We start from the raw sequence: 72,089 nt of genomic DNA, 5'->3' as shown, positions 1-72,089 counted from the left end.
CAATTGTTGCTTCCAAAGTTTCTTTAGGAAAAAGGCTGTCTGTAATTCCTTGGTTAAACGCATGAGACATGTGGGAAACAAGTGAGGTGGAGAATATTTTGTAATAATCGTTCGAGAAGCCATCGGGCTCAGGTGCATTTTGAGACTTTAGGGTTTTGATAGTTTTTGTAATTTCAGAAGGAAGTATTGGAGAGTTTAGAGATTTTAGGTGGGTTTGTGAGAGAGTTGGGAGTTCTATGTCTTTTAGAAAGTTTTCAATGGTGGAGGTGAATGGTTGGGGGGTGTTGGTATCATCTCTCAGGTTGTATAATTTTTCATAATATTGTCAAAAAGAGTCAAGAATCTGGGTAGGATTGGATATTTTAATTGAAGGATTTTGAGGGTCCAGGATATAAGGAATTTTACATTTTTGTATCTGTTTTTTAGCCATTCTGGCCAACATGCGTGATGGTTTGTTGTTGGAGGCGTAGAATGTAGCACATGAGGATCTCATTCTTTATTGTAGTTGTCTATTAGATTAAGTCTTAGTGATTGTCTCAGATTGAATATTTGTTTGCATAAGGGCTCGGAGGGATCTACTAAGATCTGAGATTCAATAAGAGCTATTTGGTCTATTAGTTTGTTAGTAAGTCGACTTTTTTCTTTTTTGTGTTGTGCGCTGATTTTAATGGGAACTCCTCTGATGCATGCCTTATGGGCATTCCAGATGGTTAAAGGAGAGACTTTGGGAATGCTGTTGTTTTTAAAGTACTCTTCCAGAGCAGACAAGATAATTTTAGAATATATGGGAAGTTTTAGAAGAAAAACATTATTTTTCCAATTTTTCGGTTGCTGTGTTGTTTCTGTTAGAGAAACGGAGATCTCGACTGGTGCATGGTCAGACCATGTGATTTTACCAATCTGGGCTGATCTGACTTGGGATAGAGTGGGTCTATTCACCAGAACTAAATCTATTCTAGAAAATGATCTATATCTATGTGAGTAGAAGGAAAACTCTTTTGAGGAGGCGTTCAGGCATCTGAAAGAATCAAATAATGCATCTTTATGTAACCAAGGTGCTAGGGAAGGGGTCGATCTCTAAGAGGCCTCTTGTGGAGTCTAGTAGGTTGTCAGAAGCTACATTGAAGTCACCACATATAACAAGGTTGCCCACCTCGCATCTTGTGATCTTTTTGATAATTTTGTTTAAGAAACGTACTTGGCCTTTATTTGGGGCATATACATTTTCGAGTGTAAGTGGCTTTTGGTTCAAGAGGCCTGTCAAAATCAAGTATCTGCCCTTTGAATCTATTTCTTGATAATTGATGTCAAATTGTATTGAATCATTGATTGTGATTAATACGCCAGCTTGCTTTTTTGGCAAGGAAGCTAGAAGAATTTTTGGGAAGTTTTTGTGGGTGAATTTTGGAGTGGCTGAAGCTGCGAAATGGGTTTCCTGAACACAAATAATGTCTGCTTTAGATCTTAAAGCTTCCTTCCACAGAGAGGACCTCTTATATGGTGAATTTAATTCGTTGGTGTTTAGGGATAATATTTTGGTCGTCATTTTAATAGTTAATTTTAAGCATATGAGTATGTGGATTTTTTTTGGGCTAACAAGCGAAAAACTTGGTAGAACGTCAAAAGGCTGTGTATCAAGACAAATATTGGATCAAAAACTGTCGCACACAGTAGGTTTCTGTTACTTGGAGCTTAGTCCTGGTATGAAATAGGCTTAAACAGTTGAAGCAAAATAACTATGGGTAAACTGTTAGTCGTAACAGTAGGGTGGAGAAACTGAAGGAGTGACGGCTTGTCAGACCTGTTTCTTCTAAAGGGGAGGGGGGGGGGGAGGAGGAAGAAAAGTTCCCCTGGGAGGAAGCTTCCAGAATCACCCAAAATAGGTATTATTGAGATCCATTTCCGGGGATAGAGTTCACTTATGGGACCATTCCTGAGGTTGTTTTCTTGGAGGCCCGATGAGGGTGAGGAGCAGGAGGCAGCTTTACTCCCCATATTTTGAGTAGATGGGCAGCATCCTCTGGTTTGAGTAGGACATGAGTTGTGCCATCTTTATGGATCAGGATTTTGATAGGAAATCCCCATCTGTATGGGATGTTAGCTTGTCTCAATGCTGAAGTTATTTCTGAAAATTTTCTTCTTTCAGACATAGTAGCCTGGGATAGATCTCCATATAGACGTATGTCTGAGTAGGGAGATGGAAGTTGATTTAGCTTCTGGGCAGCTGCCATGAGCGCATCTTTGGTATGATAGAAGTGGATTCTGGCTATTATGTCCCTTGGGGTCGAGTCAGCAATGAATTTAGGTCTGGGAAGTCTATGTCAGACCTCTGTCAATAATTAGATCTTGTAGAGGGGCTTCAGGAAGAAGCATGCGCATGAGTTGGTTTAGATATTTAGCGATTTCAGATGTTGTGATAGACTCTGGAATGCCTCGAAACTTTATATCATTGCATCTGTTTCTATCTTCCAGGTCCGCAAGTTTTGATTTAAGTTGGGAGACTTCATCCGTCACATCATAATGGGCATCTATGAGAGAGTTATGAGACTGTGTGATTTCGCCCATTTTGTTTTCTGTATGAGCCACTGGTTCGTCAATGGACTCTATTGTGGCTGTGAGGGAGGAATTAAGCGAAGTGAAGCTTGTGTATATAGATTCACTTAGGGCCATTATCATGTCCTTTATGAATGCTTCAGAGGCAGGCTGAGCTGAGGATGGAAGAGATTTAATGTATTCTCTCATGAATGGGGTTTGGAGAGATGGAGGATTTGGGTCTCCATTATTAGGTTTTTGTTTGAGAGAGCTATCTGAGGGGGCACCCTCACCACGACGGGATGATGAAGATGCCATCTTGGAGGGTATTCTAGGTAAGTGTGTAATATGGCGTTTCCTTCCTGTATGTCCATGTATTGGGGGAGTAGGTTGAACACTCACCCCTCCTTCTGCTCCTCTCTCCGGCGGGGATCCGGCAGCTGAGTCGGAGGGCGCGCTGTCACTTTCTCCTTCCTCCGCTCATGCAGCAGGGCCGGTCGGGCTGTTCTCTTTATGAGCGCGCAGAACCTCCGGCGTGGAGAAGAACTCCTCTAAGCGTCGCGGCTGTGAGCGGGATGGTCTGCGGCAAGACATCGCTGACTGCACGGAAGGCAGAAGAGCTGTTTCGGAGCTGAGGAGATCCCTGAAGGTTGATGTGAAGTTGCAATGGGTGAGTTCTCGGACGGAGCTCTGGATTTATACCACCATCTTCGCTCGCGGCCAGGCCACGCCCCCCAGACAGATATTTGTCCAGCCTTTCTTTGAACACTTCTATTGAAGGAGAACTCACCAACTCCCATGGTAATCTGTTCCACTCATTGATCACCCTCACTGTCAGAAAGTTTTTTTCTAATATCTAATTTGTGTCTACTGCCTTTCAGTTTTATCCCATTGCTTCTAGTCTTTCCTTGTGCAAATGAGAATAGGGCTGATCCCTCTGCACTGTGACAGCCCTTCAGATATTTGTAGACAGCTATTAAGTCTTCTAAGTCTTCTTTTTTGCAAGCTAAACATCCCCAGATCCTTTAACCATTCCTCATAGGACATGATTTGCAGACCGCTCACCATCTTAGTAACTCTTCTCTGAACTTGCTCCAGTTTGTATATGTCTTTTTTAAAGTGAGGTGCCCAGAACTGGACACAGTATTCCAGATGAGGTCTGACTAAGGAACAGTAGAGGGGGATAATTACCTCACGTGATCAAGACTCTATGCTTCTCCTAATACATCCCAGAATTGTGTTTGCCTTTTTGGCTGCTGCATCACATTGTTGACTCATGTTCAGTCTATGATCTATTAGTATACTCAGGTCTTTTCACATGTGCTGCTGCTTAGCCCAATTCCTCCCATTCTGTATGTGCTTTTTTTCATTTTTCTTGCCCAGATGTAGGACTTTGCATTTTTCCTTGTTGAATACCATTCTGTTAGTCACCATCCACTGTTCAAGCTTTTCTAGATCTTTTTGAATATTCTCTCTCTCTTTCCTAGTGTTAGCTATTCCTCCTTGCTTTGTGTAGTCGGCAAATTTGATCAGTTTTTCATCAATTCCCTCCTCCAGATCATTTATAAAAATGTTGAACAACACTGGGCCTAGGACAGAGCCTTGTGGTGCCCCACTTGATATATTCTTCCACTTGGATGTGCAGCCATTTATGACCAGTCTTTGAGTACGATCACTCATCCAGTTGTGAATCCACCTAACAGTTGCCTTGTCAATCTCATGTTTGGTCATTTTTTCAATATGTATGGTATGAGATACTTTGTCAAATGCTTTACAAACGTCAAGGTATACTATATCCACAGCATTTCGCTAATTAACCCAGTCAGTGATTCTGTCATAAAAGAAAATTAATTAGTCTGGCATTTCTTGTTTTTTACCAACTTATGCTGGCTCTGATCAATCACTCCATTTTTCTCCAAGTACTTCCATACATGTTTTTTTAATAATTTGTTCAAAGATCTTTCCCAGTATTAAAAGTCAGTCTCAAAGGCCTGTAGTTTCCTGGATCCACCTTCTTCCCTATTTTGAAGATAGGGACAGCATTTGCCCTTTTCCAATCTTCTGAGACTTCTGTTCTCCCGGAATTTTGTTGAGTGGTTCAGTAATTATCTCTGTTGCTTCCTTTAATATCCAAGGATGTAATTCATCTGGACCTTGAGACTTGAATTCATTTACCCCCTTAGTGACCAGCCCATTGCCTTTTTACGTCCTGGCCTGCTGTGCTTAATTCTCAGAGGGCATAAAAACATGCTTTCTCTGGGAATGACAGCCCTGCAGTCTCTGGACGTGACAGCTCCATGCTGCTGGTTACTGTAGGTAGCCGACATGCTGGAGCTGTCATCCAGGGCAGTGGGACCCCTTCCCCGGTCACGCGATCTCCTATGTTCACTGGATACCGGCAATCACGTTAAAGTCAATGAAAAGTAAAAAAATCAAAGTTTCAGCTCCCCTTATGGATCTGATTCGTAAGGGGAGCTGAGAATACTCACCCCCTGTCCTCCGCAATGTTCAGCATCTTCCTCATTCTTCCCGGACCTGCCGCTGGCATCTGCACATGTGAGCCATCCGCCTTACGTCACGCGCATGCGCAGAGAGCCGGGAGGCCCGAGAAATTAAAAAAACTCCCTGCTTCCGGCTAGTATGAGTAGCCGAGAGCAAGGAGTTGTCACAATGAGTCGCTTGATGTGGTTACCGGTCACATGATCGCTGCTATCCAATGGATAACAGCGATCATGTAAAAGTTTAAAAATGTTTAAAAAGTGTAAAAAAAAAAAAAGAAGAAATAAAGTTTGTTTTATCTCCCCTCATGTATCATATCCATGAGGGGGGATGAAATTAGGTATTTAAGGCCCCTGATTTATCTGCAGACTTTACCCTGACTTCTGTGCACATGTCTGTCGCCAAAATGGCGGAAGCAGGCGCAAAAGTCGCAGATTGGCTACTAAATGTAGCCAAGAGCCTGAGATTTCACGGGGTACCACGGTACACGATCCCCAGTGACGTGATCACTAAGAGATGAGCGAGCACCAAAATGCTCGGGTGCTCGTTGCTCGAGTTGAGCTTTCCACGATGCTCGAGGGTTCGTTTTGAGTAACGAACCCCATTGAAGTCAATAGGCGACGCAAGCATTTTTGCATATGACCGATGCTCGCCAAGGTTTTCATTTGTGCAAATCTGCAAAACCTACGAAAGTGATGGAAACGACACAGAGACGGATAGGGCAGGTGGGGGACATCATTTAGGGCTGCATCTCAGGTTCCCAGGTCTCACTATTAAGCCACAATAGCGGCAAGAGTGGACCGCCCCCCCCTAACAATTTTTACCTCGGACCAACCCTCATTAGCAAGGCACACCTTAGCTAAGCACCACACTACCTCCAACCAAGCACAATCACTGCCTGCGGGTCACACCGCTGCCTCTTCTCCTGGGTTACATGCTTCCCAACCCCCCTGCATGACCCTGCATCCACAGCGCACACAAGAGTGCCCCTGCGCAGCCTTCAGCTGCCCTCATGCCACACGCTGGCCTCATAGCCACACCACCCTCATGTGTATTTATAAGTGTGTCTGCCATGAGGAGGAACGGGAGGCACATACTGCAGAGGGTTAGCAGGGCCAGGTAGCGACCCTCTTTGAAAGTGTGGGCGATAGCCCACAATGCTGTTGAGAATTGATAATAGATTGACGGTCCATCTTCATTCCAATCCTTTGCCACCTCCGTCAGGACCTGCAAACGTGCGCATAAAGGGGACTCAGCTGCCAGCCCAGCACTTTTACACATCTCCACAATGCAGCAATACTCGGTGTGGGAAGTATGTGAGCGGGCCCTTGGTCAGCCTCTGTCCGAGCAACAACCCTGAGTGGCCCAAGGTGCTGCGAGTGACATAGCAATGGGGACTCCATGTGTCCACACACTACTCATTCTGTTTGGGTGTCGAATACCTCATTAACAACACAAGGGGTAAACCATCTGCACTCTGCACCCTACCCAAGTCTGTCAGTGTTTTGGGGACAGACAGGTAAAACACCTCAATGGGAAGTCTGTGTGCAGCCACACGTGATAGAAAATACATGTTGGCTTTTGCCCACACGCCATGCCCTAAACATTTGTGGTTTCTTTAAAAGTGCCAGGCAGGTACAACTCTGCTATGGCAAGTCTGTGTGCACCCGCAGCATGGGTGGCTAGCAGGAACACACAGACGGTACAGAAAGAAATCCCATTGCAGTGCCCCGGATAGCTGCGGTTGCATGAGAGGAAATACATGTTGGCTGCGGCCCACACACCATGCCCTAGACATTCTGTTTTTTTTTTAAAGTGCCAGGCAGGTACATCTTCACTATGGCAAGTCTGTGTGCACCCGCAGCATGGGTGGCTAGCAGTAACACACAGACGGTACAGAAAGAAATCCCATTGCAGTGCCACAAATAGCTGCGGTTACGTGAGAGGAAATACATGTTGGTTTTGGCCCACACGCCATGCCCTAGTCAGTCTGGGTTGTTTTACGGGCCAGATAGGTGGAACACCCCGATGGGAAGACTCAGTGCACCCAAAGTATACACAGACCCTTGTAATATTCCTGTAGCAAAGGTATAAGCTGACTCCAGTAACAGTTATGTGGCAGAAGTCTAGGGAGACCCCAGTAACATTTCTGTAGTAACAGTATAGACAAACCCCAGTAACATTTCATTAGCAGAAGTATGGACAGACCACAGTAACATTTCTGTTGTAACGGTATAGACCGAGCCGAGTGACATTTCTGTAGTAACACTAGAGGCAGACCCCAGTAACATTTTAGTAGCAGCAGTATATGCAGACCAGGTGTTATTCCATGTAAAAGTGATACATGACAGATTTCAAAAATTTGGCCTGGTCATTAAGGCGCAAACAGGCTTGGTCACTAAGGGGTTAAGTAAGCTAAGTGTTCCCTCGCCAGCTCTTTGCTTATAGAAAGCCTGCATTCTTTTATCCCCCAAATACCAATAAAATTTGATTTACATGAAAAAATAAAAATTATTTATCACTATTTTGAATGCTGCTGTCTCCTGGGCTCTGGGACTAGTACTGGGGTCAGTTGAAATATGTGTGTTAACTAGAGATGAGCGAGCATACTCGTACAAGCTTGATGCTCGTTCAAGTATTAGGGTGCTCGAGATGCTCGTTACTCGAGACGAGCACCACACGGTACTCGTCTCGATTAAACGAGCACTGACCATTGAATTCAATGGAGCCGGCAATACAGCCGGCTCCATTGAAAGCAATGGGCTGTTGGCAATCGCGGGATGAATTGTCGGGAAGGGGTTAAATATATAAGCCCTTCCCTGCAATTCATCCTGAAATGTGTAAAAATAAAAAAATATATATATACTCACCTTTCCGCTGCAGCTGGAGTTCAGCTGCGGCCGCCGGCAGTTCTCGTGAACTGCTTCTCTATACTATTCAGCAGCCGGGGCTTTAAAATCCCTGCCTGCTGAATGAGCTGCCTCTAATTGGTCACAGCCTGACCAATTAGAGGCAGGTCTCACTCACACACCCATTCAGGAATTTATGAATGGGTGTGTGAGTGAGACCTGCCTCTGATTGGTCCGGCTGTGACCAATCAGAGGCAGCTCATTCAGCAGGCGAGGATTTTAAATCCCCAGCTGCTGAATACTACAGAGAGCAGTTCAGAGAACTGCCGCCGGCCGCCGCTGAACTCCGTCTGTCGGGACCGGGGGAGTACATATATTTTTTTGATGTTTACACATTTCTGGATGAATTGCAGGGAAGGGCTTATATATTTAAGCCCTTCCCGAAAATTCATCCCGCGACCGCCCGCAGCGCATTGCTTTCAATGGAGCCGGCTGTATTGCCGGCTCCATTGAATTCAATGGGCTAACAACGTTCTTCTCTGCCACAGCTGTTACAGCTGTGGCAGAGGAGAAAGATCTTTATGCTCACAGGGCGGGGGGGGGGTGCTCTTGCCGCTATTGTGGCTTAATAGTGGGACCTGGGAACTTGAGATGTAGCCCAACATGTAGCCCCTCGCCTGCCCTATCCGTTTCTGTGTCGTTTCCATCACTTTTGTGAATTTCCCAGATTTTCACACATGAAAACCTTAGCGAGCATCGGCGATATACAAAAATGCTCGGGTCGCCCATTGACTTCAATGGGGTTCGTTACTCGAAACGAACCCTCGAGCATCGCGGGAAGTTCGACTCGAGTAACGAGCACCCGAGCATTTTGGTGCTCGCTCATCTCTAGTGTTAACCCTTTTAGGACTAGGCTGTTTTGTACCTTAAGGATCAGACACCTTTTAGGGATTTTACTTATGTGGTGGTTTAACTGCCCTATTTTCTTTCCTGTAGCTAACAAAATTATTTTTGCTGCGTTTTTTTTTACTGTGCAATTTAGGGCTATTTTTTAGTATCTTTCTCACTGTATTTTTCCCGTTTTTTTGTTTAATTGGTTTTAACATTTATAATTCCTTTTTTAAATTTGCATATTTATGCTAAAATAAAGTACGGGAATAGGTTCATTGTTTTCCTTTGAACATTTTTTTATATATAATATGTATTCTTTCGGGTTACATGATGCATATGGTGATGCTTTTGGTTGGCGTCGGCTTTTTTTATGTATATATTTTTATTTTATTCCATAGAAGAGGCAGTTACAGGGTAAAACATCCCCCTGTAGGGACAATAGTTACTGGCAGAGCTGTTCTGGGTATGCTAGAACCATGCAGCTCTGCTGTAACACGGGGATCCCAGCAATCACATGATCGTTGAGTCGTGTAGTGGAAGAAACACTTCCATTTCCACTTTTTAGTACATGGCGCTCATTGAGAGCTATGTACTTGAGAAAAAAGAAGGCAGAAGTGGTTAAAAACTGCTTCCCTCTTCTATTCTGGGTTCTTAGCTGTGACTAACAGCTGGGGACGCGACCTGCTCCTGCTTGATTGCAGCAGCAAAAGCTTTAGTCCCACACCGTATTTCTGCTACCAGCTGGGATTTAAAGTCTAGGACCAAGTGCCATATATTTACCGCGCTTGGTCCTTAAGGGGTTGAATTGGTGGAGTTTGGTTGATGCTTGCTGATGAAGTTTTGTATTCCTATAGCATCTGAGATGCTGGTGAATTTCGAGGTGCTGTAGTCTGGCACATCAATACTTAACTGTCTATGTACTTTAAAGCAGTTCATAAACATTACTTATGAGTCAGTGATAGTTGGGAGCATTTTGCTGACATGGCTAATATATTTGATGCTATGATATATTTTTTTAAAAGATGCCCTCCATAAGTTCTCCCTAAAGATGTTCCTGAAAGAAGGTGATCTTTATGATGCTTTTTGTTTATGCTAAATTGCCCATTAAGAAATAAAAAAGGTAAACCCTGCTCTGCTTTTTTGCTAGAAGGGGGATTGGCCTAATGCTAACAGCAGAGAAGAAAAAAGTGCCAGTTTCCCCATATCAGGGCTCTTTCACATGAGCGTATATTGGCCGCCGTTGTCATGGCCAGCCAATATACACTATGATTTGATGCATTGGATTCTATGGCCGTAGTCCCAAAGTGTAAAAGCGCCTGGCCGGGCCAATATAGCGCCGGGAGCTTTTACATCAGGCTGAAAAGATAGTCCTGGAACAATCTTTTGGGCCGGAATACGTTGGCTGCTGCATGGGCTCCTATGGGAGTCAATGACAGCGGCCAGACAAAGGAGGGAGCTTAGCAGTCATGCTGCTAAACTCCCTCCCTCTTCTCTCCTTTTCTCTTCTCTCCTCTGCTTGTTTGCAATGGGGGGGGGGGGGGTTGGATGCCCCCTCCTATTGCTGGCGGCGGACAAGAGGCGGATGCTTAGCTCTGCCCCGTCCTGCCCACTCCCATTGTAAACAGCTGGAGGGAAGGAGAGAGGAGGTCAGTTGGCAATGGGGGGGGGGGGTGAAGGGGAGGCAATAGCATTGTGGCCTCGGCGTATTTATGCGCTGGGGCCGCGCCATCTGAATGGGCGCACAGACGTTAGATTTGTGCACCCATTCACGCGTTTTTACGGTGGCGGCTGGCGCACATGAAAACACCTATGGCAGTGTGAATGAGCCCTCAGGCTGTGGTATTATCAACTGTTTCTAAAATGGGTGGTGAACCTTTACAAAACTGCTAACCATTGATAAAGCGGCATGGCCAGGGCTGCGGAAGCTTTAGTTTACTGTAATACTTGATCTAGTGAAACATTGTCAAATATGTGGGAACTGGTCTCTAAACGTGCAACCTCAATAACATAAATCAAAGGCACAACTGTGCAAAAGGAAACGAAAACTAAAGAGGAATGCTCTCCCTATCGTCCCCTAACCCGGGAGGGGACCCTGCCTACTTGGCAGACCGACCGTGCTGATAAGTGCGAGCCTGCACTCGAACCTGGGCCGCTGACCAGTCCCTAACTGGGAGCCCTAGCGCAAAACAAAAGGAGAAACAAAACCCAACCAAACAGTAAAGAACTTAGCTTAATATGCAGAGCTTCCACCACTCTGTGTTGCTCCGATGCTGTCCAACATAGAACTGAAGTGATTGACCAGCACAGGAGTAACTGTTAGCACCGCTTAAATAGGAGCAGAGCTACTTAGCACCAGGTGCTGACTGACATTCATCTTGCAACCACCACACCTCTCAGCTCCAGGAGAGGTAGGAATGCTGCTAAACCCTGGTCTGGCTGGAAAGCGAGGAGGAAACCTCAGAACGGCTGCAACACCCCCTATATCCTTGTATATCGTGGTATGTCCCATGCTGGTGTAACCTGTGTATCTCCTGTATATAATTATATATACACAGCCGGTATAACTTATACCAGCTATACATATATAATTACAATTCTTCCTCTACTCACTTCTGCAGCAGTCTCTGGGCAACCTGTAATGGAAAGTCCTGTCCTTTGATCACATGACCAGAGCCTGGTCATGTGATATGCAGCCACAGGTCCTCCTGCAGGTCCTATGCATCCAGCGCTCTGGAGGTGAGTAGAGCCGCACTAGCCCCTCCCCTGGTAATCACTGGCCGGCAAAGACTGATAGACTGCAGCTGTGACCACTCACAGCTGCAGCCTATCAGTGGGAGAGCCGTGCGCGGTGGGAGTCTGCAGCCTGTAATTGGCTGCCGACTCCACGTGTAACAGCCCTCCCCTCTGCTCTTGCCGACCTGTGGCGCTGCCTCCTGTCTTTCTCCTCTCCTCTCCCTCCTCCCCTCTCCCTTCTCAGCCATCATGCGGCCGACAGCGCTGGGCCCCCTCAGCTCAAGGGCCGGGTCGCCGTTTCGACCCCTGCTTCCCCTCGCCGTACGCCAGTGTCTTCCTTCTTTACTCATTAAAACTATCAGGAGGTTTGATTTTCACTATTGTCTCTATACTGATGAAATCCAACCCTGTAATTCCTGCTTTTTATGACTAATGAGTTTAAATGTCTTTTTTGCTGTCATTTATTTAACACTATCCCTCTGTCTGAAATTTAATCTTAACCCCTTAATGACCAGCCCTGAAGGTAGCCGGGAACCAGGAGAGGTCCCCGGGGACTGCGGCGAGCCGTCCCAGGACCCGCGATGGCCGCTATCCAGTGGATAGCGGCGATCACGAAAAAGTTTTAAAAAAGTAAAAATAAAGTTAATTTCACCTCCCCTCATGGATCGGATCTATGAGGGAAGGTGAAAATACTCACCCCCGGTCTTCAGCGGTGTCCCGGTCTTCCGGGACCGGAGTCCCCTTCTGCGCATGCACGCCCGATGATTTAAAATCCCTCTGCTCCTGGCTGCCATGTGTAGCCAGGAGCAGAAGGATGTCACTGCAGATATGATCACTGTTATCCAATGGATAACAGTGATCATTTAAAGTAAAAAAAAGTGTGAAAAAGTAATTAAAAAAAAGTGTAAAAATGTTAAAAAAAAAAGTTTAAAAAGTAAAAAAAAAAAAGTTTAAAACACTTACATTTCATCTCCCCTCACGGATCATATCTGTGAGGGAAGATGAAATTACGTACCTAAGGCCCCTGGATTTAACCGCGGACCTTACCACAGCTTCTGCATACGCGGCTGTCGCCAAAGCGACAGACGCATGCGCAAAAGCAGTGGATTGCCAGGATAACTTAACCCCTTAGTGACGGAGCTTTTTTGCTTTTTTCCATTTTTGTTTTTTCCTACTCCCTTTTAAAAAATCGTAGCTCCTTTATTTATCCATCGCCGTCGCTGTATGAGGGCTTGTTTTTTGCGGGATGAGTTGTATTTTTCCATGGCACTATTTATTGTACCATATAATTTACTGAAAAACTTTTTAAAAATTCTTAGCGGAGAGAAATGGAAAATAATGACATTCCACCATCTTTCGGTGCGTCCTGTTTCTACAGCACACAAATTGCAACAAAAATGACCTGATATTTTTATTCTATGGGTCAGTACGATTACTACGATACCAAACTTGTATAGTATTTTTTTTGCTGTAGTACTTTTATTTTTTTTTAAAGATATTTCATTTTTTTCAATTATTTTCTGCGGTCATTTTGTGCGCGCAATACCTTTTTTATTTTTTCGTCGACGTAGTTGAGCAAGGGCTTATTTTTTGCGGGATGTCCTGAAGTTTCCCATAGTATCAATTTGGAATACATACGACTTTTTGGTCACTTTTTATTGCGTTTTTTCTGGGAGACAGGGTAACAAAAAAAGTGTATTTCTGGCGTTCTTTATTTTTTTTTTCACACGACGTTCACCGTGCGGGAAAAATAATGCACTACTTTGATAGATCGGACTTTTACGGACGCGGCGATATCAAATACATATTTTTATTTTATGGTTTACATTTTTTAATAATTCATATGGCAAAAGGGGGGTGATTTAAACTTTTATAACTTTTTTTTTTTTTTAACAATTAAAAAAACTTTATTGATCTTTTTTTTTTTACTTTACTTTGAAGTCCCCCTGGGGGACTTTAACACGCGATGCTTTGATCGCTCCTGCAGTATGACGTAATGCTGTAGCATTACGTCATACTGCTTTTTTACAGGCAGTCTATGAAGCCACCCTGTGTGGATGGCTTGATAGGCAGTCTGCTAAGGCAGCCCTGGGACCATTCATTAGGCCCCCGGCTGCCATGACACCTGCACGGCTCCCCCGATCTCACCGCGGGGGGGCCGTGCGGGTTCGGGGGATAGCCGCGATCGGCCGAACGGTCGAGCGCAGCTATTGCCCGCGGGTGTCAGCTGTAATAAACAGCTGATGCCCGCGCTGTATGGAGGGAGATAGCGGCGCTACCGATGGGGCGGTCGTTAAGGGGTTAAAATCTCCCTGCTCTTGGCTAAAAAACGTAGCCAAGAGCCTGGAAATTTCACGGGGGGGGGCGCAGTGAGCGGTTCCTGATCATGTGTTCGCCGTTATCCAATGGATAATGGCGATCACGTAAAAGTTTTTTTAAAAAGTTAGCTTCATCTCCCCTCACCGATGCGATCGGTAAGAGGAGATGAAACTTTTTACCGGAGGCCTCCGTATTTGCACCCCGACGCGATCCTCATCCGTGAACTTACCCGGATTCTGCACATATGACCGCCGGCAAAATACCGGGCACATGCGCAGGAGTCGGGGAGCCCAGGAGCAGTGACGGATGGCCTCGTTGAGCGGTCCCCGGTCACGTAATAAAAAAGTAGAGATCTACCTTAGGTTGGTCTCACATGACGGGAAAGGAATTATGGATTTCGCATGCGTCTGATCCGCGGTATTACGCAGATCAATCGCATTGGATTACACAATTCTGCTCACATTAGTGGGTTGGAATTGTGTAATCGACCCGCAGAAAAGAGAATGCAGCAGGTTCTATTTTACCGCGGCTATCCGCAGCATAGAGCCTATTGTGCTTCATTGTGCTTCAATATGCAACTACGTTGTATACGGGCTGCGGGTACCCGCGTCATCGATAAGCGACAATGCGGGAAATACAAACAAAAAAAAATTTGTACTGCGAATGACTGCCTGTGTGAGTAGGCAGTTATGCGAAGTACAATATGCGGCCGTACGCAGGGTCACAGCAGGGCTCACAGATGGGATCCGCTGCGGGCCTCCGCAAGCGGATTCCGCCTACGGCTGCGTGAGCCCGGCGTTATTCAGACAGCTACCTGTAATACGTATTTTACAAGAAGCCGCTTGCCTTCCTGTAGTTCCAGGAGCACCTTGTTGAGCGTCTTCTGTGTGAGACCACCGCACCTCAGCAAGCTTACGGAGACTCACAGAGCGCCGCTTTTTACACCCCATACCCGCTACTGAGGTCAATAAATACCCCCTAAAAGCATGAGAGGAGGGGGGATACACGGTTTTCTTGCCCCATGGGCCCATTCCAACCAGCCTCCGTAATTACCCCTGTCTTCGGAAATACCACACAGTTCACAACATTACTTTTATCTAAGATTTGCGAACGCCGAAAAGGGCGCGGAGTGTGTGTGTGTGTGTGTGTGTGTGTGTGTGTGTGGGGGGGGGGGCTGTTTGTTCCGTACAAATAAGCAATGGGGCCTGGAATTTATTCAGTTGTGCCCTGCAATCCAACGGGTGTTCCCTCCTTTATAGGCCTTGCCATGGGTCCTGTAAGTAAATTAGGGCTACAATGGGTATGTTTCTGAACACAGGACAAACGGGGGTATTCATTTTGGGGTGAAAGTCTTCATTTATACATGTGCTGTACAAAAAAAACTGTTTTTAAATTGATGCAATAGCCCAAAAAATGAAAATCGTAATTTTTTCTTACTGCTTTGCTTAGATCTATTCAAAAATTGTAGGGTTAAAATGCACAGTACACCCCTAGATAAATTTATTAAGGGGTCTAGTTTTCAAAATGGGTAATTTGTGCGGGTTCTCTATGGTTTTGGCTACTCAAGAACTCTACAAGTGGGCAATGGGGCCTAAAAGGACTTCAAGCAAAATCTATGTTCTGAAAGCCACCGATTACTCCTTTCATTTTGGACCCCGTTGTGCATGCGGGCATAATATTAGGGCCACAATGGGTATATTTCTGAAAACAGCACAAACAGGGGTATCCATTTTGGGGTGCAAGTCTTCCTTCATATGTGTGCTGTACAAAAAAAGCTGTTTTTAAAATGACAGAATTGCCAAAAAAACGAAAATCCTAATTTTTTCCTTTTGCTTTGCTTGAATTTATTCAAAAACTGTGGGGTCAAAATACACAGTACACCCCTAGATTAAATTCCTTAAGGGGTCTAATTTTCAAAATGGGGTCATTTGTGGGGGTTCTATATGATTTTGAGCACTCAAGAACTCTACAAGTGGGCAAAGGGGCCTAAAAGGACTTCAAGCAAAATCTATGTTCTGAAAGCCACTGACTACTCCTTTCATTTTGGGCCCTGTTGTGCATCCAGACATAAGATTAGGGCCACAATGGGTATGTCTATGAACACGTGACAAACAGGGGTATCCATTTTTGGGTGCAAGTCTTCATTCATACGTGTGATGTACAAAAAAAGCTGTTTTTAAAATGACAGAATTGCAAAAAAAACGAAAATCACAATTTTTTCCTTTTGCTTGGCTTGAATTCATTCAAAAACTGTGGGGTCACAATATGCAGTACACCCCTAGATAAATTCCTTAAGGGGTCTAGATTTCAAAATGGGGTCATTTGTGGGGGTTTTCTATGGTTTTGGGCGCTCAAGAACTCTACATGTGTGCTATGGGGCCTAAAAGGACTTCAAGCAAAATTTCTGTTTTGAAAGACACTGACTACTCCTTTCATTTTGGGCCCCGTTGTGGACTCAGATATAACATTAGGGCCACAATGAGTATATTTCTGAACACAGGAGAAACAGGGGTATCCATTTTAGGGTGTAAATCCTCATTTTCATGTAAACTATAGGAAAAAATATGTCTTTAAAATGACAGATTTGCAAAAAATATGAAATTTTACTTTTTCTCCTCTAACTTGAATTAATTCCTGAAAAAAAACTGTGGGGTCAAAATACTCATGACCCCCCTCAGTGAATACACTAAGGGGTGTAGTTTTTAAAATGGGGTCATTTGTGGGGGTATCTATTATTCTGACACTCATGAGCCTTTCCAATCTTGGCTTGGTGTAGGAAAACAAAGTGTTCCTCAAAATGGTAAAAAGTTATGTTAAATTTGTACGTCTCCTAAATGGTTAAAAAAAAACGAAAGCTTTTCCAATGTGCACCCAAAATAAAGTAAACGGGTGAAAATATATATCTTAGCAAAAATTACTATATTATGTTTGCACATATTTAAGATATTGCAGTTGGAAATGTGAAAAAATGACGATTTTTTCAAAAGTTTTCCAATTTTGGCACTTTTAATAAATAAACACAAATGCTATCGGTCTATTTTTTCTGCCTGAATGAAGTACAACATGTGGCGAAAAAACAATGTCAGAATCGCTTGGATATGCCAAACCTTTCTGGTGTTTTTCCATGTTAAAGTGACACATGTCAGATTTGCAAAATTTGGCCTGGTCATTAAGGCGCAAACAGGCTTGGTCACTAAGGGGTTAATAAGAAAGAACCCTTTGAATGTCAACTGGCCATTAACATCACTTCTCTTGTTATCTACTACCAACACCTCTAATCCATACCTCCCATAATATGTGACTAAATGGCACTTTATACGGGGTGATTATCACTTAAATTCTCTCTTAAAATAGCAAATTCAGGTGATAATTATCCTGTGTACACACGGCTGACAACAGCGCACTGAGCGAGAAATCACTCACTTGTAAGGGTTGTTTGGTTTTTAGCAAAACTAAAAGCCAAGCAACTATCAGCTTGTGTAGAAAGGAGACGCTAAATGTTTGAGCGACTCTTGCTTACTGTTAATGGAGGCGGGTGGCTAGAACAATCCCAGACACTCTGCCTCCATTCACTCAAATAACTATCGCTGCTGTTTAAGTCCGAAAGTCGTACCGACTAAATGGACCTTTATCCTGCACTTTTCTTTTTGTATTTATATCAAGGAAGATGATGTTGATATGTAAAAGCAGAACATATTGCAGGAAGATACCCAAATCCTGATTATAGAGTATTCCCTGGAATTCCAAGTTATTTTCCTTGGAGAATGGTGAAATGTATGATGCTTGCTATAACTGTACTCAGTGGTGTATAGAATTATTTTTCTTTCAAATGAATAAGAAGTAAGAAAAAAATCCAGTATTGTTCAGCACTAAGCAGACAGCTCTAAGAACTAGGTTAACTTTACTACATTATAAAATACACTATGAAACGCAGAATGAGGGCTATCTGAGCCACCAGTCGGCTAATATACAAATACTATGTACATTTTGCATAATCAGCCACCTTTCTGTCCATGACACATTATATCTAATATGGAACACATTAACCTCTTAAAATGGAATTGGAGTTTTACACATGGGAGCTAAAACCATAACTCTTCATTACTTGTGTGAAATTTTCAATTTACGGCATAAGCTACACAGACTGTAAATGTACTGTGCCTGTGAAAAGTAATCACAAAAATAATTCTTTTCTTTGACCAGAGAAGAAAAGCGAATGAGAAACAATTACCATTTCCATAAGATATTTGTGTTTGTTCTAAACACGTTTCAGAAAAATGAAAATCTCATTTTAATAAGCAGTAACATTTATAGAGGAGTATTGCCCAGCTGGCTCTGCAACAAATAAAAGTAAAAAATGGCAGAAGTTATTGGTCTTAATTGTACAACAATTATATTTTCAAGAAACAAGCAAAAGCAATCTGAGCTGCTCTTATTTTACAAATGTTTCGGTATCAGTTGTGGTTCACTCAACATGCATATTCAACGTGCAAAAAGACTGAAAATATTACATCATTACATAATTAATAATTACATGTTATTGCAGGTCTATTCTATTATGCATGACACAAAACTAGAGATGAGCGAGCACCAAAATGCTCGGGTGCTCGTTACTCGAGTCGAACTTCCCGCGATGCTCGAGGGTTCGTTTCGAGTAACGAACTCCATTGAAGTCAATGGGCGACCCGAGCATTTTTGTATGGGACCTATGCTCCGCTAAGGTTTTCATTTGTGAAAATCTGGGAAATTCAAGAAAGTGATGGGAACGACACAGAAACGGATAGGGCGGGCGAGGGGCTACATATTGGGCTGCATCTCAAGTTCCCAGGTCCCACTATTAAGCCACAATAGCGGCAAGAGCGCCCCCCCCTCCCAACAATTTTTACTTCTGAAAAACCCTCATTAGCAAGGCATACCTTAGCTAAGCACCACACTACCTCCAACAAAGCACAATCACTGCCTCCTTGACACTCCGCTGCCACTTCTCCTGGGTAACATGCTGCCCAACCGCCCATTTCAGTAATAGTAGCAGTCAAGACAGGCCCCAGTAACATATCACTAGCAGCAGTATAGGGGGAGCACAGTATTAGTTCCATTTGAGTAGTAGTAGCAGTCTGGACAGGCCCCAGTAACATATCACTAGCAGCAGTATAGGGGGAGCACAGTATTAGTGCCATTTCAGTAGTAGTAGCAGTCTAGACAGGCCCCAGTAACATATCACTAGCAGCAGTATAGGGGGAGCACAGTATTAGTTCCATTTCAGTAATAGTAGCAGTCAAGACAGGCCCCAGTAACAATTCCAAAGCAGCAGTATAGGGGGAGCACAGTATTAGTTCCATTTCAGTAGTACTAGCAGTCTAGACAGGCCCCAGTAACATATCACTAGCAGCTGTATAGGGGGAGCACAGTATTAGTTCCATTTCAGTAATAGTAGCAGTCTAGACAGGCCCCAGTAACATATCACTAGCAGCTGTATAGGGGGAGCACAGTATTAGTTCCATTTCAGTAATAGTAGCAGTCTAGACAGGCCCCAGTAACATATCACTAGCAGCAGTATAGGGGGAGCACAGTCTTACTTCCATTTCAGTAATAGTAGCAGTCAAGACAGGCCCCAGTAACAATTCCAAAGCAGCAGTATAGGAGGAGCACAGTATTAGTTCTATTTCAGTAGTACTAGCAGTCAAGACAGGCCACAGTAACATTCCCGTTGCAGCAGTTAAGGAAAATAACAGTCTCTTTCACATTTCAGTAGTTGCAGTATAGACAAGGCCCCAGTTACATTTATGTAGCAAAAGTGTAGGCCAACCCCACCCACCTTGCTGTACCATGAGTGCAGGCGAAGCCCATAAAAATTACTAGGATTACACTGTAGGCGAGGGCCCAAATGTACCTAATGTACCTCAGAAAAATTGCCCATGCCCAACCAAGAGGGCAGGTGAAACCCATTAATCGCTTTGGTTACTGTGGCTTAATTTGTAACTAGGCCTGGAGGCAGCCCAGTTAAAATAAAAATTGGTTCAGGTGGAAGTTTCAACGCTTTAATGAGAATTGAAACGTATAAACATTGTTTACAAAAGTAATATGACTGAGCCTTGTGGGCCTAAGAAAAATTACCCGTTCAGCGTGATTATGTGAGGTTTCAGGAGGAGGAAGATGCATATAATACACAGATTGATGAAGCTAAAAGGTCGCCGTTTTTTATGGTGATAGAGAACGATGCTTCCATCCGTGGGTGCAGCCTATGTATTGTTTAGGTACCGCTGCTGTCCGCTGGTGGAGAAGAGAAGTCTGGGGAAATCCAGGCTTTGTTCATCTTGATGAGTGTAAGCCTGTCTGCACTGTCAGTTGACAGGCGGGTACGCTTATCCGTGATGATCCCCCAGCCGCACTAAACACCCTCTCTGACAAGACGCTAGCCGCAGGGCAAGCAAGCACCTCCAGGGCATACAGCGCGAGTTCAGGCCACGTGTCCAGCTTCGACACCCAGTAGTTGTACGGAGCAGAGGCGTCACGGAGGACGGTCGTGCGATTGGCTACGTACTCCCTCAGCATCCTTTTACAGTGCTCCCGCCGACTCAGCCTTGACTGGGGAGCGGTGACAGTCTTGCTGGGGAGCCATAAAGGTGGCAAAGGCCTTGGAGAGTGTTCCCCTGCCTGCGCTGTACATGCTGCCCGATCTCCGCGCCTCCCCTGCTACTTGGCCCTCGGAACTGCGCCTTCTGCCACTAGCGCTGACGGATGGGAAAGTTTACCATCAGTTTGTCCACCAGGGTCCAGTGGTATAGCATCACTCTCGAACCCCTTTCCTCTTCGGGTATGAGAGTGGAAAGGTTCTCCTTATACCGTAGGTCGAGCAGTGTGTACACCCAGTAATCCGTAGTGGCCAGAATGCGTCTAACGCGAGGATCACAAGAAAGGCATCCTAACATGAAGTCAGCCATGTGTGCCAGGGTACCTGTGCACAACACATGGCTGTCCTCACTAGGAAGATCACTTTCAGGATCCTCCTCCTCCTCCTCAGGCCATACACGCTGAACGGATGACAGGCAAGCAGCATGGGTACCCTCAGCAGTGGGCCCGGCTGTCTCTTCCCCCTGCTCCTCAGGCTCCTCCCCCTCCACCTCCTCTTCCTCCTCCTCAACGCGCTGAGATATAGACATGAGGGTGCTCTGACTATCCAGCGACATACTGTCTTCCCCCGCCTCCGTTTCCGAGCGCAAAGCGTCTGCCTTTATGCTTTGCAGGGAACTTCTCAAGAGGCATAGCAGAGTAATGGTGACGCTAATGATTGCAGCATCGCCGCTCACCATCTGGGTAGACTCCTCAAAGTTTCCAAGGACCTGGCAGATGTCTGCCAACCAGGCCCACTCTTCTGTAAAGAATTGAGGAGACTGACTCCCACTACGCCGCCCATGTTGGAGTTGCTATTCCACTATAGCTCTACGCTGCTTATAGAGCCTGGCCAACATGTGGAGCGTAGAGTGGGCATGTCGCACAGCAGTCGGTGCACTGGCAGATTAAACCGATGTTGCAGGGTCCGCAGGGTGGCAGCGTCCGTGTTGGACTTGTGGAAATGTGCGCCGACCCGGCGCACCTTTCCGAGCAGGTCTGACAAGCGTGGGTAGCTTTTCAGAAACCGCTGAACCACCAAATTAAAGACGTGGGCCAATCATGGCACGTGCGTGAGGCTGCCGAGCTGCAGAGCCGCCACCAGGTTACGGCCCTTGTCACACACGACCATGCCCGGTTGGAGGCTCAGCGGCGAAAGCCAGCGGTCGGTCTGCTCTGTCAGACCCTGCAGCAGTTCGTGGGCTGTGTGACTCTTCTCTCCTAAGCTGAGTAGTTTCGGCACTGCCTGCTTGCGCTTGCCCACCGCTGTGCTGCCACGCCGCGTGACACCGACTGCTGGTGACGTGCTGCAGCTGACACATCTTGATTACGACACAGAGGTTGTGTTGGAGGAGGAGGAGGGTGGTTTAGTGGAGGAAGCATACACCGCCGCAGATCCCAGCACTGAGCTGGGGCCCGCAATTCTGGGTTTGGGTAGGACGTGAGCGGTCCCAGGCTCTGACTCTGTCCCAGCCTCCACTAAATTCACCCAGTGTGCCGTCAGGGAGATATAGTGGCCCTGCCCGCCTGTATTTGTCCATGTGTCCGTTGTTAAGTGAACCTTGCCAGTAACCGCGTTGGTGAGGGCGCGTAAAATCTTGCGGGAGACATGGTCGTGCAGGGCTGGGACGGCACATCGGGAAAAGTAGTGGTGACTGGGAACCGAATAGTGCGGGGCCACCGCCATCATGTTTTTGAAAGCCTCCGTTTCCACAAGCCTATACGGCAGCATCTACAGGCTGATCAATTTGGCTATGTGCACGTTTAACGCTTGAGCGTGCGGGTGCGTGGCGGCGTACTTGCGCTTGCACTCAAACAGTTGCGCTAGCGACGGCTGGACGCTGCGCTGAGAGACATTGCTGGAGGGGCCGAGGACAGCGGAGGTAAGGGTGTGGGTGTAGGCCGGGAGACCGTCGTGCCTGTGTCCTGAGAGGGGGGTTGGATCTCAGTGGCAGGTTGGGGCACAGGGGGAAAGGCAGTGGTGCAAACCCGGAGGCGGTGAACGGCCTTCGTCCCACCTTGTGGGGTGCTTGGCCATCATATGCCTGTGCATGCTGGTGGTGGTGGCTCCCCGGCTGACCTTCGCGTGACAAACCTTGGACACCACAGTCCGTCGGTCGTCTGCACTCTCAGTGAAAAACTGCCAGACCTTTGAGCACCTCGGCCTCTGCAGGGTGGCATGGCGCGAGGGGGCGCTTTGGGAAACAGTTGGTGCATTATTCGGTCTGGCCCTGCCTCTACCCCTGGACACCGCACTGCCTCTTCCAACCTGCCTGCTGCTGCACTTGCCTCCCCCTCTGAAGACCTGTCATCAGTAGGCTTAGCAAACCAGGTGGGGTCAGTCACCTCATCGTCCAGCTGCTTTTCCTCCGAATCCTCTGTGCGCTCCTCCCTCGGATTACTGCCCTTACTACTACCTCACTGATAGACAACTGTGTCTCATCGTCATCGTCCTCCTCACCCACTGAAAGCTCTTGAGACAGTTGCCGGAAGTCCACAGTCTCCTCACCCGGATCCCGGGAACTTTCCAAAGGTTGGGCATCGGTCATGAGAAACTCCTCAGGTGATAGAGGATCCATTTTTTCGCACTCAAGGCCGGGACCCGAGAACAGTTCCCGGGAGCCTGCCTGCTCTTCTGAATGTGTCATTTGCTGGGAGCTAGGAGGCTGGGAGAAGGGAGGAGCAGCAGCGAGAGGATTCAGGGATGCAGCAGTGGACGGCGTAGAAGACTGGGTGGTGACGGTGGATAGTTTGCTGGATGCACTTTCTGCCATCCACGACAGGACCTGCTCACACTGCTCAGTTTCTAATAAAGGTCTACCGCGTGGACCCATTAATTGTGAGATGAATCTGGGGACCCCAGAAACGTGCCTCTCTCCTAATCCCGCAGCAGTCAGCTGTGAAACACCTGGACCAGGAGCTCGGCCTGTGCCCACACCCTGACTTGGGCCTCCGCGTCCATGTCCTCTAGGCCTACCCCTACCCCTCAGCATGGTGTATTACGAGTAGAGCAGAAACAGAACGCTGTAATTAAATGTGCCGTTTATTGGCCTGTGGTTGGAGGCTGACTTCGCTTACGGAACGCACAGCAGAGCCAGGAAACCAGGAAACAATTATGCGCAAGCCTGTAGTCAGACCTAGGTGCATATGACTGAGCTACTGGAATTCACAGGGCAGAACCAATCAAGTGGCCAAAGGCCAGTGGTAGGCCTTAAGTATTTTGCTTCAATTTTTTAAAATGGTAAGGTGAAAAACCAGACAGACACCGTATGCAGCGTATATATGTATACTCTTTCCCTCTGGCGGGATGACGGCGATCATGTAACGGACACAGCAGAGCCAGGAAACAATTATGCGCAAGCCTGCTGTAACGCTTAGCTGGGTATTATTTAGCGACTACTTCCCCCAGCAGACACGCAATAAACTGTAGACGGTCACAGGCTTAGCTGGGTAATAATGAGCAACTACTACCCCCAGTACACACGCAGTAAACTGAAGACAGTCACAGGCAGCCCAAATATAGTATTTTTTTTCCAATTTTTGGGAAAAAGACCACTGCCTATATAGCCTGTATATGGATTTCCCTGTTGGAGGATGACTGTGGTTATTGAAAGCACAGTGCAGCCAGAAAAAATTATGCGCAAGGCTGGGTATTAATGAGCAACTACTACCCCCAGCAGACACGCAGTAAACTGTAGACGGTCACAGGCTTAGCTGGGTCATAATGAGCGAGTACTACCCCCAGCACACACACAGTAAACTGAAGACGGTCACAGGCAGCCCAAATATAGTATTTTTTTCCAATTTTTGGAAAAAAGCCCACTGCCTATATAGCCTGTATATGGATTTCCCTGTTGGAGGATGACTGTGGTTATTGAAAGCATAGTGCAGCCAGAAAAAATTATTCGCAAGGCTGCAGTAACACCTAGCTGGGTAATAGTGAGCGACTACTACCCCCAGCAGACACGCAGTAAACTGAACACGGTCACAGGCAGCCCAAATATTTTTTTTTCCAATTTTTTTGAAAAAGCCCACTGACTATATAGCCAGTATATCTCTTTCCCTGTAACACTGTCCCTGCCTCACCAGTACTGCCCCTATAATCTGTAAAATGACTGCAGACTGAGGACGCTATGGTCTGCACGCCCAATATACAAAAAAAAAAAATGTGCAAAACTGCTAAAAGCAGCCTCAACAATACTGCACACGGTCAGATGTGGCCCTAAGAAGGACCGTTGGGGTTCTTGAAGACGAAGATAACAGCCTAACACTCTCCCTATAGCAGCTACAGCAAGACGGCACTTTCCCTAATGTCTCTCAGCGTGCATCTGAGGCGAGCCGCGGCCAGCCCCAGTTTATATACTCGAGTGTCACCTGATCTCCCCAGCCACTCACTGCAGGGGGGTGGGATAGGGCTGGAACTTCACAGGAGGAAGTTGTAATGCATTCCCTGTGTTTCTATTGGCCAGAAAACGGCACAAACTTTTCTGGGAAGAGAATAGAAGTGACTCGAACACTGCGTGGTGCTCGTCTCGAGTAACGAGCATCTCGAGTAACGAGCCTCTTGAGTACCCTAATACTCGAATGAGCATCAAGCTCGGACGAGTACGCTCGCTCATCTCTACACAAAACCTCTAATTCAACCAGTATATATAAATAACTAGCTGGTATCTGTAGTCACCCGGGTTAATTTGGTACAGGTGTTTACCTGTTGTTCGCGCAGAAAATTTTCATGAAGTAATGGAACTGAGGAATAAAATATGTATACACATAAAGGAGCGTTAGATTCTCCTCAGGTTGGATGTACCGATGTCCGCTAACTTATGTACTTTACAGGCTTTCAGTATATGCACATAAAGGTAGGTTAGATTGTTCTCAGTATATACACATAGAGGTGAAGTTATTACACTGGGAAGTTACATTACATAGGGGTGCACTTACTTTAGCAATTAGCATTGTGTAGTGGAAATCCACTATATCTATATTTTGTGGATAGTGAACCTTTGTAGTGGACAGTGGACCTGCTTTTATATGTTAAGCATTCTGTATACCAAATGACAGTACTTTTCCATTGTTGTTTGTTTTCCTACAAATATAGATATATATTCTTTCATGTATCCAATATATTCACTTCCTTATAATGAATTTTCTATTCTCTAAACTCTGTAAACAAGCTAGTATTTAGCAAGAACGCTATATTTTCCGATTTCTTGTAACTCTAGAAGAAGTAAAATCAGATATAAATAACTGCAGCCTGAAACAGTACCGCTTTTAGATACTGCAATAATAACCCAAGCAGTTTTACTGGAAACTTATGCAAATAACATGGGAAATTTATGCAATTAATAGTTCAAGCTGTAATCTCCAATCATATCGGAGGAACCACACGTGGGTCCAAGACAACCGACTCATCTCGTCTTGCCCTGCTACCACATGATGGTCAATAACGGATGACCGGATGATGGAAGAATTTCAAGATGCTTATCCAATAATTAAACAATACGTTGTATCTATGTAATCTTTGACCTGCCCAGATGGGCAGATATGTTAAACTCTTTAAAAGAGGCTGCGCGCCCACAAATAAAGAAGAATTGAGGAAGTTTATACATGCTGAACCTGTGTCAGTGTGAAATCTTCTTATGCGCATAATCAATTCGTAACCAATCAGGAAAGGGTGAAAACATTACTACTTGAGTAGGCCGTGGTCCCACAAAGTTGTGACCCCTTTACTTTTCCTATTAAGGACCTAAAAAATACTTGTGCAAAATTTCATGTATGTACGACACCGGGAAGTTAGAGAATTAGATTAGGTACATTACACAGGGGTGCCAATACTTTTGCACTTAGCATTGAATAATCAAGGTCTGACTCCTTTACTTTTCCTATTTAGGACCTACAGAATGCCTGTGCCAAATTTAACGCTTTCACGACAACGGTAAGTCACATTACATAGGGGTGCACTTACTTTTTCCATTAACATTGAATAATTGAGTTAGGAACCCTTTAATTTTCCTATTTGGGGTCTAAAGAATGATCGTGCCAAATCTCATCTTTGTATGACACCGGAAAGTTAGAGAATTAGATCAGGTACATTACACAGGGGGGCGGGGGGGATACATTTGCACTTAGCATTTAATAATTAGGTAATGACCCCTTTACTTTTCCTATATAGGACTCAAAGAATCGTCATGCCAAATTTCATGTTTGTACGACACCGGGAAGTTAGAGAATTAGTTGCGAATCAGTCAGTCAGTCAGTGAGGGCTTTCTCTTTTATACATATAAATACAGAAGCAAGAAGCAAATGAACATAGACAAAGCTATATTAGTTCATAATATAGCACAAAGCACTAATAATTAAATGGTTTAACAACATTTAAAGGTTTAAGTAACACTTGGACGTTTAACAAAAACATCCAAGTCTTACTTAAGCAATATATACATTTAGGATCTGCTTATCTGGTTCCCATTTCATATAGAATCTCTGAATATAACTAAGGCCAGAAAATATATACATAAAAATACATATGGAGCGGCACCAGAGCCGCAAGAAGACTCTGGGAGTATACGTCCAGCGGCTGAAGAGGAAGAGGAGAAGCAGTCAGCGGAGCGGCACGGCAGAAGGCCAGAGAGCACGGTCGCCGGGAGAGAGGTCCTGCAGGTGACATCATTGGAGCTGCAGAGGAGCTGCTGGCAAGAGCTGATAAGTATATTCTGTGTGTGTTCAAGTGTGTGCCTATGGGTCCAAAAAAGTGTGTGTCTGTGGGTCTAAGTGTGTGTCTGTGGGTCTAAGTGTGTGTCTGAGTAAATGTGTGTGTGTATGTGTGTGTGTGTATGGGTCTAAGTGCGTGACTGTGACTAAGTGAGGAGGTATAAGAGTGAGTGTGCAAGTGTAGAAAAACACAGTAAGTGTCTGTATGTGGGCTGCGACTGCGCATGGGCAGAGGTGCGTGAGCGGCTGCACACGGGCGGAGGCGCGTCTGGAGTGTGATCTAGTCAATCTTCACTACTTCTACAAGTAAATTGTAGATCCCCATTAGGATGAGCTCAATGCCTGGCAATGTCATCCAGTGTGCTGCTTGTAAAATGTATGCTGTCTTTGATCAACCGATCAAGGGTGCATAGTGTTGCGCAAGATGCGTGCTCATCACACATTTAGAAGCCCGCTGGGGTAAAGGTGGGGGTGTATGGTAGTAGGGAAGAGCAGGGGAAGAAGGCAGTTAGCTGGGTGACAGATAGAAGGAGGGGTAGAGGGAAGAGAATCAGGGAGGCTAGTCCTGAACTGGCACAACCCAACAAGTTTGCAAAGTTGGCAGATGAGGGGGATGCCATTACAGAGCCAGCACCGCTGCAGCACGACATGCCCTCTGAACGCCAGGGGAAACACTGCTCCAGTGAGATGGGAATAGGGAGCGCAGGGCAGACTAGACAGGTCCTAGTGGTAGGGGCCTCAATTATAAGGTGGGCAGATAGGGCAATCTGCCATAAAGACTAGGATCGTCGAATGGTGTGTTGTCTTTCTGGCACTCAAGTTCGACACATCGTGGATCAGATTGACAGATTACTGGGAGGGGCTGGTGAGGATCCAGCAGTTATGGTGCACATTGGCACCAATGAACAAATTAGAGGTCAATGGAGGGCCCTCAAAAACAATTTCAGGGACCTAGGATCCAAGGTTAGGACGAGTACCTCCAGGGTAGTTTTCTCGGAAATACTACCTGCACCAAAAGCCACACTAGAAAGGAGCAGGATCTTAGGGGCTCCGGAGTTGGTGTAAGAAGGAGGGGCTTGAGTTCCTGGAGAACTGGAATGACTTTGCTGTCGGCTACAGGCTCTACCATAGGGATGGGTTGCATCTCAATAGGGAGGGTGCAGCTGGACTGGGGGAGAAGATAGCTACAAGGCTGGAGAAATATTTAAACTAGGGACTGGGGGGAGGGCAAAAAGATAAACAGGGGCTAGATAGTGTCGATAGCGACCTGACCTGGGTCCAAGTAATGGGAATGGGGGTCGAGCAGGGGGTGAGGTTAGTACAGTTAGAACTGACAGAACAGCCAATAGTACCATTAGTAACAAAATTAATTAAAAGAACAAAAACAACCGTATAAATTGTATGTCTATGAATGCAAGAAGTCTGATCGGCAAAGTGGGTGAGCTTGAAGCGAGAATGACTGATGAAAACTACGATATAGTTGGAATAACGGAAACATGGTTTGATGATAAGTGCGATTGGGCGGTGGATTTACAGGGTTATAATCTCTTCCAAAGAGACCGTGGTGAAATGAAAAGGGGGAGGTGTGTGTCTATACGTTAAATCGTATTTAATGCCAAGGCGACGGGAGGATATAGGTCCAGGAGATGAACACGTGGAATCTTTGTGGGTAGAAATACAGGGAGAAAAAACCTAAATACTGATAGGGGTTTTCTATAGGCCACCAAAAGCAACAGAAGAAACTGAAATCTTAATATTAAGGCAGATAGAAGAGGTGTCCGGAGTTGGTGTAAGAAGGAGGGGCTTGAGTTCCTGGAGAACTGGAATGACTTTGCTGTCGGCTACAGGCTCTACCATAGGGATGGGTTGCATCTCAATAGGGAGGGTGCAGCTGGACTGGGGGAGAAGATAGCTACAAGGCTGGAGAAATATTTAAACTAGGGACTGGGGGGAGGGCAAAAAGATAAACAGGGGCTAGATAGTGTCGATAGCGACCTGACCTGGGTCCAAGTAATGGGAATGGGGGTCGAGCAGGGGGTGAGGTTAGTACAGTTAGAACTGACAGAACAGCCAATAGTACCATTAGTAACAAAATTAATTAAAAGAACAAAAACAACCGTATAAATTGTATGTCTATGAATGCAAGAAGTCTGATCGGCAAAGTGGGTGAGCTTGAAGCGAGAATGACTGATGAAAACTACGATATAGTTGGAATAACGGAAACATGGTTTGATGATAAGTGCGATTGGGCGGTGGATTTACAGGGTTATAATCTCTTCCAAAGAGACCGTGGTGAAATGAAAAGGGGGAGGTGTGTGTCTATACGTTAAATCGTATTTAATGCCAAGGCGACGGGAGGATATAGGTCCAGGAGATGAACACGTGGAATCTTTGTGGGTAGAAATACAGGGAGAAAAAACCTAAATACTGATAGGGGTTTTCTATAGGCCACCAAAAGCAACAGAAGAAACTGAAATCTTAATATTAAGGCAGATAGAAGAGGTGTCAAACTGCAATGAAGTAATTATTATGGGGGACTTTAATTATCCGAATGTAACATTGTAACAATGGAAAAGTTTGAAAACATCCTAATTGCCTCATGTGAGCAGTTCATACCCTTTAAAAAGAAAAGAACCACAAATAGAAAGAAACTAATGTGGCTTGACAAGACTGTAAGGGGGCAATAAACGAAAAAAAGAAAGCATTTAAACTACTAAAACAAGAAGGCAGCGAAGAAATGCTAAAATCATACAGGGTAAAAAACAAAATATGTAAGGGGAAGATCAAGATTGCTAAGGGGGAGGCAGAAAGACTGTTCGCCAAAGAGAGCAAGAACAACCCTAAACTATTCTTCAACTATATTAACAGCAAATGGATTTGCACTGAGAGCACTGGTCCTTTAACAAATAATGCAGGAGAGACCATAGAAGACGGTGGGGGGAAGGCAAGCCTATTAAATACCTTCTTTTCAAGTGTATTAACAAATGAAAAGGAAATTCCACATGAGATGCGGGGGAATAAAACGACCCCCTTCCCTGCTACATATAGCAAACCTAACACAGGAGGAAGTGCAGAGTCGGTTAAAGAGGATTAAAAAAACAACAAAAAACACCGGGCCCAGATGGAATACACCCAAGGGTTTTAAGGGAACTAAGTGATGTGATAGCTAGGCCGCTATTTCTTATATTTATGGACACTATCAAAACCGGGGTTGTACCATTGGATTGCGCAATGCCAATGTGGTACCAATTTACAAAAAGGGGTCCAAAAGAGAGCCTGGAAACTACAGGCCAGTAAGTCTCACTTCAATAACTGGAAAAATATTCAATGGGGTTTTGAGAGATGCCATCCTCGAATACCTCAAGGAGAACAACGGAATAACTCCTCACCAGCATGGGTTCTTAAGGGGTCGATCATGTCAGACCAATCTGATCAGCTTCTACGATGAAGTAAGTTCTAAGCTGGGCCTGGGAGAGTCTATTGATCTTGTATTTCTGGATTTTTCTAAAGCATTTGACACCACATGCCGCATAATAGGTTAATATATAAAATGAGAAGCTCGGATTGGGTGAAAACGTGTGTATCTGGGTAAAAAACTGGCTCAAAGATAGAAAGCAGAGGGTGGTAATAAATAGTTTGTACTCTGATTGGGCCACCGTCACTAGTGGAGTGCCACAGGGTTCAGTATTAGGCCCCATTCAATATATTTATCAATGACCTGATAGAGGGGCTGCACAGCAAAATATCAAAATTTGCAGATGATACAAAATTATCTAAGACAATTCATACAACAGAGGACAATGTACGGCTACAAAAGGACCTAGATAAGCTGGGGGCTTGGGCAAAAAAATGGCGAATTAGGTTCAATATTGATAAATGTAAGTTTATGCACATGGGCAGGATAAACGGATGTCACCAATATACACTTAACGGGGTACTACTAGGGAAAAGTGATATAGAAAAAGACCTGGGGGTACTAGTGGGCTGCAGATTTAACTGGAGCAACCAATACCAGTCAGCTGCTACAAAAGCAAATATAGTCTTGGGGTGCATTAAAAGAGGCATAGGGGCGAAGGACGATAACATTATTCTCCCACTTTATAAGGCATTTGTCAGGCCTCACATGGAATAATATGCACAGTTCTGGTCACCGGTGCTCAAGAAAGATGTTGCAGTGCTTGAGGGGGTTAACAGAAGGGCAACTAAATTAATAAATGGAATGAGAGAACTGGAATACCCAGAGAGGGTATCAAAATTAAGATTATTCACCCTGGAAAAAAAAACAGCTAAGGGGCGATCAAATAACTATGTATAAATACAGTAGGGGACAATACAAAGATCTCTCCCATGATCTGTTTGTAGGCAGGACTGCGTCTGTAACAAGAGGGCATCCGCTATGTCTAGAAGAAAGCAGGTTCCATCACCAACACAGAAGGGGGTTCTTTACTGTAAAAGCAGTGAGACTGTGGAACTTTCTGCCTGTGGATGTGGTGATGGCAAAATCCATAGAGGGGTTTAAGAGGGACTAGATGTCTTTCTAGAGCACTATGATATTACAGGATATAGACATTAGGTGACCAGCAGTGTTGTTTATCTCAAATTTGCCCTCCTCTGGATAAACAAGGGGCAGGTTAAAACAGGCTGAACTAGATGGACATTGTCTTCATTCAGCCTAACATACTATGTTACTATGTAACTTCCTAGATTTGAGCATCTTCAGAATTGCCATTTTGAGCCTGGAAAACCCCTTTAAGTCCTAGAAGTTGTGAGATGAGAACTCCATGAATTGTAGTTGGTTCTCCAGCGCACAGATTGATTAGTTTGAAATTAGTGGAATTTGAAGACCAAGTCAGCATATGAATTCTTTATTATGTACCTCAAACTATTCCAGAAAATTTTTGCCATATCACATTATCCTACTGAAAGAGCCCACTGCTATTAGGAAATGCTGTTTCCATCAATGTGTGTGTTTGGACAACAACAGTGTTTAAAAATTGTGACAAAGTAACATCAATATGAGTTCCAGGACCCAAGATTTCCCAGCAGAACACTGTCCAGCGTCCTACTGCCTCCTCTTCTTCCCATAGTGGATCCTGGTGACATTTCTTCCCTAGATAAGGGACACACATGGCCAACTTCATGACGTAAAAGATAACATGATTCATCAGACTGGACCACCTTCTTCTAATACTCACATGTTGTACGACATGCAGATGTGGATCCGCCTTGCCACACACCGGCTTGGCTGTGGGCTAACTGAGGTGACAGCTTTGTTGTGGGGTCCCCAGGCTGTTATACGCACAGATAGTCCAGGCTGTATGGCTGCTTATGCTGCACTGGGCTGAGGTGCGGTACCTGAAGGTCTGAACTGACAGATAGTAATAGACAGGCTTTGGGTCAGGGCTGGCAGCACAGGTGCGTAAACGAGGTCCAGCCTAATAGTCAGGGCCAGCAGCATACAAAGCAGAATCTAGGAGACAGAACTGAAATCAAGGAGCATAGAAGTCAGGATAGTCATATACAGGCAGAGGGTCGGAATCAGGAACACAAGTGAGGGCTTACTCACAGCTGGCAGGACTGTGACCAAAATGCTTAAGCATCTATCCTAGGGGGTAGACGCCTAATATAGTAAGTGCAAGAACCGTATTGGAGCAGGACCAGCAATGGAAGCACTCTTTAAGGAAGCTGGGTGGGAGTATGCACAAGCCCTATGGGAAGAAGCCTGGGAGCGAGCAGAGGAGAGGCATGCAGAGTGTGGATGACAGGGATGCCTGAAAGCAGCAGCAGGTGAGAGAGGTGAGCAGCAGCGGCGCACTGAGACACATGTCCATTGTATACCCTTTAGCTGTGGGACAGGGGTCAGCAAGGGTGCTCGGGTTGTAATAAAGTAAAAATGGTTGAAATTCATTGTGTTTTATACACATTTTTAAATAATTCTGAAAGTATAGTGTGTGAAGGAGCCTTGAAACTGATTATACCTATGAATATTCTGAAACTATATTCCTAGTTTAGGGATTTTATCTCATCTACCAAATATTCCAGGTTCTAGAAGAAACTGGTATTCTATACCATCTTTTAGTTAGGACAAAAATGTGGTGGCCTGGACAGCACCTCTATATGTCTTGACCTGATGGACCTATAATGCTTCACAGATGGTGATAGTCATCAGATGAGAGCATGCATGGAATAAAGGCTGGGGAGCCAGGTGGGCCCCCAGAACTAATAACAGTGGAAGTGAAAAGATGCAGCGTCCGACAGGTCGTATTGTGCTTGAGAAAGGAGCCGTGAGAGCCCTGAAACGCGTTGCACTACTTTGTCCTGTTCAATAACACTCCACTTCTTCAAGTCACCACTGGCAAGTCTCTTCACCTCATTTCAGAAGTTATTGCCCTCGACCATACCCACGTATGGCCTTCTGACAAAGTGTTCTCTCCTGAGGTTACCCTGAACGCAGGAATTTTTTCTCTCTTTTCACTTCCACCTTCTTTTAGTTAGGGATGGCAAAATATATCCAGTCCACCAAAAATATTGTTCATCACCTACTATACTAAAACCCTTTTCAGAGATCTATCCAATAGCTCAACCACTTCTCACATAAGGACTGGCAATAGAATACAAGTACATTTAGTGTTTCTGTCTGTCAGGTGTTTCTGGAGCAGATCAAAGATCTGAAAGACAATAGCAGAATAGTGATTTCTAGCAAGATCTTGCCTGCACACATAGACTTCCCAGGAGTAGACCCAAAAGCTGAGTTAATGCAACAATGTGCAATAAGCTATCAACAAAGCTTGTAGTAGTCAGTGGTTGCTGGCACTCTGAAGAGAATGTCATGGACTAGCAAGGCATATCAGTGGGAGCATAGAGACAGCTGGATGAGAGTGGCCAGCAAGATGGGGAGGTTTATCAGCAGGAATATGGAGGTAGCTTAAAAAGAGTATTACAGGCAGCAGTGACTGGAACTCTGAAGTTGTACTCATGGACTAGCAAGGCATATCACTTGGAGTGTAGAGACAGCAGGTGCAAAGTTCAAAGACAACAACAAGATGAGAGGCAAACAAAGTCAGTACTGGCAAGTCATCGAGAAATCTAGAAATGCAAGGGATACTGGAAAATCTTAAGTTTAAATTTGTAACATCCTTCCACTTTCCTTATTGCATAACATTTGAACCTCCCATAACATTCATCTATATCAGAGCTGGATCTTTCTTTACCGCTACTGAGAGGATGCTGAAACAAGATCGGTATTATAGGTGAATATGACAAGACTGTTCTTGTCTTCCCTTATTAAATTTGTACTCCCACCATTATACTACTCCCTTTTTACCTAATTAATTTACCCCTCTTTTAACTTTTGCATTTCCTTTGTAGCAAAAGGAGCCCACCAGAACTTTATTGTATGTTCAGACTGTTATTGCAAATTAGGTCATGTTAATCCATCATTTATATTTTGGAGTTCTGTCTTAATAGTTTTATGGAGCAACTAAGTACCCAGGGATGGAAAGTTTTATTCTGATGATCAGACAAAGACTGTGCAAGAGCTAAATGATACCATTTACTTAAACAATTTAATTTCTGTTAAAAAGTTCATGTTATTAATTGTGCAACCGTAGTTAAAAAATAAGTCCTTCCATGCTTGACAGATGGTGGTAGATGTGGTATGATGGGGGTGTTGGTGGCATACATGCTGCATTTTGGTACAGAGATGTCCAGTTTCAGTTTTCTAGCACAAATTTTCTTCAACTTACTTCCTATTTTCTTTTCTCGTTATCAACTCCTTGACAGCCTCTCAAAATTATTCATTTTGATGCCATATTGAGATCTAATGTATATTGAGATAAATCACATTTGCTTTCATTGGATAACAGCCTGAAGATCCTAGCAATGGTGACATTGGGGTGACCCATACTGATTCCTTTAAAGGGGTTGTCCCGCGCCGAAACGTTTTTTTTTTTTTTTCAATAGCCCCCCTGTTCGGCGCGAGACAAACCCGATGCAGGCATAAAAAAAACAGACGGTCCAGTACTTACCCGAATCCCCGCGCTCCAGCGACTTCTGACTTACCTTGTGAAGATGGCCGCCGGGATCTTCACCCTCGGTGGACCGCAGGTCTTCTGTGCGGTCCATTGCCGATTCCAGCCTCCTGATTGGCTGGAATTGGCACACGTGACGGGGCGGAGCTACAAGGAGCCGCTCTCCGGCACGAGCGGCCCCATTCAGAAGGGAGAAGACCGGACTGCGCAAGCGCGTCTAATCCGGCGATTAGACGCTGAAAATTAGACGGCACCATGGAGACGGGGACGCCAGCAACGGAGCAGGTAAGTGAATAACGTCTGTATGGCTCATAATTAATGCACAATGTACATTACAAAGTGCATTAATATGGCCATACAGAAGTGCTTACCCCCACTTTGTTTTGCGGGACAACCCCTTTAAGTATCTGACAATTGTAACTATGTCTACTTAAGACATAAGTAGATAAGATCTGTTCATAAAACTTAAATGATTACTAACTTTTCAAACAGCCTCTGCTAATATGATAGCAAATGTGAAAAATGGCAGAGCTGCTATTTCCATTATTTACCTAAAATGCCTTTTGTTTCCTGTAAAATCACACTGGCCACTAGGGATCTAGTGCAGTCCTACATGATAATGCGGTACTATGCAGTCCTACATGATAATGTCAAGTTTGTATGTGTGTTACAGACAGTTAGAAACCAGGCTCTGCAGTTCACAGTGCCCCAGTATATAGAACACAACACAGCAGCAGGCTCCCCCCCAGCCCGGAGAGGATTAATACCTAGGTATATACCTTGACAAATTCAGAATGTCCCATCTATCACTGGTATTTGTTCAATTGAAAAACTTGATTTTTAGTGTGATTTTGGACATTGGCACTCAAGAATATTATAGCTTGAGTGGGTACAAAGACGGACAACCAAGTTAATAAATGGAATGGGCGGACTACAATGCTCAGAGATATTATCAAAATTGGAGTTATTTAGAAAAAAGACGGCTGAGGGGTGACCTAATAATAGAGTTGAGTGAACATACTCTGCTGAGCTTGATACTCTTTCGAGCATTAGCGTACTCGATGGTGCTCGTTACTCGAATGAGCATCAAATTGTGTTCAACCCCGCCCCAGTTTTTGGCTCCTCCCCACTGTGACGTGACTGTTTTGGCCCCTACCTGCCGAGAGAGAGAGAACACGAACCAAGAAAAAAAAAAAAAAGCTCGGGACCCGGCGTCCCACATACTAAAATGCTTGAGTCTCCCATTGTAGTCAATGGGGTTCGCTACTCGAGTAGAGCTTTCAAACTTTACAAAAAGTCGACTGTCATTATGGAGTCGGGAAGGAATGTCTTTCTCCAAATGAGCTAAATTAGCTTCTGCTTCATGGTTTTTTTGTTGTCTTTCTCTGGACCAACAAGGAAAGGGGGGGGGGGGGGGAATAAAACAGGCTAAACTAAATTGACATAGTCGTTATTCAGCCTAACATACAATGTTACTATGTTGTGTGGAAGCTAGAGGCAGTAAAGGGTACTAGAGCCTCCATACAAGGGGTCAGTTTTCTGCAATAAATGGTCCTTTTGCTCTGATATTGTAATCACTTTCTTTTATCAACATTACAATCAAACATATAAAATGTCATTAGATTCTGACAACTCATTCAGGGGAGGTATTATATTTTTTACAATGAGTGTATATCAGGTGGTTCTGATAAGTCCTTGGCTTTGCGATTCCCATTTATTTTCACATCAATGAAAATTATGTCACTTGAAAACTCAATCATTGCAATACTTTGTGAGCATGCTTCATGTGCAAATCTTATGTTATGCAGTTTTGAAGACAACATGGTGCAGTCTGCAGTAGATTTCACTGTAAGGGCGCCTACCCACTTGCATTTGCGATTTTCGTGTGTGAAAAACGCAGCGTTTTCCGCACGTTTTTCACGCCTTTTTCGCGCCTTTTCCGTTAATTTCCATTGATATTCATGTATTCACTGAAAAAGCCAAAAATACCTGAAAGTCTGCAAAGCAGACACGGTCGCCATAGGCACGATCGCCATAAGGCAGGCACAATCGCCACCGGCACAATCGCCGTAGGGCAGGCGCAATGGCCTTAAGCCCTGAAGATATGTAGTCAGCCAGACAATAATGTGTGGAGGAGCAGCTTGTTCCTGGCAGGCTAATATGCAGTCACCCACTCAACCCAGCCCAGATTGGGGAGGAGTGACTGCATATACTAATTGCCTGCACATGTGAACGATACCAAAGATGCCAGCCATAGATGGATGGTGACCCACCATACAGGATATCAACCCTGGCTGATATGACAGCGGGTTGCCCTGTATCTCCAAGGTGGGCCACACTGGCTGACATCTTGGGCTCCCCCACCAACTAGCAAACTACATACAAAAGTACTAATGCATACTGATAAAATGCGGGTGTTGGTACTGCATTTTGGCCAAAACGCATAGGCTGACGGACCGCGTCGAGGTCACACCGCTTCCGTCAGTACCTACGCTAACTCACAATAAATTACATAAAATCACAGAGCTGAGGAAAAAGAAAAAAAACACATATTCACTGAAAAAGCCAAAAATACCTGAAAGTCTGCAAAGCAGTGGGTGACTGCATATTAGCCTGCCAGGAACAAGCTGCTCCTCCACACATTATTGTCTGGCTGACTACATATTTTCAGGGCTTAAGGCCATTGCGCCTGCCCTACGGCGATTGTGCCGGTGGCGATTGTGCCTGCCTTATGGCGATCGTGCCTATGGCGACCGTGTCTGCTTTGCAGACTTTCAGGTATTTTTGGCTTTTTCAGTGAATATGTGTTTTTTTCTTTTTCCTCACCTCTGTGATTTTCCATTGACATTCAAGGGTGCATTAAGAGAAAAATAAGGACACATATGCAACTGACAGTTCCTATGTGAAAAATTGCAACGGACCGAAAAAAAAAACGCAAATGGACAAGAACACATTCTATACTAATTGCTCTTCAGAAAAAACGCAAAACGCAAAGGAAAAAAAATCGCAAGTGGGTAGGCGCCCTAAGGCCTCGGTCAGACGGGCATTTTTTGCCATGATTTGCGGATCGCATGACGGATGCGCATCCGCAAATCGCGTGACCGGGGGCGAAAAATCACCGGAAAAATCTGCACGTAGCTGCGTTTATTGTTGCAGCAAAACGCCCATATGACCTGAGTAAAATCGCTATGCGCATCAAAATGCACATGAATCTTAGACCAGCCGGAACTTTGTTTTTCGGAACTTTTTCGCACCTTTTTCGCTGTGCACATCAAAATGCGCATGAATCTTATATTGGCCGGACCTTTTTTTTCCGGAACTTTTTTGCACCTAATCATGCTGCAGCCCACTACCAGGTGTTATAAATAGCTGCTAATGAGGCCTGTTCTTCATTCTGCTTCTGGTTCTTCCTGGGTGTGCGTGACATTACTGGAGTTGGAGAGATGTCGTCGCCAGATGATATTTTCTTTACCTGGTTGATGATGCATCTATCTAGGCTTTCTGCTCACCTGCCAGAGGATGTGTCTGGCTACCTTGCTAGTGACCAACCTAGGGCTAGCGATAGTCCTGGGCCGGTCAGGAGGAGGAGGACTAGGAGGTACTGGGTGCATCCGCTGGTGGAGCTGCGGGATCGTATTGGGATGTATCACTCCCTGTACGCGGACCTGAGGCAGTACCCGGACAGGTTCACTGCCTTTTGTCGTTTGTCGGTCAGCATGTTCGATAAACTTCTGGAGGTGGTGCGTGCCGGGATTACGCACAGAGATACCAACATGCGTGACAGTATCTCTGCTTAGGAAAGACACTGCATGGCTGTGAGAAAATTGCTGTGATATTGCATCGCTGCACTGCATGATATTCCTGGGATTTTCTCGCAGCAATACAGCGTTTTTTTTAAGTGCTAAAAATTCGCAACAAACGCTACAAAATCACGTGGCTTTGTAGCATCTGCTACTGTCAAAGCTGCACCGCATCGCATGCAAGCCACGTTTTTGTGCGAGGCGATGCAACAGAGGAAGGCTCCATAGAGAAACATGGGCTACCAAACCTAGCGTGTCATGGGCATATCGCCGGACAGGCGAGGTTTGTGTGTCGTTTGGGAGTATGCTACAAAACATCTCATGTGTGAAGGAACCCATAGAAAACCACAGGCTTCTAATATATGCATTTTGTAGGATTGTAGCAATGCTCCAAAAGCACGCCACTTTGTCGCCCGTGTGAAGGAGCCCTTATGTTTGCAGTATTTTTGGTAAAATGATGCATTTCTATATATAGAATATTCATGTCATGTAGCAAAGTTCTAACCTTTTTTTTTTCCTCTTCTCCCACAGATTTCTGGCTACTGGGAATTCCTATGCTTCGCAGCATTCGCAGTTCTTGATTGGCCGCTCTACCATTGGGGGAATCGTCAGGGAGACCTGTGACGTCCTTTGGCAGTGTCTTGTACCTTTGGTGATGGCTCCTCCCTCTCGTCAAGATTGGCTGGACGTCGCCGAAGGATTTATGAGCACTGTGCAGTTCCCAAACTGCATTGGGGCGTTGGACGGGAAGCACATTTGTGTCCTGAAGCCACCCAACTCGGGGTCTCAATATTTCAACTATAGGCAGTTATTTTAGGTGGTCCTCCTTGTTGTTGCTGACAGTAACTATCGATTCCTGCTGGTTGATATTGGGGCCTTTGGAAGTGCTGCTGATGCTCGCATTTTCTGCACATCCAGAATGGGTAGGCGGATGAGGGAACAGCAGCTTTCTATTCCTGCGTCTGAGGCCCTTCCTGGCTCGTCAGGTACAGCAGCCCCATTTGTCTTTGTGGTGGATCAGGCATTTGGCCTGTCTAATAATGTCATGTGGCCCTTTGCTCGCAGAAACATTGACACCAGGAGGCAGGTCTTTAATTACCGCCTAACACGTGCCCGGCGTTATGTGGAGTGTGCATTTGGTATTCTCGCTAATCGTTGGCGAGTCTTACTAAGTACCATTCAGCTGGCTCCTGAGAACGAGTCAGCGGTAATTAGGGCCTGTGTGGTTCTACATAATTTCTGCCTTCGACATGATACAGTTTTGAATGTTCCACAGCCTTTACCCACAGCTTTTGGGGCAAAGTTTTGGAGGAGGCTGTGCAGCATGGTAGGCTAGCACTATCTGCTGTCCTCGTCAGGGACCTCTTCACGGAGTATTTCCTATCTCCACAGGGAGCACTTCCGTGGCAGTTGGAACATGCTCGAGGAAGTCGATGAGCTGGTTTCTCAAGATTGTATATATATATTTTTTTGAGCTGGCTGTGCCTCTTTTTTTAGGTAGGTGATTATTGGCGCATTCTCTTAGTTAGAGACTCGCAAGTAACGAGGATCCTTGACGTGGATTGCGAGCTTGGACTAACTTGCCCACCTTTAGCTCAATATAGGAAAAGGCCTTTCAAAATGAGGCACTCTTTTAAAACTGTTAGCTGAAGTAGTGCAATGTAGTAAACTAATACCTCGTTTGGGGCCCTTAGCCAAGGGAACCCGTAAACGGATTTTTGTGTTTTCATTTGTTGAGTGGGGGGGGGGGGGCTTAAGGCTGCAAATGTGTTCCTGTACAGATTATAGACTACAAACACCTAAGGGCTCAGTCACAGGGGTGCATCGGGACCCGCACCCCGGCGCCAATGCGACCGTGTGACTGAGAAGACTTACCTGAAGATGGCCATCTCTCTCCAGCGCTGATGAAATAACACATGACCGACAATTAAGCCGGGCACAGGTTCTTTCTCCTGGCACTGCAGAGAGACGTCCGTGTTCAGGTACGGCCGTCTACTGGCTGCAGTAACACAGGTGCCGATGCGCCCATGTGACTGAGCCCGTTAACTGTGTATTTTCTCTAACTATTGTCGCATGTCCCACTATGTGAAATATGTTAGAAATGAGTATTGAGGGTTGAAATGCTGTCCGTGACATGCAAGAAAAACCACTCAATGCAGCCTGTAACCATGGATCTCTGCTGGACCCTTTGTACCATCCAAGAGAAGTGATAAAACCTACCGCAAGAGTTCCAAGTTAGAGCCATGAGTTGCCTACGAGCATACTATGTGTGTTTACTAGTCTTAAGTCTTGATTACCTTGTGCATGTGACCACTAAGATTAATTATTAAAGAAATCAATACACATGGTTGTTTGGACTTTTTTGTAAAACACTTTTACTTTGTAAAAAAAGGTTTTCAGCCAACATGGCTTAAAATTGTTGAAAAGTCTTGTGACTGAGCCAACATGGCTCAAAAATGTCATTTCTGGGAAGTCGCGAAACAAGGCTGTAATGATGATGGTCCAGCTGGCAGGATGGGCAACCACGGACCCTTTGGCACCCCCACAAACAGGTTCAGTTTTGGGAAAGGTCCAAGGGCGATGGTGTGGATTGGGACTGTGGGGAGCTTGCCTGCCGGGGGAGCTACCTAGTTTCCATTGTCGGGAAGTGATGCACTCCCCACTGATGGAGGTTGGCCAGCCTTTCCCGGACTCCGTCTAAGCCACGCTGCAGAAAATCTATCTGCAGGTGGCATAGATGGATTTTCTGGAAGTACCAGCCCACCCTCTCATCAGGGGGGACATCTCTCCACACTGTGACAAAAGAGAAAGACAAGCGATCAGGCATGTGTAAATGTGTTGCTTTGTCTCCTAGTCTGTGTTCACATTTATGTAGCCTACTCTGAAGAATGTGTGTACTACCAAAAATGTGAGAAAAATGTGATCATGATGTTAGTGTGTGTAGGTCCAAGTGTGTCGTCCTTACCTGTCACAGGGCGGCCAGGGTCCATGCTGGGTCGCTCCACCTCCACCAGGGGCTGTGGGGACATCAGGGAAGGCAGGCTCCATGGGGACCCCTCTGCCGATGTTGTTGCTGATGCAGGGGGTTCTGGAGCTGACAATAAAAAAAAATGATTTTTATTAAATTTGGAGGGTACATCAAAGGGTGACTACCAACGCCCTTTTTTTTCACTCCCTGCAAAAGTAGCACAATTGTCTCATCGGCAGGGGGCTATGGGACTTGTCATGTTAAAATGGAGTTAGCGCAAATTCGCAATGTAGCGCGATCTTGAGATTTAGCGCCCTTGCCATTTTAATCTGACAATTCCCATAGCCCCCAGCAGAAAAAAAAGGGAATTTTGCATTTTGAAAAAAAAAAAGGAGTGGGTATTCACCCAAAATCTGAGTTAGGTGTCACACACACTTGCAATGTTTTTGTGGGGTTACCAGATTGACAATGTGACATTTCAGGTTCCAAAAATGGAACGGCCGCCACAGCGTTGTTGTTGCATTGCGTTGTAAACATTAGAAAGTCCCATTGACAATTGCGTGAGGGCTTGGTCACAGTGTTTTTGTGTCCGATCTGCACCCGCGCTGGCGAGATGCAGATCTATAGATCCAATGCATCACAATGGGAGGTTGCACATGTCAGTTTTTTAGGAGGATATGCGATAAATTAGAGGACACAACGATTTGCAGAATGCGCCTATCTGCGTTCGGCAAAGCGATGTGTTCTATATATGCACTCAATGTGGCCGGCGGCAGCAGCGCCAACCACATTGAGAACATATACTAAAGATCGTTCTCCTCTGCCACAGCTGTAACAGCTGTGGCAGAGAAGAACAATGTTGGGCCATTGAATTCTATGGAGCCGGCAATACAGCCGGCTCCATTGAAAGCAATGGGCTGCCGGCAAGCGCAGGATGAATTTTCGGGGAAGGATGTAAAATAAAAGCCCTTCCCTGAAAATCATCCGGCAAATGTGTGGAATTTTGGGAAAAAAGGATACTCACTAGAGATGAGTGAACGTACTCGTCCGAGCTTGATACTCGTTCGAGTATTAGCATGTTCGAGATGCTCGTTACTCGAGACGAGCACCACGCGATGTTCGAGTTACTTTCACTTTCATCTCTGAGACGTTAGCGCGCTTTTCTGGCCAATAGAAAGACAGGGAAGGCATTACAACTTCCCCCTGCGAAGTTCAAGCCCTATACCACCCCCCTGCAGTGAGTGGCTGGCGAGATCAGGTGTCACCCGAGTATATAAATCGGCCCCTCCCGCGGCTCGCCACAGATGCATTCTGACAGAGATCAGGGACAGTGCTGCTGGTGCCGGAGCTGCTATAGGGAGAGCGTTAGGAGTTATTTTAGGCTTCAAGAACCCCAACGGTCCTTCTTAGGGCCACATCTCACCGTGTGCAGTAGTGTGGAGGCTGCTTTTTGCAGTGTTGCACTTTTTTTTTTTGGTATATCGGCCGTGCAGAGCATTGCGTCCTGCAGTAATTTTACATTGCCCAGGGCCAGTAGTGGTGAGGCAGGGACAGAAGACATATTTAGTGTATATAGGCAGTGGGCCTTTCCAAAAACATTTGGGAAAAAAAATCTATTTGGGCTGCCTGTGACCGTCCTCAGTGTACTGGGTCTCTGCTGGGGGTAGTTATCCTAATTCATATGCAGCCAGCTAAGTGTTACAGCAGGCTTGCGCAAAATTCTTTCCTGTATCTGTGTTGCCTCTTACATCACCGCTGTATTCCTGTCCACAAGTGTACTGGGTCTCTGCTGGGGGTAGTTGTCCTAATTCATACGCAGCCAGCTAAGTGTTACAGCAGGCTTGCGCAAAATTCTTTCCTGTATCTGTGTTGCCTCTTACATCACCGCTGTATTCCTGTCCACAAGTGTACTGGGTCTCTGCTGGGGGTAGTTGTCCTAATTCATACGCAGCCAGCTAAGTGTTACAGCAGGCTTGCGCAAAATTCTTTCCTGCCTCTGTGTTGCCTCTTACATCACCGCTGTATTCCTGTCCACAAGTGTACTGGATCTCTGCTGGGGGTAGTTGTCCTAATTCATACGCAGCCAGCTAAGTGTTACAGCAGGCTTGCGCAAAATTCTTTCCTGCCTCTGTGTTTCCTCTTACATCACCACTGTATTCCTGTCCACAAGTGTACTGGGTCTCTGCTGGGCGTAGTTGTCCTAATTTATACGCAGCCAGCTAAGTGTTACAGCAGGCTTGTGCAAAATTCTTTCCTGCCTCTGTGTTGCCTCTTACATCACCGCTGTATTCCTGTTCACAGTGAAACAGTCTGCAGTAATTTTACATTGTCCAGGACCAGTAGTGATGAGGCAGGGACAGAAGACATATTTAGTGTATATAGGCAGTGGGCCTTTCCAAAAACATTTGGGAAAAAAAAATCTATTTGGGCTGCCTGTGACCGTCCTCTGTGTACTGGGTCTCTGCTGGGGATAATTGTCCTAATTCATACGCAGCCAGCTAAGCGTTACAGCAGGCTTGCGCAAAATTCTTTCCTGCCTCTGCTGTTCGTTCCGTAAGCGAAGTCAGCCTCCAACCACAGGCCAATAAGCGGCACATTAAATTACAGCGTTCTGTTTCTGCACTACTCGTAATACACCATGCTGAGGGGTAGGGGTAGGCCTAGAGGACGTGGACGCGGGCGAGGACCCGGAGGCCCAAGTCAGGGTGTGGGCACAGGCCGAGCTCCTGATCCAGGTGTATCGCAGCCGACTGCTGCGGGATTAGGAGAGAGGCACGTTTCTGGCATCCCCACATTCATCTCACAATTAATGGGTCCACGCGGTAGACCTTTATTAGAAAATGAGCAGTGTGAGCAGGTCCTGTCGTGGATGGCAGAAAATGCATCCAGCAATCTATCGACCACCCAGAGTTCTGCGCCATCCACTGCTGCAACTCTGAATTCTCTGGCTGCTGCTCCTCCTTCCTCCCAGCCTCCTCACTCCATTACAATGACACATTCTGAGGAGCATGCAGACTCCCAGGAACTGTTCCCGGGTCCTTGCCCAGAATGGCCAGCAATGGTTCCTCTCCCACCGGAGGAGTTTGTCGTGACCGATGCCCAACCTTTGGAAAATTCCCGGGGTCCGGGGGATGAGGCTGGGGACTTCTGGCAACTGTCTCAAGAGCTTTCAGTGGGTGAGGAGGACGATGACGATGAGACACAGTTGTCTATCACTCAGGTAGTAGTAATTGGAGTAAGTCCGAGGGAGGAGCGCACAGAGGATTCGGAGGAAGAGCAGCAGGACGATGAGGTGACTGACCCCACCTGGTTTGCTACGCCTACTGAGGACAGGTCTTCAGAGGGGGAGGCAAGTGCTGCAGCAGGGCAGGTTGGAAGAGGCAGTGCGGTGGCTAGGGGTAGAGGCAGGGCCAGACCGAATAATCCACCAACTGTTTCCAAAGCGCCCCCTTGCGCTATGCCACTCTGCAGAGGCCGAGGTGCTCAAAGGTCTAGCAGTTTTTCACTGAGAGTGCAGACGACCGACGAACAGTGGTGTGCAACCTTTGTCGCGCCAAGATCAGCCGGGGAGCCACCACCACCAGCCTCACCACCACCAGCATGCGCAGGCATATGATGGCCAAGCACCCCACAAGGTGGGACGAAGGCTGTTCACCGCCTCCGGTTTGCACCGCTGCCTCTCCCCCTGTGCCCCAACCTGCCACTGAGATCCAACCCCCCTCTCAGGGCACAGGCACTACCGTCTCCTGGCCTGCACCCACACCCTCACCTCCACTGTCCTCGACCCCATCCACCAATGTCTGTCAGCGCACCGTCCAGCCGTCGCTAGTGCAAGTGTTGGAGCGCAAGCGCAAGTACGCCGCCACGCACCCGCACGCTCAAGCGTTAAACGTGCACATAGCCAAATTTATCAGCCTGGAGATGCTGCCGTATAGGGTTGTGGAAACGGAGGCTTTCAAAGGTATGATGGCGGCGGCTGCCCCGTGCTACTCAGTTCCCAGTCGCCACTACTTTTCCCGATGTGCCGTCCCAGCCCTGCACGACCACGTCTCCCGCAACATTGTACGCGCCCTCACCAACGCGGTTACTGCCAAGGTCCACTTAACAACGGACACGTGGACAAGCAAAGGCGGGCAGGGCCACTATATCTCCATGACGGCACATTGGGTGAATTTAGTGGAGGCTGGGACAGAGTCAGAGCCTGGGACCGCTCACATCCTACCCACCCCCAGAATTGCGGGTCCCAGCTCGGTGCTGGTATCTGCGGCAGTGTATGCTTCCTCCACTAAACCACCCTCCTCCTCCTCCTCCTCCTACGTAACCTCTGTCTCGCAATCAAGATGTGTCAGCAGCAGCACGTCGCCAGCAGTCGGTGTCGCGCGGCGTGGCAGCACAGCGGTGGGCAAGCGTCAGCAGGCCGTGCTGAAACTACTCAGCTTAGGAGAGAAGAGGCACACGGCCCATGAACTGCTGCAGGGTCTGACAGAGCAGACCGACCGCTGGCTTGCGCCGCTGAGCCTCCAACCGGGCATGGTCGTGTGTGACAACGGCCGTAACCTGGTGGCGGCTCTGCAGCTCGGCAGCCTCACGCACGTGCCATGCCTGGCCCACGTCTTTAATTTGGTGTTTCAGTGCTTTCTGAAAAGCTACCCACGCTTGTCAGACCTGCTCGGAAAGGTGCGCCGGGTCAGTGCACATTTCGGCAAGTCCAACACGGACGCTGCCACCCTGCGGACCCTGCAGCATCGGTTTAATCTGCCAGTGCACCGACTGCTGTGCGACGTGCCCACACGGTGGAACTCTACGCTCCACATGTTGGCCAGGCTCTATGAGCAGTGTAGAGCTATAGTGGAATACCAACTCCAACATGGGCGGCGCAGTGGGAGTCAGCCTCCTCAATTCTTTACAGAAGAGTGGGCCTGGTTGGCAGACATCTGCCAGGTCCTTGGAAACTTTGAGGAGTCTACCCAGATGGTGAGCGGCAATGCTGCAATCATTAGCGTCACCATTCCTCTGCTATACCTCTTGAGAAGTTCCCCGCAAAGCATAAAGGCAGACGCTTTGCACTCGGAAACAGAGGCGGGGGAAGACAGTATGTCGCTGGATAGTCAGAGCACCCTCCTGTCTATATCTCAGCGCGTTGAGGAGGAGGAGCATGAGGAGGATGAGGAGGAGGGGGAAGAGACAGCTTGGCCCATTGCTGAGGGTACCCATGCTGCTTGCCAGTCATCCTTTCCGCGTGTATGGCCTGAGGAGGAGGAGGATCCTGAAAGTGATCTTCCTAGTGCGGACAGCCATGTGTTGCGTACAGGTACCCTGGTACACATGGCTGATTTCATGTTAGGATGCCTTTCTCGTGACCCTCGCGTTACACGCATTCTGGCCACTATGGATTACTGGGTGTACACACTGCTCGACCCACGGTATAAAGAGAACCTTTCCACTCTCATACCCGAAGAGGAAAGGGGTTCGAGAGTGATGCTATACCACAGGACCCTGGCGGACAAGCTGATGGTAAAATTCCCATCCGACAGCGCTAGTGGCCGAATGCGCAGTTCCGAGGGCCAGGTAGCAGGGGAGGCGCAGAGATCAGGCAGCATGTACAGCACAGGCAGGGGAACACTCTCTAAGGCCTTTGACAGCTTTCTGGCTCCCCAGAAAGGGTGTTTAGTGCGGCTGGGGTAATCATCACGGATAAGCGTACCCGCCTGTCAACCGACAGTGCCGACAGGCTTACACTCATCAAGATGAACAAAGCCTGGATTTCCCCAGACTTCTCTTCTCCACCAGCGGACAGCAGCGATACCTAAACAATACGTGGCTGCACCCGCGGATGGAAGCATTGTTCTCTATCACCATCAAAAACGTAGACCTTTTAGCTTCATCAATCTGTGTCTAATATTCCTCCTCCTCCTCCTGCTCCTCCTCCTGAAACCTGACGTAATCACGCCGAACGGGCAATTTTTCTTAGGCCCACAAGGCTCAGTCATATCATTTTTGTAAACAATTTTTATACGTTTCAATGCTCAGTAAAGCGTTGAAACTTTCACCTGAACCAATTTTTATTTTAACTGGGCTGCCTCCAGGCCTAGTTACAAATTAAGCCACATTAACCAAAGCGATTAATGGGTTTCACCTGCCCTCTTGGTTGGGCATGGGCAATTTTTCTGAGGTACATTAGTACTGTTGGTACACCAATTTTTTGGGGCCCTCGCCTACAGTGTAATCCAATTAATTTTTTCCCCATCTGCATTAAAGCTGACGTTACATCAGCTGTGCTGGGCACTGCAATGGGATATATTTATGTACCGCCGGTGGGTTCCAGGGAGCCACCCATGATGTGGGTCCACAGGGAGTTGTAACTGCATGTGTCTACTTCTAAAGAACCCCAGTCTGACTGGGGCATGCAGTGTGGGCCGAAGCCCACCTGCATTAAACATGACGTTACCTCAGCTGTGATGGGCAATGCAATGGGATATATTTATGTACCGCCGGTGGCTTCCTGGCACCCACCCATGCTGTGGGTCCACAGGGAGTTGTACCTGCCTGTGTCTATGAATTAAAAACCCCGGTCAGGTTGGGGCATGCAGTGTGGGCCGAAGCCCACCTGCATTTAATCTGACGTTAGCTCTGCTGTCCAGGGCACTGCAATGAGATGTGGACATTTATGTACAGCCGGTGGGTTCCAGGGTGCCACCCATGCTGTGGGTGCACACGGAATTCCCATTGCGGAGTTGTACCTGCCTGTGACTATTTATAAAAAACCGCGGTCTGACTGGGGCATGCAGACACCTTGACAGAATGAATAGTGTGTGGCACATAGGTTCCCCATTGCTATGCCCACGTGTGCAGCTCCTGATGGCGGTGGCACTGGATTATATTTCTCATTGCTTCTGTACAGCATTGTGGGCTATCGCCCCGCCCCTTTGAAAGTGGGTCGCTGCCTAGCCGTGCCAACCCTCTGCAATGTGTGCCTGCGGTTCCTCCTCATGGCAGACGCACTTATAAATAGACATGAGGGTGGTGTGGCATGAGGGCAGCTGAAGGCTGCGCAGGGACACTTTGGTGTGCGCTGTGGACACTGCATCGTGCGCGGAGGGGGGTGGGCTTGGGCAGCATGTAACCCAGGAGAAGTAGCAGCGGAGTGTCATGCAGGCAGTGATTGTGCTTTGTTGGAGGTAGTGTGGTGCTTAGCTAAGGTATGCATTGCTAATGAGGGCTTTTCAGAAGTAAAAGTTGTTGGGAGGGGGGAGGGGCCCACTCTTGCTGCTATTGTGGCTTAATAGTGGGACCTGTGAACTTGAGTTGCAGCCCAACATGTAGCCCCTCGCCTGCCCTATCTGTTGCTGTGTCGTTCCCATCACTTTCTTGAATTGCCTAGATTTTCACAAATGAAAACCTTAGCGAGCATCGGCGATATACAAAAATGCTCGGGTCACCCATTGACTTCAATGGGGTTCGTTACTCGAAACGAAGCCTCGAGCATCGCGAAAATTTCGTCCCGAGTAACGAGCACCCGAGCATTTTGGTGCTCGCTCATCTCTAGTGCTTTCCATTATGCTTTTTATTAATATTTTTGGTGACATTATATTTTTTTACTTGCAGTTTTCTGACATTTCTTTCATGTCCTATGAAGAAGCCTATGGAAAAATGCAAGAAAAAACATCATACCTAGAGCATGCTGTGCTTTGGAAAAAAAAGTCACTGACCCAAAAAGCGGAAAAACGCCAAAGCATGACAAACAAAATGTATTGTTGCTGAGCATTTAATGTTACACCTTAGACTTTCCTGTAACATCTGGGTGCAGGGATTTTTGGGACATAAAGTGCATGTGAAGACATCAGGAAAACGCCACAAAAAGTGCTGTGTTTTTCTGAAGAACAGTATGTGTAAAAGCACCCAAAAGACGTGTTCTCATGCTGTATCTCATGTTCCAGTTTCTATTCTTTGGCTCTGGAGGATGTTCTGCTCGGCTGGAGCTTAATGATTGATCCTAGCTAATTACATGGTATTCTTGTACTGTAAAATTGCTTGCCCTTCTAACATTTAGATGTCAGGAAACTTTAAATAATTTTGTTAGGGCTAACCTACTTGTTCAAACATGACCCCCTTAATATATTTCCAGATCATTTGTAAAAGTCAAAGACAACTTCCAAACAACACTCCCCACAATGCTATGCGCCTCATTTAAATACATTAATAAAGGGGTTGTGCTGGAGGCTAACTCATCGCTGCTCCATACGGAATATGAAGAGGATGTAACTGTCAGTTATTTAAAGAAACATCAATCATTGTGTCATCAGAACGTTTCATGTCTATTCAGAACGAAAATTACGTAAGATTGAAAAATCTTATCTTAGTTGAATTACTGAAAATTGATAATAGTAATAAATAGTAATAAGCCAAACGTTACATGCTTTCTTTTCAGAAATACATAGTCACATTTAGCACAATAATCCACTGGATCTGTTAGAATATGTCTGTGAGATAAACATATAAGAGGCAAATAAGGCATGTATTTTCTAAAGATATTATTATTAGAGATGAGCGAGCATACTCATCCGAGCTTGATGCTCGATCGAGTATTAGGGTGCTCCAGATGCTCGTTACTCGAGACGAGCACCACGCGGCACTCGTCTCGATTAAACGAGCACTGACCATTGAATTCAATGGAGCCGGCAATACAGCCGGCTCCATTGAAAGCAATGGGCTGCCGGCGAGCGCGGGATGAATTGTCGGGAAGGGCTTAAATATATAAGCCCTTCCCTGCAATTCATCCAGAAATGTGTAAAAATAAAAAATATATATATACTTACCTGGTCCCGGCAGACGGAGTTCAGCGCGGCCAGCTGGCAGTTCTCCTGAACTGCTCTGAACAGCTGTGAGTAGTAGCCTGACCAATCAGAGGCAGATCTCACTCACACACCCATTCATGAATTCATGAATGGGTGTGTGAGTGAGGGATGCCTCTGATTGGTCAGGCTGTGACCAATTAGAGGCAGCTCATTCAGCAGGTGGGGATTTTAAATCCCTGGCTGCTGAATACTACTCACAGCTGTTCAGAGCAGTTCAGGAGAACTGCCGCTGGCCTCGCTGAACTCCGTCTGCCGGGACAAGGTGAGTATATATTTTTTTTTTATTTTTACACATTTCTGGATGAATTGCAGGGAAGGGCTTATATATTTAACCCCTTCCCAACAATTCATCCCGCGATCGCCGGCAGCCCATTGCTTTCAATGGAGCCGGCTGTATTGCCAGCTCCATTGAGTTCAATGGGCTAACATTGTTCTCCCAGTACAAGGTGAGTATATATTTTTTTTTATTTTTACACATTTTTGGATGAATTGCAGGGAAGGGCTTATATATTTAAGCCCTTCCCGACAATTCATCCCGCGCTCGCCGGCAGCCCATTGCTTTCAATGGAGCCGGCTGTATTCCCGTCTCCATTGAATTCAATGGGCTAACATCGTTCTTCTCTGCCTCAGCTGTTACAGCTGTGGCAGAGGAGAACGATCTTTACGCTGACAGTGGGGGGGGGGGGGTCTCACTCTTACCACTATTGTGGCTTAATAGTGGGACCTGGGTACTTGAGATGCAGCCCAACATGTAGCCCCTCGCCTGCCCTATCCATTTCTGTGTCGTTCCCATCACTTTCTTGAATTTCCCAGGTTTTCACAAATGAAAACCTTAGTGAGCATCGGTGATATACAAAAATGCTCGAGTTGCCCATTGACTTCATTGGGGTTCGTTACTCGAAAAGAACTCTCGAGCATCACTGAAAGTTCAACTCGAGTGACGAGCACCCGAGCATTTTGGTGCTCGCTCATCTCTAATTATTATATAATTGCAATATTGTATTACTTTTATGTTTGATTACTCTTATCAGTTGCAGGTGACTGCAGTGCAGTCCTGGGCCTTCAGTTCAACTCTGACCAGGGACAAAATCTGCATGCAGTTTGTACATTCCCTCCGTATTGTGGCCGGTGCTAGGATTTACAGGCAGCTTACATTCATTGCAATGAGACCACAGCCTGTTTCTATGAGTTCACACATGAAAATTATGTGTGAAAATTGCACATTGCTCCAATAGTAAAATTAGAAAATCGCATCACACTCACATGAAATTTGTATATATGTGAGAGTGCTATGCAATTTTTTTCATCAATAAGGACTAAACGGCAAATCTTAAATAGACTTGTCCAAACAAGACATTCTGCGAGAATAATCACCTGTTAAATATATCCAATTTAAAATAATGTTTTTCTTCATGTGCAATTTCTGTGCAACTTGCAACTCCCAGAAATTATAGTGGTGAATACTACCTAGAGTGATTCCAAGTGAGCAGAATATTTCCACTACATCGACTGAAACACACTGAAAATTCTACACCAAAAGATGCATGTAGACATGAGGCTGTTGGAGCAGAACTCCTCTGCTGCAAGTCAGGCTGCATCGTCCAGTGTGTCTACAAAGGGTAAAAGAAGAGATAACAGGGAAAAGGGGGTTGCAACATTCACAACCACATTTTTGTATTGTGCCAATAAAGGTAAAATGGAAAATGAAATAAAGTTGAAGTAGATTTTGATTGGAAATTTCCTAGTTTTAATTGCCGAATTCCATGTAGTGCAAAGCATGCCTGTGGTGACAAACCCTGTGTAGTCCCATCCTGCAGTCACATGCTCTTCCATCTTCCCTATGGTTACAAATAGAGATCAGCGAGGACCAAAATGCTCGGGTGCTCGTTGCTCAAGTCGAGCTTTCCGCGATGCTCGAGAGTTCGTTTCGAGTAACGAACCCCATTGAAGTCAATAGGCGACTCGAGCATTTTTGTACATGACCGATGCTCGGTAAGTTTTCATTTGTGAAAATCTGGAAAATCTACGAAAGTGATGGAAATGACACAGAAACGGATAGGGCAGGCGAGGGGCAACATGCAGGGCTGCATCTCATGTTCCCAGGTCTCACTATTAAGCCACAATAGTGGCAAGAGTGCCCCCCCCCCCCCCCTAACAATTTTTACTTCGGACAAACCCTCATTAGCAAGGCACACCTTAGCTAAGCACCACACTAACTTCAACCAAGCACAAGCACTGCCTGCGGGACATACCGCTGCCTCTTTTCCTGGGTTAAATGCTGCCCAACCCCCCCCCCCCCCCCCGTACGACCCTGCGTCCGCAGCGCATGCAAAAGTGTCCATGCACAGCCTTCAGCTGCCCTCATGCTACACGCTGGCTTCATAGCCACACCACCCTCATATCTATTTATAAGTGTGTCTACCATGAGGAGGAACCTGTGGCAAGTCTATGTACACCCACAGCATGGGTGGCTAGCAGGAACCCACAGACGGTACAGAAAGAAATCCCATTGCAGTGCCCCGGATAGCTGTGGTTACGTGAGAGAAAATAGATGTTGGCCTCGGCCCATCGGGGGGGGGGGGGGGGGGGGCAGATAGGTAGAACACCGTGATGTGAAGACTTACTGCACCCATAGTATACACAGACCCCGGTAATATTCCTGTAGCAAAGGTATAAGCTGACCCTAGTAACAGTTATGTTGCAGAAGTCTAGGGAAACCCCAGTAACATTTCTGTAGTAACAGTACAGACAGACACCAGTACCATTTCTGTAGCAGAAGTATAGGCAGACCCCTGTAACATTTACGTGCCAGAAGTATAGGCAGACCCCAGTAACATTTTAGTAGCAGAAGTATACGCAGACCCCGTAGTAACATTTATGTAGCAGCAGTATTGCCAGACTCCTGTAACATTTCTGCAGCAGCAGTATAGACAGACCCCTGTAACATTTGTGTAGCAGCAGTATATGCAGACCCCTGTAACATTTCAGTAGCAGCAGTATAGGCAGAGCCCAGTATTTGTAACATTTCAGTAGTAACAGTATAGACAGACCCCAGTAACATTTCTGTAGTAACAGTATAGGCAGACCCCTGTAACATTTGTGTTGCAACAGTAGAGGCAGACCCCAGCACCATTTCTGTAGTAGAAGTATAGGCAGACCCCAGTAACATTTCTGTAGTAACAGTATAGGCAGACCCCTGTAACGCTTCTGTAGCAGCAGTATAGGCAGACCCCTGTTACATTTCTGTAGCAGCAGTATAAGCAGACCCCTGAAACTATTATGTAGCAGAAGCATAGGCAGACCCCAGTAACATTTTTGTAGCAGCAGTATAGGCAGACCCCAGTACCATTTCTGTAGAAGTAAAGGCCGACCCCAGTAACATGTCTGTCGCCGCAGTATAAGCTGACCCCTGAAACATTTAAGTAGCAGGAGCATAGGCAGACCCCAGTACCATTTTTGTAGCAGCAGTATACGCAGACCAGTAACATTTCTGTACTGACAGTATAGACTGATGCCAGTAACATTTCTGTAGCAGAAGTATAGGCAGACCCCAGTAACATCCTTGTGGCAGCAATTTAAGCAGTCCCCTGTAACATTTACGTGGCAGAAGTATAGGCAGACTCCTGTAACATGTAAGTGGCAGCAGTATAGGCAGACCCCAGTAACATGTAAGTGGCAGCAGTATAGGCAGACCCCTGTAACTTTCTTGTAGCAGAAGTATAGGCAGGCAGACCCCAGCAAAATTTCTGTAGTAATAGTATAGGCCAACCTCTGAAACACTGGGATACCATGAGCGTAGGCAAAGGCCGGAAAAATTAGTTGGATAAGAGTGTAGGCGTGGGCCCCAAAAATAAGTGTACCAAGAGTACAAGTGTACCTCTGAAAAATTTATGAACCGAGAGGGCAGATGAAACCCATAAACATTTTTTTAAAGATACAGCTCACAGTTGCTTCATTTGTAACAGAGCCTGTAGGCAGCCCTGTTGAAAAAATTGGTTCATGTTACAGTCTCAATACTTTTGAAACTTAGAAAAATTGTAAAAACATTGGTAGATGTAGATGAGCCTTTTGGGCTGCAAAAAAATTGGCCGTTCAGCGCGATGACATGTTGTTTCTGGAGGAGGAGTAGCACGAGGAGGACTAATGTCAGAGACAGATTGACAAAGATAAATGCCCCGTTTTCCCGGTGACAGAGAAGAGTGCTTTTATCTGCGGTTGCAGTGAAAAGATTCTTTAGGTTCCGCTGCTCTCCGTTGGTGGAGAAAAGAAGTCTGGGGAAATCCAGGCTTTGTTCATCTTTATGAGTGTAAATATGTTGGCACTGGCAGTTGACAGGCGGGTACGCTTGTCCGTGATGATTCCCCCAGCTGCACTAAACACCCTCTCTGACAAGACGCTAGCGGCAGGGCAAGCAAGCACCTCCAGGGCATACAGCGCAAGTTCGTGCCACGTGTCCAGCTTTGACACCCAATAGTTGTATGGGGCAGAGGCATCATGGAGGACGGTGGTACGATCGGCTACGTACTCCCTCACCATCTTTTTACAGTGCTCCCTCCGACTCAGCCTTGACTGGGGAGTGGTGACGCAGTCTTGCTTCAGAGCCATAAAGCTGGCAAAGGCCTTGGAGAGTGTTCCCCTGTCTGCGCTGAACATGCTGCCTGATCTCCGCGCCTCCCCTGCTACTTGGCCCTTGGAACTGCGCCTTCTGCCGCTAGCGCTGTCAGATGGGAAGTTTACCATCAGTTTGTCCACCAGGCCCCTGTGGTATTGCATCACTCTCGAACCCCTTTCCTCTTCGGGAATGAGGGTGGAAACGTTCTCCTTATACTGGGGGTCGAGAAGGGTGTACACCCAGTAATCCATAGTGGCCAGAATGCGTCTAACGCGAGGGTCACGAGAAAGGCAGCCTAACATGAAGTCAACCATGTGTGCCAGGGTACCAGTATGCAACACATCGCTGTCCTCACCAGGAAGATCACTTTCAGGATCCTCCTCCTCCTCCACAGGCAATACATGCTGAACAGATGAGAGGCAAGCAGCATGGGTACCCTCTGCAGTGGACCCAGCTGTCTCTTCCCCCTCCTCCTCCTCCTCCTCCTCCAAAACGCACAGAAATATAGACATGAGGGTGCTCTGACTATCCAGCGACATACTCTCTTCCCCCGTCTCCTGTTCCGACCGCAAAGCGTCAGACTTTATGCTTTGCAGCGAACATATCAGCAGGCATAACAGAGGAATGGTGACGCTAATGAATGCAGCATCGCCGCTCACCATCTGGGTAGACTCCTCAAAGTTTCCAAGGATCTGGCAGATATCTGCCATCCAGGCCCACTCCTCGGTAAAGAATTGAGGAGGCTGACTCCCACTTTGCCGCCTGAGTTGGAGTTGGTAATCCACTATTGCTCTACGCTGCTCATACAGCCGGGACAACATGTGAAGCGTAGAGTTCCACCGTGTGGACACTTCGCGAAGCAGTCGGTGCTCTGGCAGATTAAACCAATGTTGCAGGGTCCTCAGGGTGGCAGTGTCCATGGTGGACTTGCGGAAATGTGTGCAGACGCGGCGCACCTTGCCGACCAGGTCAGATAAGTGCGGGTAGTTTTTCAGAAACCGCTGAACCACCAGATTTAAGACGTGGGCCAGGCATGGCACGTGTGTGAGGCTGGCAAGTTGCAGAGCCGCCACCAGGTTTCGACCGTTGTCATACATTTCTTAATTGAGAGGTAGAGGTTGCGTAGGAGGAGAAGGAGGGGAAGGGTTAAGAAGAGGTGGCATAGACCGCCACAGATACCAGAACCGAGGAAGGACCCACAATTCTGGGTGTGGGTAGGCCGTGTGCGGTCCCAGGCTCTGACTCATTCCTAGCCTCCACCAAATTCACCCAATGTGCCATCAGGGAGATATAGTGACCCTGCCCGCCAGTACTTGTCCACTTCTCCGTGGTTAAGTGGACTTTCCCAGTAACCGCGTTGGTGTGGGCCCAATTGATGTTGCGGGAGACGTGCTGGTGTAGGGCTGGGACGGCACACTGGGAAAAATAGTGGCAAAAAACACTGGGGACCGAGTTGCATGGGACCGCCAGCGCCATCATGTTTTTGAAAACCTCCGTTTCCACAAGCCTGTACGGCAGCATCTCCAGGCTGATCAATTTTGCAATGTGCACGTTTAAAGCTTGAGCGTGCGGGTGCGTGGCGGGGTATTTGCACTTGCGCTCCAGCACTTGCGACAGCTGGACGCTGCACTGTGAGACATTGCTGGATGGGGCCGAGGACAGCGGAGGTGAGGGTGTGGGTGCAGGCCGGGAGGCGCTCGTGCCTGTGCCCTGAGAGGGGGGTTGGATCTGAGTGGCAGGTTGGGGCACAGGGGGAGAGGCAGTGGTGCGACCCAGAGCCGGTGAACAGTCTTCGTCCCACATTGTGAGGGGGTTGGCCATCATATGCCTGCGCATGCTGGTGGTGGCGAGGCTGGTACTGGTGGCTCCCCGGCTGATCTTGGCGTGACACAGGTTGCACACCACTGTTCGTCGGTCATTCGCGCTCTCACTGAAAAACATCCACATCTTTGAGGACCTAGGCCTCTGCAGTGTGGCTTGGCACGAGGGGGTGCTTTGGGAAACAGTTATGGGAGTCTTCGCTCTGGCCCTGCCTCTACCCCTGGCCACCCCACTGCCTCTTCCAACCTGTCCTGCTGCTGCACTTGCCTCCCCCTCTGAAGACCTCTCCTCAGTTGGCTTAGTGAACCAGGTGGGGTCAGTCACCTCATCGTCCAGCGGCTCTTCCTCCGAATCCTCTGTGCGCTGCTCCCTCGGACTTATTGCCCTTACTACTACCTCACAGATAGACAACTGTGTCTCATCATCATCGCCCTCCTCACCCACTGAAAGCTCTTGAGACAGTTGCCGGAAGTCCCCAGCCTCATCACCCGGACCACGGGAACTTTCTAAAGGTTGGGCATCGGTCACGACAAACTCCTCAGGTGAGAGAGGAACCAATTTTTCCCAGTCAAGGCAGGGGCCCGAGAACAGTTCCTGGGAGTCTATCTGCTCATCAGAATGTGTCATTTTCAGGGAGTGAGGAGGCTGGGAGGAAGGAGGAGCAACAGCGGACGGCGTAGAAGACTGGGTGGTCGATACATTGCTGGATGCATTTTCTGCCATCCACGACAGGACCTGCTCACACTGCTCTGTTTGTAATAAAGGTCTACCACGTGGACCCAAAAATTGTGATAAGAAGCTGGGGACCCCAGAAACTTGCCTCTCTCCTAATCCCGCAGCAGTCGGCTGCGATTCACCATGACCAGGAACTCGGCCTGTGCCCACACTCTCACTTAGACCCCCGCGTCCTCGCCCGCGTCCACGTCCTCTAGCCCTACCCCCACCCCTCAGCATCATGTATTAAGAATAGAGCAGCCACTGAGCAGTGTGAATAAATATGGAATTATTGGCGTACACTTTCACGCTGACAGCGGTTATGTAACGCTAACTCCAGGCAGAAACAAAGAATAAGGAAGGCTGCAAACAGGCCTAGCCGGGCAGTAGTGGTTTACTACAACTCCCAGCAGCCAGGCAGTAAAATGCATATGGTCACAGGTAGCCCAAAGAAGAAGTTTAAAAAAATGTTTTTGAAGAGGAGTACAGGCTATATAGCGTGTATATGACTTTACCTCTATCAGGGGCTGTCGCCGCACATTGTGCGTGAAGTTGACGGCACACACAGAGCGGTGTAAAAAATTATGGAAATATTGGCGTCCAGTTGGAGGTTGACAGCAGTTATGTAACGCAAACTGCAGTCAGAAAAAAATTATACGCAAGGCTGCAGAAAGGCCTAGCTGGGTAGTAGTGAGGCACTACAACTCCCAGCAGCCAGGCAGTAAAATGCACACGGTCACAGGTAGCCCTAAGAAGGAGCTTTTTTGGGGTTCTTGTAGACAGGATTCTACACTACCACTGCCCCTGCCTCACCAGTACTGCCCCTATACTTTGTATAATTGACTGCAGACTGAGAACGGTATAGCCTGCACAGCCCGAGATGAAAAAAAAAAATTTGTGCAAAACTGCTCCCAGCAGCCACAACAGTAATGCACACGGTCAGATGTGGCCCTTAGAAGGACCGTTGGGGTTCTTGAAGGCGCCAACACTCTCACTATAGCACCAGCAGCACCCTCCCTAATCTCTGCCAGCATGTGTCTGAGGCGAGCCGCAGGCGGGGCTGCTTTAAATACTCAGCGGTCACTTGATCTCACCAGCCACTCACTGTACGGGGGTGGGATAGGGCTGGCACATCACAGGAGGAAGTGGTAATGCCTTCCCTGCATGTCTATTGGCCAGAAAATGTCGCTAAACATGCAGGGAAGGAAATGAAATTGACTCAAGTACCGAGTGGTGCTTGTCTCGAGTAACGAGCATCTCGAACACCCTAATACTTGAGCGAGCATCAAGCTCGGACGAGTGTGCTCGCTCATCTCTACTGACAAACTCTATGCAGTGCCATCCCACATTTACACACTCTTCTATAGTCCTTACAGTGACAAACCCTGCATAGTCCCATCACGCAGTCACTATCTTTCATCGTCCCTACAATGACAAACCCTGTGTAGTCCCATCCCACAGTCACCCCCTACTATCATCCCTATGGTGCCAAAGATCGTGTAGTGCCATCAAGCAGTCAAACACTCTTCCATCATCCCTACGGTCACAAACCCCGTGTAGTGTCATCCAGCTGCCACACGCTCTTATATAGTCTCTATGGTGACAAACCCTGCATATTCTCATCCCACAGTTACTCTCTTCCATCATCCATACAATGATAGAGATGAGCGAGCATACTCGTCCGAGCTTGATACTCGTTCGAGTATTAGGGTGTTCGAGATGCTCGTTACTCGAGACGAGCACCACGCGGTACTCGTCTCGATTAAACGAGCACTGACCATTGAATTCAATGGAGCCGGCAATACAGCTGGCTCCATTGAAAGCAATGGGCTGCCGGCGTACGCGGGATGAATTTTCGGGAAGGGCTTAAATATATAAGCCCTTGGTCCTTGGACAGGACCGGTGGTGCGGGCACGAAGACCCCGAGAGCCGCCAGTCCTGACACTTTCTTCTCCCCATGGTGAACCACTAAGCGGCACCTGCGCTGAGAGTGTGATACTGTGGCAGCTCTAGGAATCCCCCTGTTGTGTGGCTATGCCCTCCCATCTCCCCTGGTAGAGCCCTTGCGCTGTGACTTACAAAGCCACAAAACATCTCCCCCTGGCCATCTGCTCCCTCACAGCTCCCTCCGCAGACATGTCTGTGCTGCTGTGCCGCCTCTCAGCTCTGTCACAGACACCGACTCTCTGCTGCTGTGGCTGCTGACAGTTCACTCCCCCGCTCAGTGTCTGCCGCCGCTGCCAGTGACGCTGGCTCTCTGCTGCTGTGGCTGCTGACAAATGGGAAGAGAGGGACTAACTCCCATAATCTCTTCGTGTTAGCTCATCATTCTTAGATTGTGTTTCCCCAAGTTAGCATTATGGCTCCACGGAAGTGTATTAAATCGCCTGACAGTTTCTGTTTCATTTGTGGTGAATATACAATGTTGAAGCAACAGCTGAATATTACAGACTTTGTGAAAAAAAAGTCTACTTCGCATACTTCGGACTAAAACTTGGGGATCAACTTGGGGTACCTCATAAAGTGTGCAAACAGTGTGTTGAGGACCTCCGAAATTGGTTCAAGGGTAAGAAAAACGCTTTCTGTTATGGGATTCCTATGGTATGGCGAGAGCAAAACAACCATAGTGACGACTGTTACTTTTGTTCATGCGATGTTAAAGGGTATAATTCCAAGGTGTGTTGGTTGGACCAAACATTAGAAGGCTTGTAGCTGATCAAGAGTTTGTCAATACCTTGACAGATTTTCAAAAAGAAAGGTGGATTGCATTTAAAGAAGTCGTAGAGAAATTTTTAGGCAATAAAAAAGTTCCTGACTACAAAGATAGGAGGGAAAATGGAGCATTCCAATGATGGCAGACTACTGTTGGATGCGTCAGAGAGACATTCCAGATGCTACTCACAAGCGTAAATGTACCAGGAGGAACCTCACAGGGAAAAAGAGACAATTTTAGTGTGTTTTAGTGCTCATTTCAGTTCAAAAATTATTCTCATGTAAAATGTATTTATTTATTTTATTTATTTATTTATTTTATAAATCTCTTTTCATTTATTTTGAGGTATTGCCTTATTTAACATAGATAACTGAATGGTCAGGAAACATAATGTACTATGACAAAACGGAGGTCATTTTCAGATTCAGCGTACCGAAAAATATAAAGATAATGTGGAATAACCAAAACAGCTCCTAAATTTTTTTTTGCAGACCTGTGTTATAGAAGACTAATAAGACCTACTGGAAAGTTACTTTATTTTGCTATATTTTAAATGTACTGGAACAATAAAAAGTAATATTTTGCTAGCTTTCACAGAAACCTGGATGCAGCAGTTTGACACTGTCTTCCCTGCTGCATTGTCTTGCAGTTCTCTCATACCACAAGAGCGGAAAATAGCCGTGGTGGAGGAGTAGGTGCTCTTCTCTCCCCGCAATGCACCTTCCAGGTCATCCCCTTGATTCGAGGTACATGTCTTATGACTTTTTCATCCGCTGTCCATGCGAGTAGCAGTTATCTACTACCTCCCAGGTCCTCATCGTCTGTTTCTGGATCACTTTACCACCTCTCCTGCAAAATCCCAAACCTTATCCTAGGAGCCTTTAACATCCCCACCGAAGACCCTATCTCCCCATCTGACTCTCAGCTTCTATTGCTCACCTCCTCCCTTGGTCTCTCCCAACTCACTGCTTCTGTCACTCCTAGGGATGGCAATACTCTGGATCTGGTCTTCTTCCTTCATCTCTGCTCTGCTTCCAACTTCACTAACTCCCCTCTCCTGCTCTCAGAGCATAATCTCCTCTCTTTCTCTGTCAAGCTCCATAGCATCTCTCCAGACCCTCCTTCATACCGTACATACAGGAACCTTCAGGTTGTTAACACCAATAACTTTGCTGACTCCCTACAGTTCTCTCTGACCCCTGTTTCTCTCCTCTCCTGCCCCAACCTGGCTTCCACACATTACAACACCACTCTCAAACATGCCCTGGATGAAGCATCACCCCCGTGACCCAAACCATCTGGTTTCAATCCCCAACCTCCAGAACACAAAAGGCAACTGCCGGGGCCGGAGAGAACAGCCGGATGGCTCTTCTAGGTCAGTATATATATAAAATTTACTTTTTTTTACAGCTAGCCTTAATTTTCAGGGAAGGGCTTATATTTCAAGCCTCTCCCCAAAAATCATCGCTGCGGGGATTGCCTGCAACCCACTGCTTTCAATGGGGCCACAACAGGACTTCTGCCACAGCAAGGACCATGGGAATAAAGGAATCATCTGCCATAGCTGTCACAGCTGTGGCAGAAGTCTGCGATGCACTCCCTATGTTTTCAATGGGGCTGCTGCCGGCGCCATTGAAAACATTGAGCAATATCACAGATTTTTTTCTGTGCGCTGCAAGACTTAAGGAAAAAAAAGGCAAATGAGTATGAAATCATTGAAAATCATTGGTTTCATAATCATCACTCTCGCATCGCAAGAAAAAATATTGCTAATGTGTAGGCACCTCAAACTGAACCTCTCAAAAACTGACCAATCCTGTTTCCGCCCTCTACTAACCGACCTCATCCTGACATCTCCATCTCAGTATGTGGCACCACCAAACTCCCAGACAGCACGCCAGGTGGCCCGAACATGTCAGCTGCACCTCAAGAATATCGCAAGAATCTGCCCTTTCTCACCGTGGACATGCTAAAAACGCTCACTGTTGCCCTCATCAAATCTTGGCTTGATTACTGCAACCCACTGCCTGTCAAATACAGAATTCAATTTAAACTCACCGTTCTCATCCACAAAGCCCTCCACAGCACCACGCCCCCTACATTGCTTCCCTCATCTCAATTCACTATCCAGGCCGCACCCTCCCCTCTGCTAACAAAATCTGATTAAGTGCCCCTTTAATTCGAACCTCTCATTCCCACCTCCAAGACTTCTCTAGAGCTGCACCAGTCTTCTGGAACGAGCTAACCAAAACTATCGGGCAATCACTGGCACAAAATTTCAGGCGTGCTCTAAAAATGTACCTCTTCAGGGAAGCATACCATATCCCCTAAGCCAAACCCCCCAGTACTCCGCCTGATAACATGCTCCCTGTCCTACAGACTGCAATCCCTGATAGCCATAACCAACCGCCCCCTGCAGTCATACCAATTCAGCCACTATACGACCCAATTTGACTTTTGTCTTTGTGTATAGTACCAAATAATCGCCATATCATGCTCATCTCCAGCCCCTTTACCTTCTGTATCACCCCATTATTTGTAGTATGTAAGCTCGTTGGAGCCCCGCACCCCTACTGTTTCCATCAACTGATTACTTCATGTAACCATGGTTTTGTTTTTATTCTCCCTGTCTTGTAAGGCTGGGTTCCCACAGGACGTATTCTCGGCGGAAATCTTGCGGTTTTGCCGCAGCGAAAAACTGCGAGATTTCCACTGGGAAAGTGCAGCTTCATAACACGCGGCATTTAGTCACGGGTTTTGGAGCGGCTTGGCTGCATGCTTTTCCACAACGGAAAAGCGCTAGCTAATGCCGGTGTTGGAAACATTTTCAGTTACCAATTAGAGTCTTGATTAGACACAAGTTGAAGCGTAAGGCATTTTTAATATGTATATAGTCAGTCAGTCATAAATCTCATAAATTGGAAAAGCTAATGGGTCCCAACTCGATTATTCAATTCTAAGCGCAAAAGAATTAGAGTCCAAATTTAATGTACGCAATTTAATTCTCTCACTTCCTGATGTCATAAAAACTTGAAATTTGGCACGAGCATTGATTATGTCATAAATAGGAAAAGTTAATGGATCCCAACTCGATTATTCAATTCTAAGCGCAAAACAATTATCGCCCAAATTTTACGTACGTAATCTAATTCTCTCACTTCCCGATGTCATAGAAACTTGAAAATTGGCACGAGCATTAATTATGTCATAAATGGGAAAAGTTAATGGGTCCCAAGTCGATCATTCAATTCTAAGCGCAAAAGAATTAGTGTCAAAATTTTACGTATGTAATCTAATTCTTTCACTTCCTGATGTCATAGAAATTTGAAATTTGGCTTGAGCATTGATTATGTCATGAATAGAAAAAGCTAATGGGTCCCCACTTGATCATTCAATTCTAAGCGCAAAATAATTAGCGTCCAAATTTTACGTACGTAATCTAATTCTCTCACTTCCTGATGTCATAGAAACCGGAAATTTGGCACGAGCATTGATTATGTCATAAATAGGAAAAGCTAATATGTCCCAACTCGATCATTCAATTCTAGTGCAAAATAATTAGCATCCAAATTTTACGTATGGAATCAAATTCTCTCACTTAAAATTTGACACTAACATTGATTATTATGTCATAAATAGGGAAAGCTAATGGGTCCCAACTCGGTTATTCAATTCTAAGAGCAAAAGAATTAGCGTCCAAATTTTACGTACGTAATCTAATTCTCTCACTTCCTGATGTCATAGAAATTTGAAAGTTAGCGTGAGCATTGATTATGTCATAAATAGGAAAAGCCAATGGGTCCCCACTCGATCATTCAATTCTAAGCGCAAATGAATTAGCGTCCAAATTTTATGTATGTATTCTAATTCTCTCACTTCCTGATGTGATAAAAACTTGAAATATGGCACGAGCATTGATTATGTCATAAATGGGAAAAGTCAACGGGTCAAAAGTTAATCATTCAATTCTAAGCGCTAAAGAATTAGCGTCCAAATGTTACGTACGTAATCTAATTCTCTCACTTCCTGATGTCATAAAAACTTGAAATTTGGCACGATTATGTCATAAATAGGAAAGTTAATGGGTCCCAGCTCGGTCATTCAATTCTAAGCGCAAAAGAATTAGCGTCCAAATTTGACCTACGTAATCTAATTCTCTCATTTCCCGATGTCATAGAAACTTGAAATTTGGCACGAGCATTAATTATGTCATGAATGGGTAAAGTTGGTCATTCAATTCTAAGCGCAAAAGAATTGGAGTCCAAATTTTACGTACGTAATCTAATTCTCTCACTTCCCGATGTCATAGAAACTTGAAATTTGGCATGAGCATTGATTATGTCATAAATAGGAAAAGCTAATGGGTCCCAACTCGATTATTCAATTCTTAGCGCAAAAGAATTAGCGTCCAAATTTTACGTGCGGAATGTAATTTTTTCACTTCCTGATGTCGTTTTATATAAAGGAAACGTTGCATGGTTACCTCCACTGGGTATTTCCTGGGTATTGCAAAGAACGATGCAAAATGGTGAACATAGTTTTTTCCTCGCTATCTCTAAAGTAATCACGACTTCATAAGATAAACACCAGATAAACACCAGTACCAAATTAACTCGGGCGAAGCCGGGTATATCAGCTAGTCTATATATATATATATATATATATATATATATATATATACAGAGACTGTACGTATACACAGCTAACATTTGCCAGCTATCCAAAAAGAAAATTGTCTACTGCTTTATGGTCATTCCTGCTTATATGTAATTAAAAGTCCTCCCCCTCCCATCAAGTGAAAACTGCTGGGCTGACAATTCAACTCATCATCCACATATTGAAGTTAGCCTTACAATGGAATAAGATAAGGGGTCTAAAGGTTGTTTCTTCTTACACACTAACCTTACCACGAACCATCTCCTCATCATAAAAAGCTTTATTGAAGAAAGTCAGTGGCTTACAGACTAAATACACATTAGGAAAACTAATAAATGATCTCATATGGTATAATATTGCATTTGATCTATATATCTATAAAATTATTCCAACAGCCGGCTTTGCCGTGACGGATTGTCCGTTCCGTGTGGAAGAGATTTTTGACACATCTCATCCACATGGCTGGCTCATCCTGGGATTTGCGGCCACAAGTGGATTTGCCGCAAGTTGATTTCCGCAGCAAATCCGCCCTGTGTGAATCCAGCCTAAGCGCCGTGGAATATTAGCTATATAAATAAAGATTAATAATATTATTATTAATACTGTCTGAGAAGATATTTGTAGCCTTTAAGAATATTGCTTCATCAGAGGAATAGATTCAATTACATAAGGATCAATAAAATCGTTTACGTTGATGTTAACAAGTAAAGTTACAATATTTTGGGCTAAAGCGATACATTTCACAGAACATTTCACTGACCTATTGAGAACCAGTTTTTGTAACATGACAACATAAACATAGACTGTGTTTATATATCAGAAATCTGGAAGAAAAAGTGAAAACAACTGACTTATTTTTCAGCATTAGAAGAAGAACATTTCAGGTATTTCAGCTCTGCCAGTTGCAGCCGTGAAGCTTGTGAAGTCTGCCATTTCGACACCAGAGGGAGCATGCACAACTGGAAAAGAAAATGAAGCAAATTAACCCAAGACCTTCATGCTGCAGAAGAAGATGTCTAATGTATGTCTCACTCACAAGGATCACAATCCAATCACGCTGCTTGTATTCTATATTTCCAGAGGTAAATCATTTTATTATGTGTAACAGTTCTCCTGAAATGTCCAACAATGTGCATGTCTGGGATTTACATCTCCTACCCACATTTAGTGGTTTTAGGCTAGTTGTCCTACAAACTCTAAGGGCTCCTTCACATGGGCGCAGGCACATTTGTGTGTGTACCTTAGCACTGCAATTTGCCAAACGAACAATGCTGTTTTGCGCGCGTATCAGTGTATTTTACTGTACTTTTTCTGACCGCAGGGTATGTTCATGTTTATTTCCATGTGGCAAATAGGATGCACCACTTGAAATGGCTAATTAAAGGGGTTGTTCCGTGATAGCAAGTGGGGTTAAGCACTTCTGTATGGCCATATTAATGCACTTTGTAATATACATCGTGCATTAAATATGAGCCATACAGAAGTTATACACTTACCCCTCCGGTGTTGGCGTCCCCGTCTCCATGGCGCCGACCGAAGCCTTCTTCTGCCAGGATTAGACGCGCTTGCGCTATCTGCCCTCTTCTGTCCGGCTCCGGTGTGCTCGCGCTGCAGAGGCCGGAGCACCAGAGGGGTAAGTGTATAACTTCTATATAGCCAATATTTAATGCACGATGTATATTACAAAGTGCATTAATATGGCCATACAGAAGTGCTGAACCCCACTTGCTTTCGCGAGACAACCCCTTTAATTTCAGATATGTTCATTGCCAGCGGAATTACACAGGGAATTACACATCTCCTTGCATATTATGTGTGCAATTGTGACTTCTATGGGGACCCAAAGAAACTTAGATCATGCTGTGTTTTTTTTTTTTTTGCTTGACTGAAATGTGTTGCAAAATAGGGAAATGTGAATGAACCCAGTGGAATCAATGGCTTCTATTCTCTACGTATTGCTCACATACATTTTGTGTGCACTAATAAGCCCTAATCCAATAAATCCTGATCCCTAATGCAATAAATGCAATTGTGTGGTTATCACAAAGAGATCAATGAGCTGAATCCTAGAAAGCTGCAAACAATGTGTGTACTTCCATGATGTTTTGACGAAGCTTCAATATGTAATACGTTTGTACATTTCAGGCATTCGAGTGCAGCTCACCGAGCACTACTAACACTCAGCCTTTTACGCTAATTGCTGGGCTGCATCTGCGCTTGCAACTGCAGCCCAGCAATTATATTGGTAATTTTATCGGTAAATTGTAAGCGCTTCTATAATCGCACCCTTAGGTCCTACGGGTGCTCTCACACTGGTAAAATGTGAACACAACACATGGGTCTAAATTGGAAAATGCTTTCATTCTGCTGGCAAATCTGCATCAAAGTCTCCATTAAGTAATGAAAGATGGATGGATGGCTGAATGGCTAGCTGGATGTATGGATGGATGATAATTAGATGGATGGATGTATAAATAGATGAATAGATATGACATAGAAACAAAGATAGATAGATAGATAGATAGATAGATAGATAGATAGATAGATAGATAGATAGATAGATAGATAGATAGATAGATAGATAGATAGATAGGAGATAGATAGATAGGAGATAGGAGATAGATAATAGATAGATAGATAGATAGATATATAGATAGATAGAGAGATAGATAGATATGAGAGAGAGAGAGATAGATAGATAGATAGATAGATAGATAGATAGATAGATAGATAGATAGATATGAGATAGATAGATAGGAGATAGATAGATAGATAGATAGATAGATAGATAGATAGATAGATAGATAGATAGATAGATAGATAGATATGGGATAGAGGATAGATAGATAGATAGATAGATAGATAGATAGATAGATAGATAGATAGATAGATAGATAGATAGATAGATAGATAGATAGATAGATAGATATGAGATAGATATGCAGTCGATATATATGATATGAATAGATGTTAAATAGATAGATAGATTTTAAAAGATATATATATATATATATATATATATATATATATATATGAAATATATTGATATGATATAGATGATAAATAGATATAGATATAAATAGATAAACAGAGATAGATATGAGATAGTCAGATAGATAAATGGATAGATATGATTTCAATAGATGGGTGTGAGATAGATAGACAGAAATATAGGTATGAGATAGATAGATAGATAGAAGATAGATAGATAGATAGATAGATATTAGACAGATAGAAAGAAAGATAGATACATATGAGATATGATGTGATAGATACAAGAGAGATACATATGATAGATAGATGTTAGATAGATAGATAGATAGATAGATAGATAGATAGATAGATAGATAGATAGGTAGATAGATAGATAGGAGATAGATAGATAGATAGATAGATAGATATGAGATAGATAGATTGATAGATAGGTAGATAGATAGATAGATAGATAGATATGAGATAGATAGATAGATAGATAGATAGATAGGTAGATAGATAGATAGGAGATAGATATATATGAGATAGATAGATAGATAGATAGATAGGAGATAGATATGAGATAGATAGATAGATAGGAGATAGATAGATAGATAGATAGATAGATAGATAGATAGATAGATAGATAGATAGATAGATATGGGATAGAGGATAGATAGATAGATAGATAGATAGGAGATAGATAGATAGATAGATATGAGATAGAGGATAGATAGATAGATAGATAGATAGATAGATAGATAGATAGATAGATAGATAGGAGATAGATAGATAGATAGATAGATAGATAGATATGAGATAGATATGCAGTCGATATATATGATATGAATAGATGTTAAATAGATAGATAGATTTTAAAAGATATATATATATATATATATATATATATATATATATATATGAAATACATTGATATGATATAGATGATAAATAGATATAGATATAAATAGATAAACAGAGATAGATATGAGATAGTCAGATAGATAAATGGATAGATATGATTTCAATAGATGGGTGTGAGATAGATAGACAGAAATATAGGTATGAGATAGATAGATAGATAGATAGAAGATAGATAGATAGATAGATATATATTAGACAGATAGAAAGAAAGATAGATACATATGAGATATGATGTGATAGATACAAGAGAGATACATATGATAGATAGATGTTAGATAGATAGATAGATAGATAGATAGGTAGATAGATAGATAGGAGATAGATAGATAGATAGATATGAGATAGATAGATTGATAGATAGGTAGATAGATAGATAGGATATAGATAGATAAATAGATAGATAGATAGATAGATAGATAGATATGAGATAGATAGATAGATAGATAGATAGATAGATAGATAGGTAGATAGATAGATAGGAGATAGATAGATAGATAGATATGAGATAGATAGATAGATAGATAGATAGATAGATAGATAGATAGATAGATAGATAGATAGATAGAGATAAGAGATAGAAAGATAGATGGATAAATGCGATATAGATAGATAGAAGTTAGATAGAAAGATATGAGAGATAGATAAAAATTAGGTAGACCGATAAATAGATTGATAGATATGATATAGATAGTTATAAGATAGATAGATACATAGATATGCAATAGATAAGTAGATATAAGATAAATAGATAGATATACACATAGATATGAGATACATATGCAGTAGATAGATATGATATAAATAGATATTAAATAGATATTAGATAGATATGAGGATGAGATAGATAGATAGATAGATAGGAGATAGATAGATAGATAGATAATGAGATAGATAGATAGGAAATAGATAGATAGATAGATAGATAGATATGAGGATGAGATAGATAGATAGATAGATAGGAGATAGATAGATAGATAGATAGATAGATAGATAGATATCAGATAGATAGATAGTTAGATAGATATGAGGATGAGATAGATAGATAGATAGATAGATAGATAGATAGGAGATAGATAGATAGATAGATAGATAGATAGATAGGAGATAGATAGATAGATAGGAGATAGATAGATAGATAGATAGATAGATAGATAGATAGATAGATATGAGATAGATAGATAGATAGATAGATAGATAGGAGATAGATAGATAGATAGATAGATAGATAGATAGATAGATAGATAGATAATAAGATAGATAGATAGGAGATAGATAGATAGATAGGAGATAGATAGATAGATAGATAGATAGATAGATAGATAGATAGATAGATAGATATGAGATAGATAGATAGATAGATAGATAGATAGATAGATATGAGGATGAGATAGATAGATAGATAGATAGATAGATAGGAGACAGATAGATAGATAGTTAGATAGATAGCTAGATAGATAGGAGATAGATAGATAGATAGTTAGATAGATAGATAGATAGATAGATAGATAGATAGATAGATAGATATGAGGATGAGATAGATAGATAGATAGATAGATAGATAGATAGATAGATAGATAGATAGATAGGAGATAGATAGATAGATAGATAGATAGATGGGAGATAGATAGATAGATAGATAGATAGGAGATAGATAGATAGATAGATAGATAGATAGATAGATAGATAGTTAGATAGATAGATAGATAGATAGATAGATAGATAGATAGATAGATAGATAGATAGATGGATAGATAGATAGATAGATAGATAGATAGATAGGAGATAGATAGATAGATAGATAGATAGATAGATAGATAGGAGATAGATAGTGTTATGAATTATATCATCATACTGTTACACTTTTGTTGTAAAGTGATGCTCCGGAGTGAAATGTCTGCTTTCTTCTACAAACAATGATAACATTTTTGCTACGGTATTTCCTACAGGTTTTCCATGTGGATTTGAGTGAGGATGCAATCAAGATAAACACATATGCATACAGAATTGCTGGAAGTGTTTGTTATCTGTCCGGTGGCGGATTATTTCTATTACAGGCAGATTTTGTGAGTTGATGTAAAATTCAAATGCATTTGTGCCACCTGTTGGATTTTTTTATTAATTGCATGCAGTTGTGATTCCAAATAGTGAAGGCAGCAATCAGGGAGCACAATGATATTTGTAACCTTTATTTCTATGTACTCATCAACATGTCATGCTTTATAAAGAGATGAAGTTGCAAATCATCAGATACTGAAAAATAAAACACCAATTGTTAACTAAAGGAGTTACAAACCTGCCAGGATGACATCACATTCACATGTGATAACACTTTTATATTCAGGGGCATTACCATAAAACAATGCGCTGTATAGTACAAGAGGCATTATTGATCTGTGATCCGCATATAAGACTTTCTTCACATAAAGTCTTTTTTTTACAGTTTTTTTTTTAACTGGAGGCGTTTGTGGTTGTGTTTTTTAGCCTCACATGCATTTAATTTATTTTTTTCATCTAGAGAGGCCCATAGGAAAATGCCATAATTTAGAAAAAAACTGCCATGAACCTAAAAGAATGCAGCAAAAATGAGCCGGAAGGGCTACGGGTCGGACGGCTTCCATGAACTTCAATGGAAGCCATCCCTGCAGAATCCACACAAAAATGGAGCATTTTGCGATTTTTTTCTCCATGAGCAGAAACCGCAATTGCTTTCTGCTCTTGTGCAGGAAGAATTGATTTTCCATAGCACGCTATGCATGGTATTGGCTGCAGATCTGCGGTACGGACACCCGCTTCAGATTCCACGTCAAACATTCTCCTGTGCGCAGCCACCTAAGGCCTCGTGTCTACTAGAAAAATAGAATTAGCAAATCCGCTCATTTT

This window comes from Eleutherodactylus coqui, chromosome 9, assembly GCF_035609145.1.
Source record: "Eleutherodactylus coqui strain aEleCoq1 chromosome 9, aEleCoq1.hap1, whole genome shotgun sequence".
NCBI lineage: Eukaryota > Metazoa > Chordata > Amphibia > Anura > Eleutherodactylidae > Eleutherodactylus > Eleutherodactylus coqui.
This window is presented reverse-complemented; position numbering follows the sequence as displayed.